Source organism: Rhinopithecus bieti, unplaced genomic scaffold, assembly GCF_001698545.2.
Source record: "Rhinopithecus bieti isolate Rb0 unplaced genomic scaffold, ASM169854v2 scaffold_5478, whole genome shotgun sequence".
NCBI lineage: Eukaryota > Metazoa > Chordata > Mammalia > Primates > Cercopithecidae > Rhinopithecus > Rhinopithecus bieti.
Window position 1 is genome coordinate 1,356,109 of NW_016805008.1, and position 72,089 is coordinate 1,428,197.

The 72,089-nt window shown below is 39.4% G+C and overlaps 1 protein-coding gene and 1 long non-coding RNA gene across 2 annotated transcripts in view; one reads left to right on the plus strand and one right to left on the minus strand.

The window, feature by feature from the left end:
- The first annotated feature begins 21,805 nt into the window (after positions 1-21,805).
- LOC108528867 (uncharacterized) lies at positions 21,806-35,735 on the plus strand. Its single transcript, XR_001885325.1, has 4 exons — positions 21,806-22,021; positions 29,602-29,677; positions 31,335-31,509; positions 35,599-35,735. It is a non-coding gene; the product is annotated as an uncharacterized LOC108528867 (long non-coding RNA).
- A 22,216-nt stretch (positions 35,736-57,951) lies between these two features.
- The window catches only part of IFT57 (intraflagellar transport 57), an 80,893-nt gene continuing 66,755 nt past the window's right edge, over positions 57,952-72,089 (minus strand). The window contains exons 7-11 of the mRNA XM_017870860.1: positions 64,194-64,265; positions 63,256-63,387; positions 61,842-61,904; positions 59,774-59,840; positions 57,952-58,762 (exon numbers count right to left, since the gene is read on the minus strand). Of these exons, the coding sequence (XP_017726349.1) occupies positions 58,584-58,762; positions 59,774-59,840; positions 61,842-61,904; positions 63,256-63,387; positions 64,194-64,265 (513 nt within the window). The 3' untranslated portion in view covers positions 57,952-58,583. The remainder of the gene's footprint in view (positions 58,763-59,773; positions 59,841-61,841; positions 61,905-63,255; positions 63,388-64,193; positions 64,266-72,089) is intronic.

The following is a 72,089-nucleotide window of genomic DNA, read 5'->3' on the forward strand; positions in this document are numbered from 1 at the left end:
GTTCCCTGACCTTGAGTCCTCGGTGCCTCAAAGACAGCATTCACTCTACGACTGGAAAAAACAAAAACCTTCCGGGTTGCTCTCTTTAATATTTTTTACTTCCTTAAAGCCTAGTAAATAGAACAAAAATCCTGAAGCTCAGAACAAATGGAAATATAGCCCATTTCATTTATGCATGCATGCATTAATTCATTTGAAAAATGTTTGTGACATGGCTCAGACATGGCAGAATCTATGGAATACTCTGGGGCAGAGAACAACGAGGCAGAGAGATATGTTGTAATTACTAAAGATTAAACATGTTGAAAGTATTTTAATTTTAATTTTTTATCACTATCTCCTAACCCACCCCTAAAAATAAAAATATATTCACAGCCTCTTCCACTATTTGAACTAAAAGAAGTATATGTTTTAGTGGTAAATTTCCTCGGGGTACAAGTAACAAACTCAATGCATTAGTGGGAATAGGGCAACAATATTAATTTCAAATCACCAGTTTGAGAAGAGTACCATGATGGTGACATCCACTTGGAAAGGACAGTTTTAATAGCTGATGTCAGGTCTGCAGATGAAGGTGTTTTGGATCAGAATTGTAATAGTAGTGGAAGCAAGAAGGGGTCAGATACTGGCTGTATTTCGAAGGTACAGCCAGCAGGATTTGGGCTCCAAGGAAAGGACCCCAAGTCACCCAACAGAGGGCTTATACATTATACCCATAACAAGGAACCTTTGGGGAAATGCTTGCCTTCAGTTCTTTTTGAGAGACTTTGAAAAGTACCATTAGTGAATAAATCACATATTTCTTCATATTGCCTTTATATGAGAGTTTCAAAATATGAATCTTTTCAAAATATGGAAGGTGTGGATCTTTGGAACTGTGTAGAACTGTCTTTTGAAAAGTTCTCCCCAAATCCCCTGGTCAAAGTTAATCACTCCTTCCCTTGGTGCCACTAGGGAGGCATAAAGTCACATTTAACGATACCAAGTTATGTATGTAGCTGTTTCTCATGATGCATTGTGAATTTGCCAAAAGAATCTGTCGCTCAGTGCCTGGCACACAATTGACACTCGAGTATGTTGAAAAAAGGAGCAGAGATTGCAGAAATTGTTGCCGTTATAATGAGGGAAAAATGAAAGATTACCAAATGTCCATTTTTATCATACTATCTTCAGGGTAAAATAGATAAATTAGAAAACATTCCACTTTAATGGATGCCAATATCATATCTACATACTCTCACAGTTTTCTTTTAATTTTTTTAAAAGTCATTTATTCCACAATTTTGTTAAACATTTACTCAGTTTCAGATTGTGATGTCCTGGGGGTTACAAAGGTAATTAAAAAGCATTCCTGATGTAGTTAGTAAAGTTAAGAAGATAAGGTCATATTGAAGTGGGGTTGGCCAGTATGATGGGTGTCCAGTATGACAGATGTCCTTATGAGAAGAGGACAGACAGAGATGAGGAAAAAATGTCATGTGAAGATAGAGGAATAGAGTGATGCATCTACAAGCCAAAGAATACCTGAGATCACCAAAAGCTGAGAGAGAGGCATAGAACATCAGCTTCTTCCCTAGAGCCTTCAGAGGGAACGTGGCCCTGCCAGTACCTTGATTTCGGACTTCTGGCCTCCACAACTGCGAGACAACAGATTTCTCTCTTTTCAAACCAGAGAGAGGAAAACTCTTGCTCTGCTAACAGCTGAGTATACTAAAAAGGACTGGGTTAGAACTACATTTAGGGGAGCTGGGAGAGCACCATGGAAGGAAAGAACCAGGAAATCACCAGAGATGGAGAGAGAAACTGTGTCACTCTCAATTGACTTCCTTCCTTCCACTGAGGCTTGAAGGAAGCTTTAGAGTGTGTCAGATTGTCTTAGTTCATTTGTGTTGCTATAAAGGAATACCCAAGGCTGGGTAAATTATAAAGAAAGGAATTTTATTTGGTTCATCGTTCTGCAGGCTGTATAAGAAGCATGGTGCCAGCATCCACTTGTGGTGAAGGCTTCAAGCCACTTGCACTCATGGTGGAAGGCAAAAGGGAGCTGATGTATGCAGAGATCACGTGGCAAAAGGGAGGAAGCAAGAGAGAGGGGAGGTGGATACCAGGCTCTTTGTAACAACCAGATCTCTCAGAAACTAATACCGAGAGCTCACTTACCCCTCCTCCCCTAGGAAGGCCATTCATCTATTCATCAGGAATGAGCCCCCGTGACCAAAATAATTACCAGTAGGCCCCACCTCCAACATTGGGGATCAAATTTCAACATGAGGTTTAGAGGGTCGAGTATCCAAACTATAGTACAGGCAGACCAATATTCTCAGTAGGAAAGGCATTGGCCTCTCGGGGAGTTTGGAAATTTTAGGGGTCATTACTGGTGGTCACTGATGGCAGGACAGCTCTGGCATATGGTGGATGAAGGCCAGATATGCTAGATGTCCTGCTGTGCTATGGTTTAATCTTACACAACAAAGATTCATCCTGTATCCAGCATGATGTTTGAATGTCTCGCAAGATATCCACGTAGGTGAAAATGTGGTTATAATTATCTGAATCTAAAACCTAACTCATGTCACATGTACACAAAGCATACTTTACACAATTTTAATGAAAGCTGCATTTTGCAGAAATATGAATCCCTTATGAATCAAAGGAATATTTTGTTTTGCTATCTTTGGAACTTTGCCAAAAGCAGTTCACCGTCTTGGAAAACCACATCACCGACTATCTCATCGCTCATGGTATTTGTATGTCCAATGTAATACACCTGAATCAGTCTTGTATCTGTCAGTCCCCAGTGATCCTAAGCAAACATCTCATTACTTTGTTATGTCTTTGAGTATAGTCATACTAACACATTTAAATAGAGAAATAGGGAGGGATCGCATTAGGACAAATACCTAATGCATGCGGGGCTTAAAACCTAGATGATGGGTTGATAGGTGCAGTAAACCACCATGGCACATATATACCTATGTAACAAACCTGCATGTTCTGCACATGTATCCCAGAACTTAAAGTATAATTAAAAATAATAGAGATATAGATATTTTATTTCATATTTCTTGTCTTTTTCAATATTATAGTGAAAGCATTATATTGAATTCTTTAAATTATGAGTATAGATCATATATGTTATCCATAACATTTATTCCAAGATTGTAAAGGTTAATGTCATTTAATATATGCCAAGGAGAGCAATGGGTCTGTAAGGATGAGAACCAGTGAGATGGGGAAAGAAGAACATTTTAGGCAGCACTTTAAAACTTTAACGTGCACATGAATCACCAGGGGATCTTGTTCAAATGTGGCTACTGCTTCAGTGGTTCTGGGGTGAGGCCTGAGAGTCTGCATTTCCAACAAGCCCCCAGATAACGCCGATGCTCCTGGCCCATGGGTCACATTTTCAGTAGCAAAGTTCTAGACAGAGGGGATTGAAGGTGCTAAGGTTTGAAGGTTTGGAAGACTTTTTCTGGGAAACAATCAGTGACTTGGTATAATCAGAGCACAAACTGCAAAGCATTACATGATGGTTGATGAGACAGTCAAAGCAAGCTGGGTCAGAGCACGCAGGACCTGATTCCTGTGTTTGGGCTTCATTTCGTAGACAATGGAGGACCCTGAAATGATTATAAGCAGAGTTCTATAATTTAGATCTCCCTGCCACCATGTGGAATGGCCCTGCTGGACACAGAGAGTCCAGTGAAGATGCTTTTCCAATTATGTTGCCAAGAAGTAACAAGGACCTGAAGTGAGGAAGCCGCAGTAAGAAAGGAAGGAAGAAGACAAGCTCGTTTTTTTAGAGTTGGGTTTCCTGAGCCTTGGTGATTGATTGAGTGTGAACTGTGAAGAGGAGGGAGGTCGAGGATGACTTGTAAGATCCTGACTTGTGCTCTGGGTGTATGATGATGCCATTGGCCAGCACAGGGAGCACAGAAGGAGATGCAAGCTTGGGAGACAAAGTTCGGGGGGACTAGCTTTCAGACATGTGAATTTGAGATGCTGTCTTATCAAAAACCAGAAAGATATCTGTTTGAACTTTGATGTTAAGACTTTTATTAAAATTGTATTGAGTTTCATCATAACAGGCATCACTCATGTAGGTGTGTTCATTTGCCAGGCTTCTGTGGATTTCTGAGAGAGTGGAGGGGGAACATGTACTATTACCACAAGCTCCATGGCTGACCAGCACAGGCATTAGGGTGAGAAGAAAAGGGGCAGTACTAACTTTTACGTATGTTAAGTATTCACTTGGGGAAGCCAAGGCGGGAGGATCACCTGAGGTCAGGAATTCCAGACTAGTGTGGTCAACATGGTGAAACCCTGTGTCTACTAAAAATACAAAAATTAGCTGGGTGTGATGGCGCATGCCTATAACCCCAGCTACTTCGATGGCTGAGGCAGGAGAATTGCTTGAACCTGGAAGGCAGAGGCTGCAGCTAGCCGAGATTGCACCACTGCACTCTGGGCAACAGAGCGAGACTCCATCTCAAAAAAAAAAAAAAAAAGAAAGAAAGAAAGAAAGAAAGAAAAATATGTGAAGTACATAATCAGCGTGGTGTCAGAAAGTAGGAGACACAGTTGGAATTAATTCCTGTTTCCCAGGGTTGGTCTTTCTATCTCTGTCTTTTTGTCTGTCTCACACAACACACACCCCACCCACACCGCTGTCTTTACTATACCACTGGTTCACAGATGTTTGCAGGGTGGTGAGTTTGAGGTGGTCCTATGAGACGACAGGCCTGGTGTCCCCATTTCGTGTACTTAACCATGTCAAACTCCACCAACACCGTGCCGCTAGTCTTCAGTGAGTGCTAGGGGCCAGGTCTTTGTCCATAATCATAAACAACATAGCTCTAGGGAGAAATTTTATAAATAAGTAAATGGAAGCTTATAGAGACCAGATAATTTGCCTCAGGTCACACAGAGAGAAGAAAAGGTGAATCTAGCCTGATCCCATTTCTTTTCTCACTGAGGCTACAATTCATTTCCTCTAACCTCTCCCAGTCCTACCGAAGTAAAACTGTCTCTCAAACACAGCATGCCGGTTCACATCTCTGCACCTCAGAGTATTTCTGCTTGGAATCCTCCTCTCTGATATTTAACTGTCAAAGTCCTACCTAGTAATCTGTCAAAATCCTACCCAGTGATCACCACATCTGTGAAGACTCTTCTAAGCCTCCTGATTTGATGCCCAGTACATATTTCCTGTCTTGCACGTTTCATGCTGCACTGTAACTGTGTGTTTAAAAGTCCCTTTCTCTCTCAAGGCTGTGGGCTCCTGAAGGGCAGGGACCGTGTCTTAGTCCTCTTCCATCGTTGTGTGTGTTCCAGTACAGACTTTTGAAGTGAACTGGTGTGCACAGTCATTAGCGGGTTCTCTGTAAATTTCATGGATTGTAATAATGGCTGGAAAGTATAAGCCAGTTTCTAAAGAAAGTAGATATTAGCAATGGACAAAAAAAGTGGCTTGGAAAATCATAATCTTTTAGCACATTATTTACATACATAAGTTTCTATAAAAAAATGGGTTTCACAATGGACTCTTTTCCTCCTCCCTCCTGTCATCCCTCACCAGTAACATTAGGCTTAATTATTTAAATTAATTTAGTGGGAGTCAATATTTAATTTAAAGTCTAATTCTTATTAGGATTTTAATAAATAACATTTAATAACTACCAATGACACTTCAGCATATAGAATCTAATGGAAACAATTACTCCACACGGAAGTCTACACCTTGACCAAGTTTGAATTCTAAGTCTTATCCTTGGTTCTCTTTGTGTTGCTCATGTCTGTTGCTTTCTCTCTCTCTTTTCCTATTATTTCTTGAGTGGGTTTTATGTGAAAGAAGATGGAGTTCCTTCAGGCCTACAATAAAGTAAAGTGACACTGACTTAAGAAAAACAAAATATTTATGTTTATATACAAGAAGATATAAAATGTCTACAAATTAGCAGATTTGGGTTTGAACATTAAACTTCATCATTCACGTGCTGCATTGTTCTGTAGCATGTGTTTAATTTTATCATAAATTATCAAGTACTTTAAAAAACATGTAAAATGCTGTTTTCTGACTTTTGTAATTCAGATAACATTCTGGAATGGGACACACACACACACACACACACACACACACACACACTCTTATATCTCCCTAAAACCACTGCATTAGTTAGGATCTTAAGGGAACAGTCACCCAGATAACGTAAAGTAATATAAGTTTATTGTAAGGTCATATGTCTCAAACCGAGGTAGCCATGTCTCAAGGGATTACATGGCATTAGCCAAAAATATGGGAAGTAACTAAAACAAAAAATACGTCATGTCTCCCTAAATTATCCATTTTAAATGAATGCAACATTTTTAATAAAAAATAATACCAATCTCTCAAGGAGGAAAATGTAAATGGAATTTTGAAGATGAAAACAACATGAGACAGCAAAGAAATGCTAAGCTCGTGATAAGCCTCTTGGGCTGTGCCCCAGACTGCTAGTAGTACTGGTACCTCCTCTTCTTTTCTTTTCTTTTCTTTTCTTTTGTTTAGTAGAAAAGTCAGAAAAGTGTTGTATAAGATTCATGTAGAAATAAGGACAATAACAAGAGCTGCACAAGAGTTGATACTGGAGACTGGAATGCTAGTCAAAGAACAGAATTCCCCCGAACATGCGAGACGACCCCTAGCAATTGAATTATCTTGACATCACCTCAGCAGTAGAGTGCCGTTAGGTAACTCTGGCAAAGGTATACATATAATCTGCTTTAACAGTCCTTGTTCCCACCAACCAACTATGCTTCCTGCCCTTTGTTTATCTTTTGGTTGCAGCTTTCTTATAGCTTTTGCCCACTTCTAATTTCAGTATACCCAATGGCTTTTCACAATATCTACAGTGGACTTTTTCTCTGGGTATCTTCTGCTTCCACTCCATCTTCCAAATGCTCAAACCAATTTGTGCATTAAATGCAAATAAAAAATAAAAAAAATAAAAAATTCAGCCAAAGAAGGCATTATCATTCCTTCAATTAATCACCATCATCCCCATTTTGACAAAGATTTGTGCCATGCTGCCTGTAGCGCACTGGCCAGTCTACAAGTTGTTTGCCTTTGAGTTCACTTCCCACTTTTGGCAAGGCTGGCTGTTGTTCTGTAGCAAGGTGACACAGACTAAGAATTGAGATATATCAACTTAAGGATTCACCGTGGTCAGGTTTCCTCTGCAGAAGACCATGGAAGTGTGTCATGGTCATTCTGATTCTTGCCCTCTTCAAAATAGCCCCGCTAACAGGTGTCAGAAACTGATTCCTTTGGTATGGTACACAAATGGTATAACCAGATAAGGCTTTGAAGGCTTTGTAATGAACCCCAATTTGTAAGTAGTTGCACAGAAATTTAAAGAATGGAATCTCTGTTTGGATAGATGTCCTATATAATGCAGGTATCCTTTTTTATTTATTTTCCTTTCCTTTTTTTTAAGTTTTGTATTTCAGCTACAGTGGTTTCAGTTAAACATACTTCTTAGTTCCTATTCCACCATTACTACTGGTTCATCACCCCCTTAGTCCTTTAGTGCTACTGTAACAAAATATCAGTGGCTAGGTAATTTATAAAGAACATAATTTTATTTCTCTCAGTTCTGGAGGCTGGGAGTACAGGATACAGATGCCAGCAGGTTTGGTGTCTGGTAAGAACCTGGTCTCTGTTTCCAAGATGGTGCCTGTTGCTTTATCCTCTGGAGTGGGTTAATGCAGTGTCCTCATATGGTGGAAGGGATGGGAGGGCAAAAGGGTGCTTCCTCCAACCTTGAGGTCTAAAGGGCCTAATGCTAATACCATTTTTTAAGATGAAGCCCTCGTGACTTAACTACATCTTAGAGGCCACACTTCTTAATACTGTTGCATTGGGCGGACAAAAACATTGAAGCCCTAGCACCTCCGTTGATTGGTTGATTGATTGGAATCCTTTTCATAATCTCTGACAGGGATTTAACCTACTGCTGGAACTTACTATCTCATAAGGGCGACAGCCTATTTCATATATTGAACTTGCTAATTCTTAGTTAATTCTTTCATACATTAAACCAAAAATAACTTTCCCTTAACTTTGCCCTAATGTCCTCAGTTCTTTCTTGTAGAACCATGTAGGAAATGTCTATTTCTTCCCCCAACACAATAGCCTTTCAACCCTACAAGGTTGGCTATTAACACACCTGACTTTTCACTTTTCTATGTGAAACATAGTCTGTTGTTTCATCAATTCTTCATATGATGTGGGTTTAAGGCACTTTACTACCTAGTCACTTTCCCTTGGACACACTCTAGTTTGATAGTCTTTTTAAAATATATATATACATTTAAAAATAGATATGCTCTGCCATTGAAGAACATGGTGGGTACAACCTTGCCCCTCTCATCTCTAGTTTTGGTTTTTATTAATGCATCCTAAAATTTGTATCAGGTTTTTTTTGGAAATAATATCACATTTTTGACTCTCATTGAACTTTAAATCTTTTTCAAGTGAACTGCTGTCAATTCAGAGCTTTCCTACCTTATATTTAAGTAGTTGATTCTTTGAACTTAGACACAGAACTTAACATTTAACCCTATTAAATTGTATATTGTTAATTTCATTCCATCCTTCTCCTTTCCAAGGTCTTTTTCAAATTTGATTCTTTAATATTGTCTATCAGCTTTACCTCCAACTTTCAGCCATCTACAAACTTGATAGGCAAAGTTTTTATTGAAATTCACCCAATTCACTGATTAAAATGTTTAGAATTTCAGAATAGAAGACAAAGAATCACTTTTAATAGTGGTTCTAAAATTTTAGTGTGCAAAATAATTACCCAGGACATTTGCTAAACTTGCAGATCCCCAAGTCCCACTTCCAGAAATTTTGATTTAATAAGTCTGGGATGTGATTCCAGGAATGTGCATTTTTAACTAGCACCACATTTGATTCTGATGCTTTTTGTCCTAGGCTACAGTTTTAGACATATCTTCAAAATTTTCCTTTTGGTCTAAATTGACATTAACATGTTCATTTAATTTTAATAGGGTGCTTTTTTTTAGTACAGTGTTGGACACATGATTAATACTGAATGAATGACTGAACAAAAGAAAGAATGAAGGGTGGAAGCAGTGCTCAACTAATAATTCAGCTATATTTCTTCGTTTTAGTCACAAAGCCAATATGATCAGCTTTTTCAAATGTTTTGTTGTAATTGAATTATATTGTGTCTTTGATGTTTCCCCCCGAAGGAAAAAAAGAGATGTATTTTGCATGACCTTTTCTTAATGAACATATGTTTTCTCTTAGTGATCATTGCTTTCCTTTCTAAGTGCTCACAAATCATGTATTTAACTCTTCTGTCTAGAATTTCATTGAAAATTAAAAGGTGCCTTATATTTAAACCTAGAAATCTCCTGTTATGAATTCTTGCTTTACTTTTAAGAAATTAGGGCATATGTATAGTGTTTTACTTATTTGCTATGCTTTAGGCCATGTTAGTTGTCTTTTATGTCTTAATATGTTTGCAGATAAATAAGAACTCAAATACTGGACACTTCAGCAAAAGAAATGTCTTACTTTTTCCTAGAATTCGCATTTACAAAAACTTTCAAAATCTGCAGAAAGACTCAAAGAATATTACAGTGTTCTTAATCTAGAGCAACAATTGTTAGCATTTTGCTATATTTGTTTTTTTATATCTAGCAAGATATATAGCTAGCTAGATTTTCCCTTCCCCGCCTCCTGAACCAATTGGCTGCCATGTTATTTAGTCTCCTTTAGTCTAGAACAATTTTTCTGCACTGCTTTCTGCCTTTCAGAATGGATGCCTGAATTCTCTGATTATACTTCTTGGTTTTCTCTGTTTCTTTAGTTGAGTTTTGGCTTTTGAGCCATGTAAAGTTTTATATGTTTAAAAAATAAAATTAAAGAGGATTAAAAATAGCAAATTTTAAAATTTGTTCCTAAAGGGGAACTGGGGTGGCACATCACCGTGTTCATCATCAATTTTAGGGAAGCCAGAGAAGGCTAATCCAAAGTACAGAAGAGAGGGAAGGAAGGCTGGGCAGAAGAATACTCGACCACTGTGAAGGTTCGGGAACATTCAGCAAGGTCATCGGGGATTTCCCCAGATAAAAATCAGCTATCAGATCAGTCTCCTGCTCCCAGCAAGGGGCCTGCTTCAGTAACCCCGCTGGCTCTGTTATCGGCTGGGAGCATCCAGGGCAAGGCGCAGCCTGTGCGGTGCAATGCAGCCATGGGTTTCAGATCTCAGTCCCGGGGGCTGTGGGAGGAAACCTGAGGTGACTCTCAAGGCCCAGCCCCTTTCGGGGGGTGGCTGGGTGATTGATTGCAGGGATATCAAGGACCCATCTCTAGCCCCAAGTCAGGGAAGATGTGGTGGTCCCCACTGAGGCTCTATCAAGATTTCATCGCAGTTCGACCTTTTGCTCTGCTCTGCTCAATCCTGTTTCCTTCCCTTCGCTGCCCGTGGGCTGATTTTAAGTGCACCCCCTAATAAACCGCCTGCGTGCCCATCTGCAAGCACTGCTCCAAGCTCTTATTACCCTGTTAACACGTATGTAATCCTCACAACGCTGAGGTGGGTGCTGTTAACATCTTCATTTTATGCATGAGGAAACTAAGGAACAGAGACTGGCTAAGTGGCTGCCCAGAGGAATTCATGCTCCTGGGAGGTAGCAAAGGCTTGCCTCAAACACAGACATGGTGACTCCCTGCCGCCCCCTTAACTGCCACTCACTGCTCTTCTCTGTGACATAGAGATTGCTGTTAGCATACCCAGTATCGTGGTCCTATTATATTTCCCAGATGCTTTCCTAAGCAGAAATGTAGAAACACTTCCTGGAGATTTAGCGTAGGAGGAGATGTGCCCTGATTGTGTGAAGGCAGGTCCAACCTCAATCTATTCATCCGCAGGGCTTTAGCTCCAACCTGGAGAACTAGCTTCACCCTGTAAGCTGCATTCCCCAGCACTCAGTTTTCCTCTGGCAACGTGATACACCTGCCACTCCCATTCTGCAAAAGGAAAGACTATGTACAGCACAAATACCAAAATGAGCGATAAATACTCTCCTCTTCCCTAAGACAAGAGCTAGTTCTTGTTTCCTGACCTATTTGACTGCACATTCAGAGCTTGTATAACGCAGCTAAACTAGCCTACTTAGCATTTATGCAATCTGCTCTGTTTTCCACAAGCTCTTTAAGTTGTGACTTTAAAAAATCTTCTAAAAAAATAACGGCAAGGTCACAATAGCCATTTCTATAGGGAGACTGAGGAATGATCAAGACTCCGGTTGCAATTTAGGGTGGGGAAATCTTTCCACTCCGAGGAGCTTCTCAGGCGTTGGAAGGGTCATCAGGTGTCCCAGTTTTCCCTGGGGCTGATAGGTTTCCCAGGACATGGGACTTTCCTCTCTGAAACTGGGAGAGTCACAGGTAAACTGCGACAATCGGTCACCCTACAATGGACACTTTATGGCCTAACATTGCTATGTTACAGAAATATCTGCCCCTCTACTGTAACTACTTTGTATTATTTCAAAAAAATATTGATTTTTTTTTTTTTTTTTGCCTAGGAAATTCCCTATAGAAACTATGGAGATAAACAAAGAGAAAACTAAAAACCATTCACTAGCTCATTATGCAGAAGTCAATGTTTAAACCTTTCAACATCTTGTGTGTTTTTCTTTGCGTGTTTGTGTACACACATATTTTATACATCTAAAATTGTGCAGTAAGAACAATTCTGTATGCTGATTTTCACTTAGTATAAGCATTTTCCCATATCAATAAGTATTTTTTGAAAACACCATTGCTATTGATTGCATAATTTCCACTGAGGATGTACTACATTTTATTTAATCATTCTCTTATTGTTCAGCACTTAAACTAATTTTTGCTGTTAATGATAATTTTGCTGTGAAGATCTTTGGGTTTCTAATGGTTTATTTTGAAGTGGTTTCTAGGACTTTACTGGATGAAAAGTTATGGGCTTAGTTAAAGCTACTGAATCCTGTTTCTAAAATGCTTCTGGAAAAGGCGGTAAATCAGCAGTGTTAATGCCCACTCCACTGAACTCCTGCCAACACTGAGAGTTTTTTCAATCTTCACTCATCTTATAGATTTTTTTAAAAAAGTTATACTAGACAATCTTCATTTCTTTGTTTACTAATGAAGTCCAAACCTCTTTCATATCTTTCTCATTTGAATTTTCCTGGGAAATTGTTTGTGCATATATTTTTCCAGATAATTTATTGAGTTGTCATGTCTTCTCAATTTATGTGAACTCTTTACAGACTAACTACAATAAGTCTTTTTAGGTCATAATTGTTTCAAATACATTTTTGACTCACTGTTTGACAGATGTCTTAAAATATCCTGAAACTGTTTAAATGTTTATGCTCTTTAAGCAGTATTTTAAGCCCTGTACTCATATACATACGCACTTGTTAGAGGTTTATGCTTTCCTTTAAAAGTCTCTGATTTTTTTCACTTTTAGCCCATCTGTGCTGATTTAAAATTATTTGGTAATATTTGAAAAGAATATGTGCAATGCATATGTAATCATAAAGAGAAAAGATAAAACAAAATTACATGAGTCCACCACCCAACTTAAGGAGTGGAACACACCTAGTTCACGCACTAGAACATATACCCTGTGTTCCTCCCCAATCTCAGATCCCTAATTTTCCCAATATGGAATTGTCATCCTGCTTTTGCCTTTGTTATTTGATTGCTTTTAAAAAACTAGTTTTATTATATATGTTTGTGCCTCTAAGCATATGTTTAGTTTTAATATTTTTGAGCTTTACAAAACTAGATTCTTCTTTTATCTCTTCGTCTCAGTCTTGCTTTTTTTTCAGTAAGTACTGTGTATGTTTATCCATATTTTATGAGAAGATGTAGTTCATTCATTTTCAGCACTGGATAATATTTCATTTCATTTCTCATCTATATGTATGTATGTATTCATGGTGCATATGTACAAGAATTTCTCCTAGAGAAATATTATATTATATTGTATTCTTATTACATATATTATGTGGGAGTGGAATTGCTGGGTTGAAGTCGAAGTGCATGTTCAATTTTACAAGCCATTGCTAAATTGTTTTCCTGAATGGCTGTACTAATTACATTCCCAACTGTAGAATATAAGATTCCTGTTGCTTGACTTTCTTGCCAATACTTTGATATTTTCAAGTATTGAAATCTGGTAGCCATTTTTCACCCAGTAGAATTGCCCTCACTTTTAAGGCTTATTGGTACAAGTTCTTAAAGCCTGAAAAGGAGTTCTCAGAAACAAATCAAACCTCTTTTTATGTGGGCTTCTCGTTTCTCCTTGGGGTCAGACACTTAACAAGCTGTTCATAATATGCGATGCTGGGCCTAATGTTCAGTCCTTAGAAGAAAAGGCCATATCAGCTGAGACAAGTGAACAGCAGACAGAGTTAGGAATTAGGAAGCTTGGGCTCTAACCTGCTTCTGTCACTGAAGCTTTGCAGGGCCCACGTATGAGTCATGTCCCCTCTCCGCATCCTATCTGCTCACTAGGCATAACAGAACTGACCTTCCTCCCAGCCCCGCCGTGAGGATGAAATCCTGTGTGGAGCACTTTGAAATCCTTGGATGAAAAGCGCGACAGAAGTGCCAAGTATGATTGTTACCCATGCCAGCCACACTAGAAGACAGCATAAAAATAGGAAGCAAAGAAAATTTCATTTTACAAAAGCTTCAGTGAGAAAATTGGCTGGTCAGAATGTCATTCCCTGGTTTTGGTTCACATACACGTTGTCTTTTATAAAATTAAAAGAAAAAAATAATTGTACACATTTTTAACTTTGCCGAGAAGAAGCCCTTTGATCACCACCATCCCTGTGACGCCAGGTGAGTCCCTGATGCAGAAGGAAGATCGATACATGAGGAGACCATGTGGAATCAGTTCTTTGAAGTTGCTCACCAATTTCTGTTTTTCATTGCAAGGAATCGAAGCCATAAAGTCTGAGGGGATGTTACAGGTTGAGGATTAGGGAGTGTCTAAACCTTGATGTCGTCACAACATAGGATCCGAGATACCTCCGGCTGAAACGGAGACTGTGCTTTCAGAACTGGCCCAGCACCCAGTCTCTACTCCAATGCTCTCAGGATCCTGCCCTTAATAGGAGAACAAAAGAGTTGCAGATTTAAAAACCCAAGAGGAAAACTTTGCAACAACCTTTGTCATATTAGGAATCCCAAAATAAGGTGAGTCACGCCCGTTAGTGTGCACCTTCATCCTAAAAATGACTTAGCTGTAGTTTTAATAGCTTATGTCCATCTTGGTATAATGCTATAAGTGAGTTGTGATAAGCTGTAATCACCTTTGCTTATAAATTGGATAGACTGTGGGAACAGTTGCAAACCACGGAAAAGATATTTCAAACTCTGAGCTTGCTGCCCGATATGACACGCAGAGAATTTAGAATAGGAGTTTTGGATGCTGTTGCCACGTCTTTACTGCCTGTCTTTTACACTGGAGTTTTAAAAAGTCAAAACCCGACAGGGTTGTTTGGTTGCTGCATCCCACTGAGAAGTTGAGAAAGTAAAAGGTAAGGGGGCGTAGCCATGGGCTTGTCAGGGGGACGTGAGTGACACGAGTCCACCCACAGCAACTGTTCCATGAAGTTATGAATCATATTGTACTCGACTTGTAATTTCCACCCAGGAAGGGAAAGCTGCTGAGCACTATTGAAATGTTTTGTTCAGAAGTTTCTCAGAGGGAGGGTCTTCATAGTGTTTTACAGAATAATTTGCATTCTAATCGGCATAATTGAATTATTGCCACAGAATTTGCATGGTATGGCTCCAGTAGAAATACTTTCCATTAAGAAATAAATACTCCTTAGAGGGGAAAAAATGTCCATCAACTGTAGTATCCAATCACACAACAATCTCTATTTATTCCTCTTCATAACCCCATGAGAAGGGTCATCCTCACTGGATTTTCAATTTCTTAACTGAAGAAATTAGTTGAAAAGTGGAAATCCAACCTGCTGATAGTTTCTTTATCTGTCCACACCTCATAATGGGTTTGACTGATTCTTCTATTTAAATTGACAGATTATTTACACCTCTGTGAATTACAGTGTTGCTATGGTCTTTCTTTCCTTTACATTTGTGTGTGTGCGTGTGTGTAGAACGTCTGTAGTCAGGCTAAAATTCAGATCCCATCTTTATAATTCTTGTTTGTGTAATACGAATTTATCACAACGGCAGGCTAGTGGATTATCATACAGCCTTGAAATATCACACTGATTAAGACAGTGGAGAGCCATAGGGAAATGATGGCATGTTAAGTGGAAAAGAATATGAAATTATCTTTGCCATGCTTTCAAGTACTTAAATTGTGCATATGGAAGCATGAGCTGAAAAAGAAATATGGAAAAAAGAAACAGATGGTTGGTTGAAATTATGGGATTATGAGAGTTCCCTCTCCACCTTTTCATTCTTTTGTTTTCCATTAACACTCTTACAACATTGCCTGTGTAATAAACATGATATTAAAATTATTCAGCTGGGTGATTAACAATAGCCGAGATATGCAATCTACTTAAGTGTCCATCAACAGATGAATGGATAAAGAACATGTGGTATATATACACAATGGAATATTATTCAGCCATAAAAAAGAATGAAACCTGTCATTTGCAGTAATATGAATGAGCCTGGGGGCCATTCTGTTAAGTGAAATAAACCAGGCACAGAAAGACAAATACCACATTATCTCACTCATATGTGGAATCCAAAAAGTAAAAAGTAAGGAGGTGTAGCCAATGGGCTTGTCAGGGGGACTTGAGTGATACGAGTCCACCCACGGCAGCTGGAAGTTGCTGGAAGTAGAGTAGACTAGTGGTTACCAGAAGCTGGGAAGAGTAGGGTGGGGAGTGGGGAGAAGTTGGTGAAAGGGTACAAAGTTACAGTAAGGCAGGAGGAAGTTAGATAGGAGTGACATAGCAGTTATAGTCTGGGCGTGGTGGCTCACACCTATAATCCTAGAACTTCAGGTGGCTGAGGTGGGCAGATGGCCTGAGCCCAGGAGTCTGAGACCAGCCTGGGCAACATAGCAAAATCCCATCTCTACAAAAATTTTAAAAAATTAGCCAAGCATGGTGGCACATGCCTGTGGTCCGAGCTACTCAGGTGGCTGAGCTGGGAGGATCACCCGAGCCTGGGAAGGTCCAGGCTGCGGTTAGCCGTGATCACACACTGCACTCCAGCCTGGATGACAGGCTTAAACATTTTTGAAACCCCATCTCAAAAAAATGAAAATAAAAAATAAGAATAGTTACAGTTAGATAAGTTCTAGTGTTCCATTGTGCAGTAGGGTGACTATAGTTAATAAAAATTTATTGTGTATTTCAAAGCAGCTAGAAGAGAGGAATTTGAATGTTCTCAACACAAAGAAATGATAAATGTTTGAGATGATGGATATGCTAAATATACTTATTTGATCATTAAACATCATATACAGGTGTGGAAATATCACGTGTACCCTATGTATATGTACAATTATTATGTATTGATTAAAAATAAAAGAATAAAATTATATTTCAAAAAAGTACTTGGTTACAAGAGAAGATCTATCATAAAACGAATAAAGTTTAATGAACAAAGGACCTGAGTTACAGGTCCTTTCCCATGCAGGGCCCCTGTGAAAGCCTGGGTTGCTAAGAGTGTTAGAGTTCCAGGTGGAGAGAGGAAGCTGGGTTACAATCAGGAAACATTTCTATGTCAGCATTTCGGGTAAATTGCTTAAAGCGATCTCAGAAGAAAAGGAACTAATTCTCCAGCACTCCTGTAATTTGTCATGATATAATTTCTCATTCTAAGTAAATATTCGCTTTCATGCCTAATTTTGTATTTGCAATTTTGCATTCTTCTTCTTAAAGAGGGCTCCCATAATTGTATAAGCCTCATGCCTCACAAAACCTGAAGGTGCCTTTGGTGAGATGGATCATCAGAACACCAGCTGAGCACCTCGAAGTGTGAAATCTAGCATTGGATTCCATCCCTGACTTTTCCTGAGAATCACTGTGAATGCGCTGGACAAACTGCTGCTGCGCTGGGTGCTCCCTGTGTCATCACACTTCCTCATTGTACTTCTGGGTCCTCCAAAGCTGTTCCCAGTGCTTAATCATAAGAAAAGCAGCTCCAAATACTAGTTCAGAAACTCAGGTAGAAAGAGATCTTAAAGGTCATGTCCAGTCACTCTTCTGATGCTTAGGTCTTCTCTTCAGGAGGCATCTGGGCCTGGGCTTGGACCCCTTGCCTCAGTCAACCTATTAGAAAGGTCTTTTCTTGTCTTCAGTCAAAACCAGTCCACTGCTACTGGCCTTGCTCTGTACTTCCAGGCTCTATAAAAAGTGTCTAACCTTTCAGATGAGTATGGCAGAGGAAAGCGAGAAGAAAGAAATTTTAGTTGTTCTTCAACTTCCCAATTAGGCATGCCGTTAGGGGTTTTTAATATGGTGCTTGATTTAATCTTCTCATTAACTTTCTGTAGTAAGTATTATTATTTTATTCTAGGGGTCCCAGATGTAGCAAATAAAAATAGAGGATGTCCAGTTATATCTGAATTTCAGATCAAAACAAATAATTTTTAAAAAAACGTACACTCCCAAAAGTGTGAAATTAATTTGTCCTTGGACAAGAGATATGGAAATGTCATGTATTTTACCTGGAAATCCTGTTACTATGCCCATTTTTGGAGCTGAGAAAACTAAAGGTCGGAGCCTAGGTAAGTAGTGGAGCTGGAATCTAAGCCCAGGTCCTTGATTTCAAAGCACCACCCCATGGCCCACAATATCATACACTGATTTAGTATCTGCCTCCTACCTACCCCCAAGAAAAATGTGAAGTTAATTTGTCTTTAGATAAGAGCTACCAAAGTTATAAAAACAAAAGAAAACAAATGTATTCACAGCTAAGAGAAGACAATCTCCAGGAAACTACTGCTTCATTTATTTGACACTGGGCAGAAGTTTTGGTGAGAAATCAGCAAGATCATAGCCTGGAGTGAACACTGGAGGCATGAGATGTCCTTGAGAAAGAGGCTACAACAGAGGGTGGAACACCTCTTCTATTAAAGCAGCTGTTTTCCAGAGTCTCTGGAAAGCTCCCTCCTTTGTCATGGCGGTGGTGGGGAAGGGCAGGCTGGGACCCTAATGCATGACTTTCCACCTGGGTGTTACTGGCATCTGATGTCCTAATCATATTTCCCTGTCACCTCTCAGTGCTGATTTACTTTCTCCTGCCGTTCTACGTGCTGCAGAACTAATTGCCTGCCTAATTGCCAAAACTAATTGCTGTGACATTCATTGTTCATCTGCTCCTTTCTCCGGCTTGAGCTCAGGCAGGTGGCTCCCATGAAGGCAAGGGTGGAATTATTCCTGCTTTGGGGCCGGGATGCTTCAGAGTGATGGCCCAACAATTATCTTCCTCATGGAGGCGGACCAAGGAATCACCTTCCTCACTGAGCAGGGGACAATAATTCTTGGCAGGGGTTCACCTTCTTCTGGTGTGAGATTGGGTAGCTTTGACAGATTGTGAGTCAATTAAATTGTACTTTTCAGGGAGTTCCTCTCTCCCATTTAGAGATTAGGATTAGATTTGTTCATTAGGAAATTGACCCAGAGAAGTGAGACAGCTACTTGCTGGCCACATAGCCCATTCATGGCGAAGTTGAAACTGGGGCTCAGATAACCCAATTCATAGCCCAGGATAATTTCTACTGCACCACACCACAACTGTTGCAGTTGGAATAATTACAGTTTTATATTTCCTAATAAACTTTTATTAAACCACTATCGAGTAGTATGTCTTCATTGGTAGCAAGAATAATAAATATTTATTGAGTTGTTATGAATATTAAGCCCACTTTTTTTTTCATGTAATCCTGAAAAAAGGCAAAATGACACAGATGCTCTCCATATCCTTATTTTATATCAGGGAAAATGGAGGCAGAGGGAGGATGGTAACTTGCCCAGGTCTGACGCCAGATCCCATCCTCTTACCCCTACAAGGCCACGTGCAGACTCCTCCTGACAGCTTCTGGATTCTGATACACAAAAGAACTTGTGAAGATGATTTGAAGGTTGGAGCCGGAGCAACGTGAAACTAATCAACCAGATTATGCAAATTATTATGTAAACTCCTATTATTGAGCCAGGATTCATGACAGTCCCTTTCTTCCAACACTGCTGAGATAAAAGCAAATGGATTGCAACACTAGCTTGGGATGAATTCAGGGAGCTTGGAAAGAATTCCTGGGATTTTCTGGGCAGTGGAAAAGACAGTGGGTTGGGAGTCAGGAACCTGAAGTTTAGTTCTGGGTCTGGCACTAGGTAACTCCGTGGCCCTGGGAGGACCTAGTGCCTCAGTTTCTTCAACTGTGAAATGAGATAAGACTCCATGCTCTGGAAGACCCCTGCCATTCCAGGCATCTCGGATGGCATGTCCAAGATGGAAGCACACAATGACAGAGGCTTGTAGTGACCTTCAGGACAGCTTTCCAGTAGCTGTAAATAAAAGTCTTATTGTTTGGTTCTTGGTCTTTCCCCCCTGTCAGTGACAGGAAGAATAATAAAAGCAATGGCACTATTGTGTGAAATAAGTGTTTTCTCATCCAAAAGAAAACATGACATATACAATAGCAAACCATTTGCAAGCTGAAAAAGTAATTAATTGTATAAGTCATTGAACATGATAGGAAAAGTGAATTATGATAAAGGAGGACTGAGAGTTAACAAATGAAAATTTTATTTAAAAGTTTAAAAAGACAGTTTTTTAAAAAAGGAGAGCGTTGAAAGGTGATTAACCTACAGAAAGAAAGAACTATTTCAAACACATTTAAAAGGCACAATTAGAAGAATACTGGAAAATAAAAGAAAATTCAGTTTGATCTTGGGGGGGGAAAGCTGTCTTCATGAAAAACAGATTTTGAAGTACTTTTGTCATCAGCTTCCTTTCAATTCTTCTGGTTAATTTCATGAAGGCTGTGTGACCTCTCAACTTCCCAATGTTTGTAGGAGGGGAGGGTGGTAAGGTGTGAGTGGAAAAAAAATTAATTTTCAAGGTATGGGATTTTAGAGTAGAGACTTCCTTAGCAGGATGGACCGTGACAGGGTGTTAGTGATGGAGACCTTGGGAGAAGCGGGCAGAAGATATGGATTTGAGGCCCTGACGTACTCTGCCTGCTGTATGATCTTGGACAAGTTTGACCCCTCTCAGGGCTTCAACATCTTCTTACCTACATGAAGCGATGGGATTGAACACCTCTGTGGCCCTCTCTAGTCTATATGTTTGCATTTCTAACAGTATAGTATGATTAAAAAAAATAGAAAGTCAGTGGTCTTTAGGTTACTAGTCAGGATGAAACTCAAAAAAATCTATTTTTAAAATTATGAGTATTGGGTGTGGTGAAAATATTCATATTTGGGGTCAGAGAGTTTTTCTAATAGAATCAACTCTAGAGTATTCAGATTTGCTCTCACTCCAAAGAGGAAGTGAAGGCAAGCTCTGCTTTCTCCTCTGCTGCTTTCTTTGTTCATGGGAGTGTGCAAATTTTTCTGGCAACACAGAAGACTGAACACAGGAAGCCTGAACCCCGTGAAGCCATAAGGCTTAGCATGGGCGTGGGGGGTGATCAGCCCTTCGTCTGTCATTCAGAACTCCATGCTGCAACACAGAGGGGGTAAAAAACCTTCTGCTCCCTGTTTCAACCTCAAGGGCAGAGAACACAGGCCGAGTTGCTGTTCTTGTCTCACAATCTGGAGGCCAGAAGTCTGAAATCAAGGTGTCGGCGGGGTTGGCTCCTTCTGGGAGCTGTGAGGGAAGTATCTGTTCCCGGCCTCTCTCCTTGGCTTACAGATGGCTGTTGATATGGTTTGGCTGTGTCCCCACCCAAATCCCATCTTGAATTGTAGTTCCCATAGTCCCCACATGTCATGGAAGGGACCTGGGGGGAGGTAATTTAATCATGGGGGCAGTTACCTTCATGCTGTTCTCGTGAAAGTGAATGAGTTCTCAGGAGATCTGATAAGGGGACTTTCCCCATTTTACTCACTCAGTTCTCTTCCTGCCACCACTTGAAGAAGGACGTGTTTGCTTCCCCTTCTGTAAGTTTCCTGAGGCCTCCCCAGCCATGCTGAACTGTGAGTCAATTACACCTCTTGCCTTTATAAATTACCCAGTCTTGGGTATGTCCTTATAGCAGCATGAGAATGGAAATACAGCCATCTTCTCCATGTGTCTCTTTGCATTGTCTTCCCTCTATACGTGTCTGTTTCTGTGTCCAAATTTCACCTTGTTATAAGACACTAGTCTTATTGGATTAGAGACTCTAATGACCTCATTTAAATTTGATTACCTTGGTAAACACACTATCTCCAAATAAGGTCACATTCTGAAATGCTCGGGGTTGGGACTCCAGTAATATCTTTTTGGGGGGAGACACACTTCAGTCCATAACATACTACAAGAGAAGGGAGCTGCTTATCATTGTCCGTTACCTGGAATCAGTTCAGACGACCATCATCTTCCTACATGCAAAGGAGAAAACAGTTCACCTGGTAGTTTTTGCTATGGCAGGAGGAAATGTCAATACCAAACCATTGGAGAAGGTAGCTGAGTCATTCAGTTGTGGCAGCAACCACCTTTCTTCCCTGCACCCCCTGGCTAGGCTGCTCCATGTTGGGAGGCAGGGTGTTCAGTACAGCCACCGTGAGCTGAGTGAGGGCTTCAGCTGCAGGCTGGAGTGACCCAGGGAGGAACTGCCGCCTATCAAACGGAAACACCTGCCACGGAAGGTTCACTGAAGCCTGAGAAAATAAAGGTCAAGGGCTCTGGGCTGTGCCGCCACCAGTCTCCACCACTATTCTGGGGCAGAATACACCTATTGGCTCACAATGCTGTGAAAGAAAACAAGAAAGTCATGATGGTGAGCACAGCCCTACAGAGGTAATGAGCCACTGGAGTAGTTCTGAGGCAGGAGCCAGAGGAGCTGCGACTTAGAGGCAGTCAGGGAGTCGGACTGGGGTCATGGGAGAGACTGGACCCAGTGGTCTAGTGGGTCATCTCATTCCAGATATGTGACCTAAGACCTGCATGTGTGTGCCTGTGCATGTGTGTGGTGTGTGCCTATGTGTATGTGGACGTGTGGATACATATATGTGTGTGCATGTGAGTATGCATGCATGTGCATGTGGGGGTGTGGGTGACTAGATGGGGGAACATGGGGAAAGGGAGGGAAAAGAGAGGGTTAAAACCATGACAGGATAATAAGCATCTGAAATACTTAACTACAACAAAATGTTCTGAGGCTTTGTACAGCCATATTTTCCAAACTGCAGGTTGTGGCTCAGCAGTCAGCTGGGAAATCAATTTACCCATGCAGAGGTTCTTAACCTGGGGTCTGTGGACACTGCCCTCTCCCCACAAGAGGCCCAAGGATAGAATTGTATTTCAATATCATTGATTTCCTTTGTAAGCCTACGAGTTTTGCTTTATGCCTTTAAAAACACTCCAAGAAAGGATCCATAGACTTCATCACATGGGGTAGAAATGGCACGCACACACACACACACACACACAAGCGCATACACACACACAGATACACATACACATACACACACACAAACACATACACACACACACACACACACACACAAGATTAAAAATCTCTAGGTCAAAACCAGCATTTAAAAAAGTTGTTAAGATAAATAGATTATAAAGAAATTTTAAAATTTGAGCTATGTATGTAATGAGGGTATTGTTTTGTGAAACTTTTGTTTTAGATATACAAATGCTTGTGTATGTAAAATATACATATGTATATGTGTGTGTACATATTTATGCACACACATATTTATTTATTTTGTGATGGAGTCTTGTTCTGTCACCCAGGCTAGAATGCAGTGGCATGATCTCAGCTCACTGCAACCTCTGTCTCCCAGGTTCAAGCGATTCTCCTGCCTCAGCCTCCTGAGTAGCTGGAACTACAGCCGTGCACCACCATGCCCAATTTTGTATTTTGTATTTTAGTACAATTACTAAAATAAAATTTACTAAAATTACTAAGCGATTACTAAAAAAAAAATTTTGCTAATTTTTGTGTTTTTAGTAGAGATGGGGTTTCACCATGTTGGCCAGGATGGCTTCAATCTCCTGACCTCGTGATCTACCCACCTCAGCCTCCCAAAGTGCTGGGATTACAGGCGTGAGTCACCCTGCCTGGCCATTTATTTCTAACTGTAGAGCATGGGGCAAAAATTTGATAGCCACAGTTCAATAGCCTACTGGACATTAGGGTAAAAGATTTAAAAACTTTTTTTAAAAATTATGAGTGAGGAATGTAGTGGGCCATTTGTGTTTTGGATTGGAGGGCTCTGCTCTTAGGCAGACATTTGACTTTTCACTCAGCATAGCCACATTCCAGCCAGTCTCCCAGGGAATGGTGATAAGCTGGTCCTGACCATGCCTGTATGGCTACAGCCCTCTCTGCCTTGTTGAGGCCTGAGTTAATTTGAAGTGTTGCAGAGACGTGTTGATTCCTGCGGCTACAAGGCTCCTGGAAGTGTCAGAGGCAGAGGTATTGTTTCCTGGGAGGGGTGTCTTCCTGTGCACCGCTGGTGTACCACTAGTGTATGCCTGCCCGGAAGTTTGTTGTTTCACACTCACAAGGCCACCTGAAGAAACAGAGAGAGGGTCTCCCACAGAATGGGGCAGCAAAAGAAGTCAAGCAAAAGTGAAGAAAAGAGAAATAGGGGACAGAGAGGGGAGCTGTAACAAGTGTTCAGGAAAAGGGGGGTCAGATAGGAGAGAGAAGCAAAGAGAAAATCGCAAGTGTATAAAGCAAGTGGCCGGGACTTGCTGAGCCGTAGGTGTAGTAAGAAGCTATCGCACCAACCCGTTAGCTCCCCGCAGGTTTCACAGCATCAAGGATGGGGAAACGGAAAGAAAGAAAAGGCAGTTCAGCAGGAAAGATCAACAAAGACAAATCCTGGGACGAATCCAAACTGCTGTTAGAATTGAACCAAGCAAAGATGTGACCACCCATATTAGCGACCTGTTGCTTAGTTTATTTTAAATGAAACTCATATTTACTTGATTAATTTAGAAAATCTGAGATTCACTAGAGCAGGAACTGTGCCTTCCTCGGTTCCTAGATCAGTACCAGTTACATAGTGAAGGCTTAATAAATATTTATAAAGGAATGTTAATGAATCAGCTGGTAATTGATATGTAAAATTGCTTGAAATTATAAAATAATAGTGATAACTAAAAGTAATACAGTGCATAATAGTATAGAAATCAACTTCATGGTTATCTCATTTAATCCTCACACAGTCCCATCAGGTATCACCATGATCATCTGCACCTTAAGATTAAGACACTAGTTCAAAGCCACTCTATGATTTGTGCCTGGGATTTTAAACAATATTCTCTGATGCAAAAGCCAACATAGCACTTTGCCTCTTTGGGCATGTTATATATGCCCACTCATGACGAATGCTTTGTATATTTAAGTAGGCATATCCATAGTAGGTATTGGTATCAGTTTGGATTCTCCAGGAAGCAGACAGCCCGATGAAATTAGGAGTGTATGAGGAGAAGGGGGTCACACCTGGGAAAGATAAAGGGCGACTGATCAGGTTGGGGTAATGTATTAGTCCATTTTCACACTGCTCTAAAAAAATACCTGAGCCTGGGCAATTTATAAAGGAAAGAGGTGTAATTGATTCACCTTTCCACATTGCTGGGGGAGATCCATACTTAGAATCATGGCAGCAGACAAAGAGAAACCAAGGACCTTCTTCACATAATGGCAGGAGAGAGAAGAGCCAGTGAGTGAGGAAGTGCCACACTTTTAAAATTATCAAATCTCGTGAGAACTTCCTTACTACCATGAGAACAGTTTGAGGGAAACCTTCCCCATTATCCAATCACTTCCCACTAGGCTCCTACCTTAACACCTGGGGATTACAACTCAAGATGGGATTTGGGTAGGGACACAAAGCTCAGCCATATCAGACAGGATGCTGATGTGCCACTTATGAAAGGAGAGGCAGAAAGAAGCAGGATGGAGCTGGGAGTGCCTCAGTCCATAATGTAGATCTGATGAAGTCTTAGCCAATATAATGGAAGTCCCATAGCAAAGACTGCCTGCAAAATAGCCTCACACTGGATAGAAATGGCCTGGCCTGGCTGTGAACCTCCATGCTCAGGCAATGTCTGGGTCTGCCTAGGATGTGCATGACCTTGGCTTGAAAGTTAAGGTGCATTCTACAGGCAGTGTAGCTGGATGCTGTCAGCTAATTGCACATCTTGCAACCGGACAGCAAGTTCTTCCTTGAAGGGAGAAGCAAGTGGTGCACCTCATGACTATATATGTTTACAGTTTTAAAGACATGACATTTTAATACAATTCCCACTTAAATACTTTAGCTGGCTGTTGTTTTCTTTACTATACCCTGACTTTCTAGTTAGTGAACTATAGCCAACATAGAGACCAAATGTCCCAGTTTGAAAATACTAAATTCCTACCTACAGGGTTAAGAGAAGAGAAGGGATTATGCTAGATTGAGCAATTAAAATTTGATACACTGGATCAGGTCAACTGTTACAAAAACACAGGTGCTGCCACTCTATTTTTCACATCCCTGGCGGACTTGGCCGATTGATCACAGCACTCTTCCTTATGAGTTGTGTTGTCTGCCTCAAAATTATTTTCAACGTTGTGATCCAGACAGCCATTCCCAATCTATCACCATTGGCACCTAAGATGAAACCAATTTATCATCCCATCACTAGGTAATAGGGGGGAAAACACAGGTTTTGGAGCAGGTGTGTGTGCCCAAATGCTTGTGAGGGTGCTAATGAGAGTGTGAGATTGAGGGAGATGTAATGAAAATAAACACTTGAAGTTGTTTATCAATTAGAAGGTAGGTTTTAATTTTTTAATTAATAAATCTGTTTGAACCCAGAATGCCTTTTTCCCGGAGGCAATATTACAAATAAGGATTATATACAAAAGTCAGCATCTAAATCCCTACCTATGTATATGTAACTATTAGTGAATTTGCTTTTGGATCCTAACAATAAACTCAGTGCTCATTGACCTTAACATATAGGGATTTATTCTTTCTCCCATAAAACGAAATCCGTAGGTAGGCAACTATCAGCATACGTTCAGGCTTTTAGCAACAGATCTTTGTGATTCTGTTGCTACTTTCCTCGTAGTTACAGAATGGCTGTTGTTTCAGGCATTGTCTTCAATATTATTTGGAGGTAGGGTGCCCCTATTCATTAGGAAATTTAAAACTCTGTAAGTAGTCTCCCCCAGAAGAATTCCATGTACATTTCATGTGCCAGACAGGATAACATGACTGTCCCTAGCTTCAAGAACGATGGGCAAACCACATATTTTATTTCCCAGCCTCTGTGCTGGGAGGTAGCAAGGGAGAAGGGGTTAGACACAGCTTTTAGATAGTTTGCCAATAGTGAATGGTACTTAGACCTAAAAATAGCAGTACTAGTTTTCTAGAGGTTAAAATAATACTCGATGTTTTCAGGCATGAGCAGAAATATCCTGCGTTCACTCCTCTACTACTCACGTCCACTTTCTAATAAAAAGAATTTGATAAATGTAATGAGCATGTCTGTATATTTGCTGGGTGAGTATGGATTCTACATGTTTGTGCTTTAGCAAAATAATTCCTACTTTGAGTTTCAATAGACTTATGTCTTAAAATCTACTCATTGGATGGCTTTAAGCTGAAATGCTGTTGATACATTACTATTCACTGTAGGATTAACCTGACAACCCACCACAATTTAAATGGGAATTTAAAAATTAAATTAACAATGAGTTATAAAGAAAGGTAAGAATGGCAGAAATGAAAATCTCCAGCCCACTAAGGATAACATTCAAAATGTATAGCATATTTACTAAAAATTACAGAAGTTCCAAACTATCTCCATGTCTCTAAGTGAGTCACATGCCAGAATTAACAGTTCTTTGGTGCTCTGCAATCTTCTTAGAAGAGTACAGAATTAAGTCCTTGGCAAACTGTAATAATGTGTTAATTTTAGATCATTATACCATAATGTAGTAATCCTTAGTAAATACTTAGTAAGTTACTAGAAAGTAGCTCTTCATCATATGCAGAAAATAAAATTGAAGACATTGCATGTCATTGGCTTCCAAGAATTGAAGAAAGGAGATTTTAGAGTCAGTTTCTGGTTCATCTATAAGACAGTGTGTTGGATCACATTGTAAAGAATTGTGATGCACAGATGAGAGCACTAGTTTGAAATCAACAGCTGGATTTGAATTTCCATTCCACCTATGACTGCTCAGAACAAGTCTCTTAAGCCCTGCGTAGCCCAGTTTCCTCATTATTAGACTGGCAACTACTAACACAGAAACTATTCTACTTACAGTATGTTTGTAATTGAATCTATTTGTTGGAAATTCCAAAGTGACTAAGCTTGCCGTCACAAATACACTTCCAGGAACAGGAGCATGAATCAGTTTCTCAAAGCTTTTAATAAAAGCTGGTGTGCTTGTTTATATATGTTCAATGCCATATCTGTCTAGGTGATAAAATAATGCTTGGTACACAGAAGACACTAAAATATATAGCTTTTGAATGAGTGAAGGACATTTTCCCCCAAATTATTGTCATTTGTCATTTGTCTCTGCTGGAAGTCTGTGGGGGCAGAGAACTGTTCTCCTTGGGGATCTCCTAAGTGTCCTGAGGAGGCCCTTAGGAGCCACAGCCTGCATTCTTGTTGCCTCAGCCCTCATGTGGATGTGAACCAGACTGGAAGAGGCGTTCCCTTTGCCTTCATGCCACAGTTTCAAGAGCAGAGTCTCTTCTGGCAGCTCTTAAACTTCTCCCATGCTAGCCCTCCCCGGAATGAACAGGAGGCTCCTCTGCCCATCTAGTGTCGAGGTGTCGACTCAAGAAAAGTCATCCTTTGTCTTCGTCTTCCATTCTCCTGCTGATATTGTCCACGGGCACAGGCGCAGCACTTTTGTATGTTGCACGATTTGCTCTTTGCCCTTTATAATCATTTCTACCATTGAATAATTCATCTTATATTGGTGTGAAGAGTTCCTGTGTCTCTCATCACTTCTAGTTTTTAAAAATCTCTTCTGTTTCCATGGTAATTGTATAAATCAACAAGGACTTTGAACACTCTCCATTTTCTTGGATTCATTGAACCTGATGTGGTTAATAATGCTTGGGAAAACTTCTCAAAAAAAGACTCTCACAAACACAGCAAAATGCACTGATGGTGAACAGCACAGTTTTTTAGTTCAAAAGGCAACATATACATTCCATATCATCTGCTGGTACCATGTAGTATGTTCTCACAGGAGAGCTTGGGATATTACCTGTGACTATCCACAGGTTGAAAGTTGGTAAGCAGAAGAACATCTGTAACTAGCCTACTTTTTTCTGCAGGTTTGTTGGGATAAAAGTTAAAGTGCTCTAGTGCACTGTAGCCTATAAAATGTTATCCTTTCTGTGACTTGTGCCCCATTTCCACAGTGCCATGTAGAGACACAAAGAACAGATCTTTGTCCTCAGGAAAAGTGGAAACTCAGAGTTGAACTTTCTCCTCACTCCAAACATCACCACACACACACACACACACACGCACACAAACTCCTAAGAGCTGGAGGCAGGGACACAGCAGGAAGGATAGTATAGACAAAATTTCTAGTTGCTGATCACTTGCTAACTCTCTTCATTTTCACAAGAAAACACCTCCTGGCATTTGCTTAATGGAAGGCACCTTTCTAGTCAGTCACTTGACAAGTGTTCTAAATTGGATTTTAAAAGGACAGAGGTTGAGATTAGGGTTAGGGATTTTTATTACATCTCAAAGTGCCTGTATAAATTACACAGTGGGGATTTTCAGTTGAAAGCTTTTCCAGATAATAAACAGGAGACTCATGTATTGGCATTTTTGTAATGCTATAAGAATGAGGAAGTGTGAATACGTGCTGGCACGTATTCATGTAAACAAAAAGCGAGCGATGAATTCTTACCTTGAGTTTTAGAATCACACTCTTCTAAATAATTTACATATAAGGAGAGATCATAGAGATAACCTGTAGGAAAACAGAAAGATGAATTTTTTTCCAGCTAAACTTGTCTTGCTGCATAACTATCTTGGGCATATCAGATTTTATAAAGATACTTTTCCTCTTACATTTCACACTTCACTTTCACTATCGAGAAGCCAAGTGGAGGCATTTTCCCTGATGAGTGGGAGTTGTAAGGACTAGCTCAAGAGTAGAATAGGCTTAGGCAAAACTATAATGTAGGTGAAATCATTCATGTAACCTGAATCCTCTTTTAGTGTCTTGAGCCTAAGCCCTGTCTCAATTCCCAGAACCCCAAAGTTCTGCAGACAAAAAGTTCCCCATAGAAGTGGCCTCGTGATCTTTAAACAGAGCCCTGGGCTTAATCTTCCTTTTACTGCCATCTAACATTTAACAATTCTACTATTCATTTCCTCAGGGCCTCAGCTGGTGGACAAGCTAATGTGTGCCAACATACCCAGAGTTCTTATGATCTAAAAGTGTTATCCTCCTGGGTAAGTGGTAAGTGGTTTGCATTTCAGCAAGGATAAATAAATGCCTTGGTTCAAAAGAATGACAGGATAGGATTGTTAGAAATATTACTTCCTCCAGGAAGCTTCTGCCTCCCTCTACCCTCATGGATTAGAAGTTCCTGGAAAGGCTCCTAAGTAAAGCGTGCTTCTCCTGTCATGGTACTTGGCACTCGTCATTGACAACACTTGTTGAATAAACTCTGTGGGTTCAGCCCCATGTATATTCATATACATGTACTGTTATATTAATTCCCACCACCCGGCTCCCTGATGGAACACTTGCAGGACATTAATAAATACTGTCGATTGAAGAATGAACAATGCTAAGGGTGTCAGGAACTCTAGATAGATAATAGAGTGAGGGAGAGAAAAGCAGTATTTGAAGGCCAGATGGCTTTCACTGATGCTTCCTACTTGGTTATTTTATAACTGACAAACCTCTGAAAATAACACTTAAAAGTAATAGTTTTCAGTATCGCTTTAAGTGCTTTAGAATCACACTCAGCATTGGATGTAAATAGTTAAGGAGGGTAGCCTTGATCTGCTACTGCCATAGGTACGTTTAATATACAGAAATTACACTGAAAGTGTCACGGCTTTCTTGTTTTACCCAGTGAGAAAATCCACTGCTCAAATTGAAACCAATGTGGAAATTACTCCTTCCATCAAAAGGAGCAGAGAATGAAAACAAAAACGACAAAATCTCCTTAGCTCCACAGTGATGACATAGAATGTTCAGATAAGAAAGAGAAAGAAGGCTTTGGGAAAACAACAATAAGAAAGTATTTCAATGGCATTCCAAGTAAACAGTGACTAGAGTTTTGGCTCAATGTACCAGCAACACAGTGATAAGGGCTCTCCTCAAAGCAAAGTGAACTTGGAGCAAGTGAACGAGGAAACACTGAGAACAAGGGTGGGCTGAGAAAAACGCATCCTCTCAGAGCGTGCAGTGAAGGCTCAGCTGAACTAATACGAGGAAAGGAAAATTTACCCCAGACTGTAGATCACTCTGTTAACCTCTCTGATGGGAGTCTTCTTCAGTTGTTAGTGAGGGGGAGTTGTAGGTTTATATGATATCTGCATTGTAATACAACACAGAGTTTAGCAATGCACTGTGGCTAAGACGACTGTGTAACCAACTGGATGTAGTTCTCAGTGATAGCACACTCGGTCATTTTCAATTCTGCTTTTCTTTTGTTTTCCCTTTTTCCTTCTCATTTTCTTTCTCTCTTTCAATCATACTTCAAGTTAAAGAATCTCCTTATATGCTGCCATAGACAAATATATATGAACCACGTAGACCAAGAAACTAGGTAGTACACAAAGTGGCCAAACCCAGTAAAAGCCTATAACTTCTACACGTTTTACACATACACACACACTGCACTCATTTAATTCCCTCAACACCTCTACTCTGTAAAAATTTTATGCCTCCCCTGCTTTTGGATTAGTAAACAAATTCAGGTAGGCTCAGTCATTTGACCAATGACAACTAGAACATGGAGCATGAATTTGAAGCATCAGAGTCTGTACCCTTTTCTCTGAATGTCTTGGGAGATAATTGGTACAAAGTACATAAAAATCAATATTGTCATTATTGTGTACTTAGATAACAAAGCAGTGTCTTCATTCCTAATAGATTGCGGCTCCCTGCTCAGAAAGAGGACATTTTTTAAAACTACAAGATACAACTGAGAGCTTGGAAGCTATCCATGCATAAGTTTTAAAACCCAGCAGCTTCATGGTTTCCCTCTTCTGTTGGCCTGGCCAGTGGACACAGTGGTCACGCTCCTGGCATGGAGATGTCATTCACGGTAGGTGTTCTTGAATTGGAGCCCAAGGCTCCAGGATTTTTGTGGGTTCCTCCAGAATCCTACACTCCTTATACACTCCCACAGGGTGCCTGCCCAGGTGAGTGGCACGCTTCATGGCATCCTTTCAGATTCTATCACTAATACTTCTCCAACCCTGACTTACAATATAACCTGAGGCAGGATTAGAATGTTGGTACATTTTAATTTGCTCCTATGCCAAATCACAGTGCTTATATTTGCAACTCTGAGAATTGATGGGGGCAATAAACAGATTTAGAATTCACATGTGTGAGCACCACGAAATACTTTGAACTTCACTAAATGGGGAAAATACAAGACATTACATTTAGAAACTGTTTAGGAGCAGTAAATGGAGAGAAGCAACATTTTTGCTTAAAAAAACAATAACATCACAACCCCTTCATTATGTGCAGCATACAATTTAACAGGTGTGTGATTTATTCATGTATTCACAGACTCACGGACCAACCATTCCATCACAGCACTATTGTCTGTGAAGCAAAACACGTTTACAACAAACTGTATCAGCTCCTCAGAGAGACTGAATCAGCCCATCTAAAAATCCTTTGCTTCTGATTGAAAAAGGGGTTAATAATCATCAAACTGATGAACATAAATAAACTTTACCTCAGTAAAGTTTCCATCTTTGGATTTCTGGGTCATCTTGAATCAGTGCTTGATATGAAAGGGGGAAAAATAAAACTTATGTATTATTTTTAGTGGATAAATGAAATATAATTGTTTCTCCATGTGTATCTAGAATTACGGCCTTCTTGAGAAAAGTACCATAGTCCCTCCCTTCCCTGCTCACTCATCTCTTTTCTTGGGAGAAAGATGGTTTTTCTGATTGGTGAGACTGGAGAAAATTTGATACCCACTCTCCCAAATTTCTTTATCTCACACAGTTAAGTGTTGATGAGTCATTTCTCTTTTTCTTTAGCTCTCTCAGACCCAAGTGTTACCAGTGAAGGGGTGTCCAGGTTCTTGGTGCTTTGAACAAAGAATTGGACAAAACTCACAAACAAAGCAAGAAAAGAATGACACAACAAAAGCAGAGATTTATTGAAGATGAAAGCACACTCCACAGGGTGGCAGTGGGCAAGCAAGCAGGTCAAGGGCCCAGTTACAGAAATTTCTGGGGTTTAAATACCCTTTAGAAGTTTCCATTGGTTACTTGGTGTACACCCTATGAATATGAAGTAGTGGCCTGTGATCAGTCTGATAGGTTGGAAGGGATAAATCAGAATGCAAACATCTGATTGGTTGTGGAGAGTGACCAATTAATACTCCTATGCAAATAAAGACTTTTTCCACAACCAACCTGTGAGAGGGGACCGATCAGAGGTACTTTCATTTTTTCACCTGTGATGCAGAAAATGGGCGGCAGGGGAGAGGTGTTGCAAAGGGAGTAGCCTCTGGTCCTTTTGTTACTTGAGCACTTGGGTGTGGGAAGTTGGGGTTTTCCTTTTGATTTAGTTCTAGGAAGTCAGCATGAATCAGCCTTAGATTCCCTGCCTCCAGACCCTCCTGCCTCACAAGTGCTCCTAGGAGCTGTACGTGCCTCTCTTGTGTCCCCATGTGATCAGCTCGTTACGGGTGGGTCCTGCCAGGTCTCTCGTTCTTGTCTCTCCACTTCAAGATGGCTAGTAAGTCCTGGTCCAGTGAGTCCCCAGTGCAGACATAGAGCAGAAGGGAAGTAGCTCCAGTTGCATTTCCTGAAGTTTAATAAAGAACCCTGTGCTCTCTGTCCCATTACCTAAAGCTGATATTGTGCTTGGAACGTGCAGTGTTATCCAATCCATAGCTTTACCACTTCTAAAGTTGATACCACCCTTTGATCCTCTGCTTGCTCATTTTGCCAAGTTCTTAACTGCATGGAATTGGAAGTTGAGGGCTGGATTATTGATTTTTCACCCTGCCCCCAAACTCCAACAGAAACCAAGGGTTCCTGAAGAGGGGCAAGGCAGCAAGAGGGAGACTGAAACTGGGGCACCAGAACGGAATGTCTTTGAAGTGTGTGTTTGCCTAAGGTGTGTGTAGAGAGATAGCTACTTTTCAGTTTCTGCCTGCCTTTAATACATTACAATGTCCTAATTAAAAACATTTAAAAGGCTACATTGGAAAATGATCCCTGAGGCTAGAATGCTGTTGGCACAGTGAAAAGGATGCAATCAATAAGTAAACAGACAATGTCAACCCGAAGACCTTTCAGAACAACATGTGTACTTGAGGGAAAAAAATTAGAAGTCCCTTTAGCCTATTTAAATATTTTCCAAGATCTTTGTTAAATTTCTGGTAACAATATTTCTTCCTTTGAACAAGCATTGTATGTTTGCCTTTGACTGAGAATGGCCTAGGCTAGAGACCATTTGGTATTCAACCTGTGACTATTTTAGTGTGGGGCTGGATCCCAAAAATTCATGCTCGATGAAATGATTTTCACTTACTGAGATGAATTTACTTTTTCTTCCTTCAGCAGTTCATCAATCTAATGGAAGAAAGAGTAGCTATCACAATAATGAGAATAGACTTCTAGGAGCATGAGCCAATGTCAATACTTTATTTAATAATGTAAATTCTATTACTATATATTTGGTCTCAATCCAAATTTGCTTTAAATTGAGTTTTCTTGCCATTGCACACGCCTATCTCTCTGAACACACCACACACACACACACACACACCACACTTGTTTTATTGTGTTTCATTTTATTGCACTTCTCAGAGAATGTGTTTTTTGCAAATTGAAGATTTGTGGCAACTTTGCATCGAACAAGTCTATTGGCATCATTTTTCCAAGAGCGTATACTCACTTCCTGCCTCTGTGACAGCACTTTTTAGCAATAAAATATTTTTAATGAAGGTATGTACATTGTTTTTTAGACATAATGCTATCGCACACTTGACTAAAATATAGTGTAAGTATAATTTTTATATGCCATGAGAAACTTAAAAAAAGTGGCTTACTTTATTGCAATATTTGCTTTATTACTTTGGTCTGGAACTGAACTCACAATCTTTCTAAAAGTATGCCTATATAGTTTTTCATAACACAGATATCACATTTGACCATATCCTATTGTTACTGAACAATGTTGGTGATAACATTGATGATATCAATCACTATTACTGGTATCATTATCAACATATCAATAAACATTTTTAGAACATTTTGAAATTGTCAGCTGGGTTTTGGTTAAAGTAAATACTTCTTGTCTGATATATTATATTCCAAAACAATAACAGTAACTGAAACTACCAAAGAAGATATGCTTTTCGAAGTAACATATTGTCATAATGTATAAATACCTAAATTTCATACTGTGGCATGACTGATATAAAGAACACTTTGTTGTTGTTGTTGTTGTTATTTTGCTTTTTTTTTTTTTTTTTTTTTTTTTTTTTTTGAGACAGATTCTCGCTCTGTCACCCAGGCTGGAGTGCAGTGGCACAACTTCACCATGTTGGCCAGACTGGGCTCAAACTCCTGACCTCAGGCAATCTGCCCACGTCAGCCTCCCAAAGTGCTAGGATTACAGGTATGAGGCACCATGCCCAGCCACAGAACACTTTTAAACCATTGAACTAGATAGAGGGGCTATAAAACTCTCATATTTCATTCTTTTTTTTTTTTTTTTTTTTTTTTTTTTTTTTTTTGAGACAGAGTCTTGCTCTGTCACCCAGGCTGGAGTACAGTGGCGCAATCTTAGCTCACTGCAACCGCTGTATTCTGGGTTCAAGCAATACTTGTGCTACAGCCTCCTGAGTAGCTGGGATTACAGGTGCATGCCACCAAGCCCAGCTAATTTTTGTACTTTTAGTCGAGACAGGGTTTTGCCATATTGGCCAGGCTGGTATCGAACTCCCGACCTCAAGTGATCTGCCCACCTTGGACTCCTAAAGTGCTGGGATTTCAGGCATGAGTGACTTCACCTGGTCTATTTCATTCTTTATATGCAGAAAAACTCTAAATCTAGGGTTGGTGGTTCTGAGCAGTAAGCATTTATGTATTTAAGAATATTATGGAATCTTCTGGTTTCTCCAATCCTGTCCACTTACCTTTATTAGGATGTCCTGGGCATCTCATGCATTAGCAGTGCCGTTGACTGAACAACACGGGTTTCAACTGCCCTGGTCCACTTATACATGGATTTTCTTTTGCCTCTGCTATTCCCGCAAAACCAACCCCCTCCTCTTCCTCTTCTGCCTCCTCAACATGAAGATGATGAGAATGAAGACCTTGATGATTGATCCACTTCCACTTAATGAATAATAACTATATTTTCTCTTTGTTGTAATTTTCCCCATTCTCTTTTTCGATCTTACTTCATTGTAAGAACTCAATATATAATACATATTATATGCAGAATATGTGCTAACTGACTGTTAATGTTATTGGCAAGGCTTTGGGCCATCAGTGGGGTATCTGTAGTTAAGTTACTGAGGATCAAAAGTTATACTTGGATTTTCAACTGCATGAGGGGTTGGTGCCCCTAATCTCCACATTGTTCCAGGGTCAAATATGATTTCCCAGCCCCTGTGTCTCTGGTTTCTGACCTGCTACTGACCTGTTTCCAACTTGTTCCTGACTTGGCTTTATAGTCTCCTACTTTATATCCCCCTTTATTCCTTGAACCAGGCCCTTGACTTTGGGATCCCTTCAAGAATGCTTGGCTCCTTCCGTCCTGGCTACACATACACATTGTTAGGAGAGATAAGCACCCTAGCAGGCTCTAGATGCAGCTGCTGTCCTAGTTTCTCTTGTGGGTGGATTTGGGACAGCAGGGATTCAAACCATAACGTGGTTGTTCCTCATCCTTTTTTACCTATTAAGCACTGGATTTCTTCAAGGCATAGTGCTAGGGAAGCCTATTTACTAACTCTGTATGCTCTCTGAAAGAAGAAAAATCCACATTTATTGAGTAGTTAATTGAGTGGTTACTAAATACTGAGAACTATGCTAAAAGTTTTAAATACAACAAGCCATTTTAATACTCCCAACAGCGTTATAAGGTAGGGAATAGTTTTAAATATATGGGAAATTTGGAGTATTTGAGTAATTTCTTCATGGTTGCACAGCTAGGAAGTAGCAGAGCTGGGCTGCAAACTGAGGTGGCTTCATTCCAGGACTCCTGCTCCGAACCACTACCTTATATTGGCATTGGTTTCTATGGAAATCTTTAAGTTATCTCATCCACACTTTTGAGTGCAGTTGCCATCAAAGCATTGATGACTCCCAAACTTCAGTTGCCTACTCAACATCTCCATTTGAATGTCTCAAAAACACTTCAAACTAACCACTTTGAAAAGGGAACTCAGGTACCCCAACCCCTTCAAACCCGATCTTCTTATGTGTTTCCTTCCTCAGTGAAGGAAATCATCTTACATTAGTGGTACGAGCCAGATACCTTGGTGTCATCACTGGCTCATCACTCTCCTTCAATTCTGTACCCAATCCATTATTAAGTCCAGTGATTAACACCTCTGAAATACATTTCAAAGCAGTCCTCTTCTCTCTGTCTTCACAGCAACCACCTTTGTCCAAGCCACATTATCTTTCATCCAATCTAGTGAATAATGCTGTGCTAGTTAGGGTTCTTCAGAGAAACAGAAACAATAGGCTATATAGACAGTCCTTGACTTTGGGTGGTTCAATTTAAGATTTTTTGGCCTTGCAATGGCATGAACCTGTCTCAGTTTTGACATAATGCAGTACACTATTCAATAAATGACATGAGATATTCAACACCTTATTATAAAACAAGCTTTCTGTTTGTTGTAGTCTACAGCCTCAACTGTAGGCTAATGTAAATGTTCTGAGCATGTTTAAGGTAGCCTGGGCTAGGCTATGATGTTTGAGAGGCTATGTGTATCAAATGCATTTTCAACTTATAATATTTTCAATTTACAAACGTTTATGAGAACATGACCTCATCATAAGCTGAGGAGCCTCTCTATATATAGATGTATAACAAGAGGTTTTATGAGGGATTGGCTCATGTGATTGTGGAGGCTAAGTCCCACAGTCTGAAATCTGCAAGCTAGAGGCCCAAGTCAACCAGTGGCTCAAAGACCTGAGAACCAGGTCAGTGGTTTAAGTCCCAGTCTGAATCTGAAGGCCCAATAACTGGGAGCACCAATTTATGAGGGCAGGAAAAGATGGATGTTACAACTCAAGCAGAGACACTGAATTTGTTTTTTCTAAAGGGGATCTCAAAAAATTAGATGATGCCCACCTATGTTAGTGAGGTGATCTTATTTACTCAGTCTACCCACTTAAATGATCTTTTCTTTTGGAAATGCCCTCAAAGATACACCAAGAAATAATGTTTTCCCAGCTATCTGGACAGCTTTTAACTGAGACAAAGTGACACATAAAATTAACCATCACAATCCCTGGCTGGTCTCCTCCTATACAGCCTTGTTCCTCTTCATTTGCTCTTTACACTTAGTCTAAGTGATCTTTTCAAGATGCAAATCTGACTATATCAACTCCTGCTTCAACTCTTCAGTGGTTCTCATTGTTCTTAGAGAATCTGCTTAGCATGAGACCTTGCAAAGTTTGGCCTCTGCCTGGAGCTCCAAAACCATCCAAATCTGTTCTCCCTTACTCTGCGCTCAGGCACAGCTGCCTTCTGTCATTTGGATCTCTTCAAACCACTGCAGAACCTTTGCACATGCTATTGCCCCCACTGTTTGAAAGGCTCTCTAACCCTGAGTCGGGTTAACTTTCACTCATTCTTCAGTTTTTAGATCATCTATCAATTCTTTATGGACATCTTTCCTGGCCCCCTCGCAGACTGGGTTAGGTTTTCCCGTCATATACCCTCACAACACCATGAACCTCACTGTCATAAAACTTAGTACAGTTCATAATTATGCTTTTATTTATGTGATTATACAATGGCTGTCTTCTTCAATGGAATATAAACCCCATATGGGCAGGGACCAGGTCAATGTCAGCTAAGCATTATATACCCTGTAGGCATTGGATAAATATTCATTGAGTGAATTACTTTAAAAACACAACAAAGTTAATTTAATTTAATTTTTTTGAGACAGGGTGTCACTCTGTCACCCGCACTCAAGTGCAGTGGCATGATCATAGCTCACTGCAACCTCAAACTCCTGGGCTCAAGCAACCCTTCCACCCCCACCTGCCAAATAGCTGGAACTACAGGCATGCCCTGCCATGCCTGGCTAATTTTTTAAAAATTTATTTTTTGTAGCTACAGGGTCTCACTATGTTGCTCAGGCTGGACTCAAACTCCTGGCCTCAAGCGATCTACCTGCATCAACCTCCCAAAGTGCTGGGATTACAGGAGCGAGTCACTGAGCCTGACAGTTAATTTTAAATATAAGAGGTTAAAGGGTAAATACTAAATCTATGGTGAATGATAGATCGTATATTAAATTTTAAGTCAGTTAAAGTGTTTCTCCATTCTATTGTGAACTTCTTAACATGCTCTGAATATCTCATTGTATAATCCTTCTAATTTTCTCAGTGGCATGTGACAGAAGGACGTGATCTGGTCTTTTCTATCCCTGGGTCCTGAGACTTGTCCCCACTCTGATCTGTGGAGGGAGAGCGCGCTGCTCCAGGACATTGGCTGGCTGCCTGCTTTCCATCACACTCAGGACACTTCCCTGCATCTCCTCCTTCTGGTGTTACCAGCTTCCTGCCTTGATGTCAGAACTGCTTGCTTGGGGCAACTCCTCAAACTCTTCTTTCTGGTTTTTTTGTTTTTTGTTTTTAATTTTATGTTCCTATAGGTTCAGCAGATGTCGGGAATTGGGGATTGGTGGGGGTAAAGGGATGGTGGTGGTAATACCGATGGCTGGGCTAATTCCTGGGTCCTGGCAGTAGGAGAATTTGTGAAGATCTGACCTGAAATCCAAACTGTCTAGAAGAAGGCACAGGGAATTTGGGATTGCATGGAAGAATGAGATGCTGGTACAAATCACAATTTTCAGTGTGTTTTGGGAGAAATGATTAAGTGGCAAGTCTACCAACTCTCATCCTCTGAGACTAGCCCAGAAACCTGCATCTTAATATGCAGCCCAAGTAATTCTGAGGCATTTGGTCCGTGTATTGCAGTTTGAAAAATTACTGGCATAGAGATACCTTTGGCTGGCCATGGTGGCTCACACTGGTAATCCCAGCATTCTGGGAGGCTGAGGCAGGTGGATCGCTTGAGCCCAGGAGTTTGAGACCAGCCTGGACAACATGGTGAAACCTTGTCTGTATGGGAAATACAAAAAATTTAGCCAGGTATGGTGGTGTGCACCTGTAGTCCCAGCTACTCGCCACAGCACTCCAGCCTGGTTGACAGAGTGACACCTTGTCTCAAAAAAAGAAAAAAAAAAAGAGAGAGAGATATGTTTTATTCAAAACAACATTAACCCTTATTCTTAAAACAAAAAAGCCCTACTGTATTCTCATTTCTAATGACTTACTTGGAACAACATACACAGATGCCATCATATGGGCTGATCCACAGGTCCCTTCCATTATAGTATCATTATAGTACAGTAATGGGTATCGTTGTATTTTTGTGCTAAGAAGCATACAGGAGCAATTACCTGCTTTTCTTTGTGAGTCTCAGGAACACCTGTAGACTAACACCTGGTGTTTTCTGTAACAGGTGTATGCTAGAGCTAGCAATGGTAAAAGAATCATATGATGTTAGCCTACATTATAATTTGCAGCCTGTCTCTCCTGCCAAGTGGGTCAGTTGAGATGGAGACCACAATTTGAGCAGATGTATATTAATAATTAAGGGAAGCATCACAATTTAACAGTATAAGAATATGGAAGGAATAGGAAAGGCAATTTTCAACAGTTCAGGAAATTAATTTTCTTCCTTTCCCTCCATAAGTTTTCATCCTCTGCTCTACTTATCCACAAAGCTTTAGCTCCTCCCAAAGACTTTCTGAAGGAGATGAAAATAAGAAAGTTGTTTGAACAAAGGAAAACAGTTGCATAAATGATGGAGACACATCAGAGTTGGAAGGACCTCAGATAATCTGGTTCAAGCTCTCCATTATATGACGAGGAAATGAGGGCCCAGGGATATTACGTGACTGAGCTAAGAGATAGGCAACAGTATCTTTTATTCTGTTTGGAACCCAAAGCAGGACTGGAGTCCAGGTGTCAGATGTGCTTCATTATTCTTTCCACAGTACCACAACACATTAACTCAAAGAGCACTAGGTAAGGGAAATTGTCAGTGATATTCTCTCTATTACGATGGAAGTTGTATAACAACAGACACCTTGCCTATCTGGTTCACGACTGCATTTAAAATAGTGCTATGCACACTTTTAGTGCTTGATAAGTGTTAAGAAGGCCTGTGCAGCTTCCACTTTCGTGGTTCTAAGAAACTTGAACTGCTTGTAAGTTCTCTCTCTGATGGAGAGTCCATGTAATGACCACATGGAGAGGTGCACTGAGCTGAATAGTATCCCTCCAAAATTCATGCTCACTCAGAACCTGTGAATATGACCTTATTTGAAAACAGGGTCTTTACTGATATAATCAAGTTAAAATGAAATCATGCCGGTTTAGATAAAACCTAAATCTAGTGGCTGGTGTCCTTATGAGCAGGCTATCTGAAGACACAGACACACAGAGAGAAGGCCATGTGATGACACAACAGAGATTGGAGTAATATAGCTGCAAGCCAAGGGCATCAAGGATTGTCAACAACCACCTAAAAAGAGGCAAGTGGGGATTCTTCCCTAGAACCTTCAGAAGTAGCATGACCCTTCTGATACCTTGGCTTTAGACTCCTAGCCCCCAGAACTATGAGAACAAATGTCTGTTGTTTTAAGTCACCCAGTCTGTGGCATTTTGCTATGGCAACCCTAGGAAACTAATCCAAGAGAAGAAGGGATGAAGACTAGCTATCCCAGCATTCTGGTTAACCTTTCAGGTGACTCTAGCGCCAGCTGCTGTCTGACTACAACCATATGTGAGACCTCATAGAGACAAACTGAACTCTCAAGGACTGAGGGAATTCCGGTATGCAGAACGTTCAAGGGGGCATCAGACACATGAGTGTGCTGGCATGAGACATCTTAGACATTCCAGCCCGGAGAGCCCCCAGATGATTGCAGTCACAGCTATCATCATGTGAAATAGAAGAACCACCCCGCTGAGTCCAGCCAACTCACCAATTGCGATGACAAATATTGTGAGAAATAATTAAAAAGTTGTTTTGATCACTATATTTCACAGTTGTTTATCACACAGCAATAGATCACCAAGGCATTTGAGCTCTCCAGAAGCAGGCTCTGAGATAAGGAAGTGATTTGTTAGGACCTGTCCTCAGGGAAAACCAGAAGCATCGTGGAGTATCGGGACAATAAAGTGAAGCAAACCAAGTAAGTGTGTTATCAAGCAAAGTTCTAGGGAGGGTAAGTTTGATTTAATCCTGCAGGGAGTTTTGGAGATAGTGTAAGTCAAAACTCAGCACTACCCAATCAGGGTCAAAGGCACTAGAGTACCTAAGCTCCTTTAACTGCCAGTCATTGGTTAAGGGCTGTGTCCAGGATACAAAAACTTGCAATCACTGTAGAGAAGTGTATCCGTGGGGAACAGTCCCCATGGCCCACTCACTGGGGGAGTAGACACAGGGGCATTTGGCAGCCTAAGGGAAGTCTTCCAACAAGGAGACACAGGTGTCAGTCTTTGGGAGTGAAGGCACACCCAGAAGCAGTCTGTGTGACAACGGTAAGCTTGGGTGACCAATTTATTCTGGTTTCCCTAGGACTGTCCGTGTTTAAAACGGAAAGTTCTGCATCCTGGAAATTCCCTCAGTCCTGAGCAAACTGAACAGTTGGCCACTCTAGAAATGGATCCCAGGGGTCACAGGGAGAGCCTGATAATATCTTCTACAGCCAATGAATGAATATCTCCAAACTAGAGTAAGTGGGGACCACAGGATCCTCTAGAGGCGGGTCTGTAGGAGGCCAAGGATGTGGGAGGTTAACAAGCAGGCAAGAACTCTTTTAATGATAAGAACCTGTGATCTATGACAGGGATAAGCAGTTTCACACCGTGTCAAACACTGCAGCAGAGCTAAGGATGATCTGAGTGGGAAAATGTCTTTTAGTTTGGCAATTAGAGGCATGGGTGAGAGAAGAGGCACATTGGTGCTACTAGGAGCTGGGCTGGAATAGGAAGCTCAAACAATGGACACATGGACACAGCATCATCCTCAGACGAGGATATAAAGGGAACCAGAGCTAGGCTGAAAACTGGGGCTAGAGGAAGGATGGGGGATAGGAAGAGGTGAGTTTATTGTTAGGATTTTGAAACAATTTTCTGTGCTTCAAAACTATCATTTTCGGATGTTTTCTGAGAGAAAGGAGTTCATGGATAAAAATGTAAGTAAAAGGCAGTCCTGGGGTAGTGAGGCTGGTGGGTTTGTAGAAGGAAGAAATGGAGTCCTAGTCACCCCAATTACAAACAAAGATGGTTTCATTTACATTAAGGTTTATGTAACTAACAGGATGGAAATTAAGAATTTGTTAGCAGGAATCAGAACTCTTTTGTGAGAGAAGACAAAGGTAACAGGGAGATTTCATTAAGGTTTATAGGTGTATTAGTCAGAGTTCTCTTAAAGGGACAGAACTAATAGGATATATTTATATATATATCCTATTGTATATATAACATATATTATATATATTTCGTATCCCTGGCACAGCCCCTTGTATATCTGTATGTAAAGGGGAGTTTATTAAGTATTAACTTACACCTTACATGACCACAAGGTCCTGCAATAGGCTGTTTGCAAGCTGAGGAGAAAGGCGAGCCAGTCTGAGTCCCAAAACTGAAGATGTTCGAGGGCAGGAAGCATCCAGCACAGGAGAAAGATGTGGGCTGGGAGTCTAGGCCAATCTAACCTCTTCACGTTTTCCTGCCTGCTTTATATTTGCTGGTGGCTGATTAGACGGTGCCCACCCAATTAAGGGTGTATCTGCCTTCCCCAGCCCAGTGACTCAAACGTTAACTTCTTTTGGTCAACATCCTCACAGACACACCTAGGATTAATACTTTGTGTCCCTCAATCCAATCAAATTGACACTCAGTATTAATCATCACAATAGGTTAATAGATGGTTCAAGGACAACAAACACAAATTTGTTCATTTAACCTCAGAATATTAGATGAAAGGGGTGTTTTGAAATTAAGAAAGAAATTTCTACAAGAGAATCAAAAGGAATACCATTTTGTTTAAATTCCACAAGCAAATAGATGGAAAAGGCTATGCTAACAAGCCCTAACACTTAAGGTAAACTGATAAACAGGGTCAAGACAGGTTTGGATAAATTAATGAGTGCAGATCAGTACCAGATTAACAAAGAAAGGTGCTTAATCTTTACCTGTTAATGAGAACACGTGGACATAGGGAAGGGAACATCACACACTGGGGCCTGTGGTGGGTGGGGGAGCTAGGGGAGGGATAGCATTAGGAGAAATACCTAATGTAGATGACGGGTTGATGGGTGCAGCAAACCACCATGGCACAGGTATACCTACGTAACAAACTGCACGTTCTGCACATGTATCCCAGAACTTAAAGTATACTTAAAAAATTAAAAAATTTACCTGTTAATTTTTTCATTTGTATTTTATTTAGTTTAAATATTTAAGAAACATAAAAGTCTAGGCAGTGGCAACTTGCTGTCTCACATTTGTCCCGTATCTGCACAGCCTCTGCCTCCCCAAATAGAAATTACTCATATGGGTTTCTTGTGTATTGTTTCAAAGATTTTTAAGCATGTATATAAAAGCAAATAGAATAACCTTTTTGAAGGCAGGACCTTAGATCTATTTTCTCCACTGTGATATCCCCGGTAGTTAGAATGGTTCCTGAGACACAGAAGGTATTCAGTAAATATATGTCAAATGGTTAAAAATATTTAACCCCACAATTTTAAACAATTAGTATCATCTGATATAGTTTGGATGTGTGTCCCTGCCTGAATCTCATATTCAAATGTAACCCCCAATGTTGGAGGTAGAGAAGGTGGGAGGTGATTGGATCATGGGGGTGGATCTCTAATGAATGGTTTAGCAGCATCCTCCTTGGTACTGTCCTCCTGAGAGTGAGATCTAGTCATTTAAAACTGTGTATCACCCCTCTGCCCCCCTTGCTCCTGCTTTTGTTGTGTGATGCACCCGCTCTCCTTTTGCCTTCTGCCATAACTGGAGGTTTTCTTAGGCCTCCTCAGAAGCAGATGCCGCTATGCTTCCTGTACAGCCTGCAGAACCATGAGCCTCTTTTCTTTATAAATTACCCAGTCTCAGGTATTTCTTTTTTTTTTTTTTTCGATCTCTGCTCACTGCAAGCTCTGCTGCTTCCCGGGTTAACGCCATTCTCCTGCCTCAGCCTCCCTAGAAGCTGGGACTACAGGCGCCCGCCACCACACCCAGCTAATTTTTTTTTGTATTTTCAGTAGAGACAGGGTTTCACTGTGTTCACCAGGATGGTCTCGATCTCCTGACCTCGTGATCTGCCTGCCTCGGCCTCCCAAAGTGCTGGGATTACAGGCATGAGCCATCGCGCCCGGCCTCAGGTATTTCTTTGTAGCAATGTTAGAATAGACTAGTACAGCATCCTATACACACTTGAGTGTGTGCATCTTGCTTTATTTACTTACCATTATATCCTTGAGATTGTTCTTTTTTTTTTGAGACGGAGTCTCACTCTGCCGCCCAGGCTGGAGTACAGTGGCCAGATCTCAGCTCACTGCAAGCTCCGCCTCCCGGCTTTACGCCATTCTCCTGCCTCAGCCTCCCAAGTAGCTGGGACTACAGGCGTCCGCCACCTCGCCCGGCTAGTTTTTTGTATTTTTTGGTAGAGACGGGGTTTCACCGGGTTAGCCAGGATGGTCTCGATCTCCTGACCTCGTGATCCGCCCGTCTCGGCCTCCCAAAGTGCTGGGATTACAGGCGTGAGCCACCGTGCCCGGCCTGAGATTGTTCTTTATTGATACACAATTTTATTTATTCTTTTTTTTTTAAAGCTGAGTTATAGTCCATTGTATATATACCGCAACATATTCAACCAATCCCTTATTCAGGGCTGCTTAGTCCATTCCCAGGTGTTTTTTTTTTTTTTTTTTTTTTTTTTTTTTGCTATTACAAACATCACTGCAATGAATTTTCTTGTATGATTTTTGTATCTGTAGGATAAAGTTTTCAGAAGTGCAACACTAGTTTTTAGGAAGACATGCCATCCCACAAATGTCTCAGATAATGGTGACAGAATTCTTGATCAAATGGACCAGTTGATCAAGTGGACCACAACATAGGCATGACACTGCCTATGTTCTTTCAGTGGTTATTGGGATTGCTAATGCCAGGTGGTTTTGGCCTGCTTTTTAAAAAATGCAGAGAGATTTTGCAGAATGAGAAATAGTGACAAGCAATGGAAGCAGTGAAATTGACACATGTATGCTCACGGTGATGCTGAATGATCAGAGCAGAATCAAATCTAAAATCCCAGTTCTTGTGTGGCCATGGCTCGGATCTCTAAGCTGGCTGTTTTAACTGTGAGGTTTAGGTTTTAGTTGCCGTAGTATACTAACACATATCTGTGTTTTAGATATTTTTCTAAGAACATTTGAGTACCCAGGCCTATGCATAATGGCTTCTTTGCCAATCTCCCTTTATCATGGCCTTTCATTTTCATCATAGCCTTTAGGGCTTTGATCTTATTACTTTTGGTCAGACTCTGATACTGGGGACATCAGGCTGAAATGACAGCACCCCACGTGGTTTATCTCAGCGTTGTTCCTTATGGGGGAAGGCAAAGCTGAATCAGACATGGGTGATGGTGCTAAAAGCAGTCTCTGATTCCTGAACCCAGACACACAGGGTTCTGCGTCTTCTCACTGCCTATTTCCATGTGAAACGTGAAGATAATGATACATGCCCCACACCCTTTGAGGTTGTGGTGGTGAATATTAATGAGATAAGCTTCAAAATGCAGTTTGAGCCTTCAGGTCTGAGGTCCTTGATAAAAATTGGGTTATAGAATTAGTGAGATAAAGGAGCACATTCAAACCATGACCATTTTTCATTAAAGACTACCTTGACAACTGTTTTAAGCCTTTAACTCCAATACAATACCTAGGAACTTTCACTACAGTGCAAATGTATTTGTAATACTCTGCTTTATCTTCTTATGTACTAACTGCCAAAGACAGTGGGTAGTTTATCCATTTAGCAGGTATGTTTTAAATGTTCACCTAATTCTGATGGAGTCGTTGGTCTCAGAGAGAGCCTTGGGCTGCCAGCAAGGAAGTCTGCTTTTCTCTGGCTCCACCTCAACCATCTGAATGGCCTTGAGCACTTCAGCTGAGCCTCAGTTTCCTTTTCAGTACATCAGGGAAATCATAACTTCTGCCCCACGTATCTTTGGGGATGAATGGGAAATTTCAATGAGAATGGATGTACAAGGTTGCTCAGTAGAATAAGGTCCATTGGGGAGTTATGCATGATATAAATGATGAATTGATGGGTGCTGACGAGTTGATGGGTGCAGCACACCAACATGGCACAAATATACATATGTAACAAACCTGCACGTTATGCACATGTACCCTAGAACTTAAAGTATAATAAAAAAATGAAAAAAAAATTAATATTACTATGAACATCTACACAGGTTACTTTTCAAGTTGAAAAGAGAACTGAGATGTTGGGAAACAGGCCAGTAAACTCTAGGTAAAGCCTTCCTATCAACTGAACCACAGGCCAGTAACAAATCTAAATTTTCTACTGTGACATAGCAAAATCATGTAGGCCTAATATATATGCATAAAACATGTATAAAAGATATACGTAAAATATGCACATATGGGTATAAAATATAGGGATAATAGTTCAGTAATAACAACAACAACAAAAATCTTTTCAGCCAGTGCACACTGAACTGGCCTCTGCGGGGACTGGCTTTCTGTGCCCTGGAAGAGTTAGGACATGTCAAAGGGGCCCAGTGTCAAACCCAGAGCCCTGCCAGCATGCATTGCATCCTTGGGGGTAGTCCCATGGCCTTTGGATGGTCTTGGGAGCCTAGTACAGAGTTTTATTATGAGAGCTCTAGGGACTCGATGAGAGGAAAACCACCTGTTGATCTTTTATTTTTCCCACTGAAAGTGGATGGCAACATGGAAGCTGGTGATGCTGGTAGCTATGGTGATGATTAGAGTCCAGTGGGCAGTGAGAATTCTCTAGATTCCACTTAAATGCCACCTGGGCAAAGTTGATAATGCAGAAGAGTAAAGCAGGTGAGATAAGGATTCTTATAATCCAGGGTCATTATATTTAGTATTCAGAACTGCTACTGATGGTCTCATTTCAGGAAGACAGCAGGGAGTGGTGAGGACTGAGGTTCAATGGAGAACAGTGGTCTGCTTGATCTGATTGTCACAGGTGGGAATGCAGGCTTTGCATTGTGGCATCTTTTGTTTCTTAGGATATCTGCAATCTGGATTTTTATGTGAAAGTCTCTTTTATGAATGTTGGTGTGTGTATACACATACCCATACCTTTACAACCGCAGATCATGACATGAGGCAAACTGGAGTGGTCTCCTTGGGGAACCTTGGGTCCTCTGGTGGTGGAGGGGAGAGGGTGGTACCAGGCCAGGAGTGGAAGATGCGATTTTAGCTTAGCACTGCAGCAACATGATCCTGAGTTCCCACTTCCCCTGCTCTCCTGGAGCTCAGCCCAACCTCCGGGGTGGAAGCAGAGAGGCTTCTGGGCCAAGAGGTAAAAATGTGTCACCTTCCTAGGGACTGGCAGCTGAGAAACGCTGCTTTAGAACTGTTTTAGGTTTCCCATTTGGTGTGTCCAATATCACGGGTCCTCTTGGCCATAGGGAGTTAACATGTGGATAATGGAATTATGCTTTGGATGCCATGTGAGTTTCTAAGATAAACTGTATAAGCTGTATTACAGGAAAGGTGGGTCCATGAAGCAGAACTAATGGTGACTCCAGTAATCATAAACACCAGCTACTTCTAATATGGGGGAGGGTAACAGGCCAGTGATTCCCACCTTTGCACTTGTAAAATGCACTGCCGGGGTATAATAGCTAAGCAACAGACATCTTCCACATGATTCTGGGGAACTGGCTTGCTCCAGAATTGGAGGGATAAGCAGCATTAAATGATTCATTATCTTGCTTCTTTCCACTTCCTGGAATGTCCCAAATGGTAAGCAATGGGCAGGAAAGTGTTGGCCAGGGCACAGACAACAACTATGAATTTGGAGAAGGCACTTCTGCTCAGCTGATTATTTCAATTTTCTCACCCATAAAAGGGTATAGCCAAAGAGCACCTTTTCAATACACTGTGAAAGCTGATTTGAAAACCAAAGGCTTGATTCTTTTTTTTTTCTTCTCACTGTTAAGCCTGTATGTAGAAATCAGTTGCACCCAGTTTAATCAGACTTGTTTCTGTTTTGATGATAAGATCAAAGGACTAATAAATGAAGGCATGTAACCCCCGGGAAGGGGAGAGTGGGCAGTGATGCTGGGGTGGTGAGAATTAATACACATTTGAACACCAAATAGGTGCAGTTACCTACTTTATTCCATTGATTTCTCACAACTTCCCCACGAGGGAGGCATCATTACCTTCTTTTTCCAGAGAGGGCAGTTTTCTTTTTGAAAGTGTGTTCCAATTACAAATCAAAACTAAAAATAAATGAGATACACGGGAAATGAGGGAAGAAGAGAGAGAAAATGTTGGAAGCTACATTCTTCCCCATTGCCTTTAACTTCTCTGATGAATCTTCCTTAGTTTGCTTCCTCTGATCAGTCCTTAAGGGGAAGCATTTCCAAGTCTTGGTCCTTTTCTCAGCCTCTATTGCTGACCGATCTTACCCACTCTGGGATTGAAGCATAGCTTTCAGGTAGATGATTTCCATTTCTAGCTCTGATTCCACTCCAAGTGCCAGAACCATGCCAGCCTGGCCCCCTCCTGGAAGGCTACCTGAACACATAAATGAGAAGGCTTAACTGCTCATGGCCAACCAGTGTGTGTCAGGCAAGTCCCTCTGGCCTCTTCAGAATCCCAGTAAGTTTAAGACTAAATAGCGTCTGCTGAAACTAAAATGTCATGAATATGACTGAAGGGGGCGTCTCGGGATCAGCACACCTTTTGGAAAGCTTGTGGGCTGCTGAATGGTTTCTGAGAGCCACATAGAGTTTTCCGATGTCTCAGACTTCTTGGATCCCTTCCAAAAGTAGGGGAATCTCACTCAGTATCCTTACCTACTTGCTATTTCCCTACCAGCCTCAGGCGCTAGAAAGACCATATCTTTCTCTCATTCTCTAGGACCTGGCATTACTCAAAGTTTAGTATTCAGTATGACACCAATACCAGCTCTTCTGCCCTGATCCCTGACTTGCTTGCCCCAGATTGAAACTCTAGGACTGCCACTTTCTCATTCCTAACTGGACGAAATCATGGCATCCTTGGACAGACTTGGTATTTGCACTACTGGCCTTCTCTGAAGGAATGGAAGCTTGGCCTATTGCTTCATATTTCATTACAGTGTCTAGTCCGGTTGCCCCACCATTGCTTATTATAAGATATTCCCCTACCAAATGTTCTCTGATGCTATTTGCAACTGACTCATTGAGCATATCCACATGGACATCTCCAATATGCTTCATATTCAACAAAATTCAAATCTAGTAGGGTCTCCCTCTTGACCCCGAATCAGAAACTTTTTCTGTTTGCATTATGTAAGAAGGGTCAATGACAGTAGGCATAGAATAGTGTAGCAGTCACCCATAGCTTCCAAAACTTCTCTGCTCTTTTTCCACTGATACCGCTCTGAAAAGTCATGACTGGAGTCCTCTCTCCCACCCTTCACCAGATCCCTCTGCCCTTTTCTTGTGGGAGAAGTTTCTAGCTTTGCTACTGACTAGGTGACTTTGGTCAAGTTTTTTTCTTCAAGCTATTGATTTAATACACATATAAAGTTCCTTGCAAAATAGTAGCTGCTCAATAAAGGGTATTTACAATTTAAAAAATTTTACATAGCCAGCTTGACTTGCTATTGTCCTCATGTATCATGTATCATTACATTTCTCAGATTGAAGGTTTTATGGCATAATGGATTCATATAAAGTCCACTATTATATGGCCTTGGGCATGTTACTTATCTTCTCTGGATCTCAGTTTTATATCAGTAGAATGGAAATAATACCTCCCTCAACTTAGGATGCTCAGCACAGGGCCTGACACACAGAGTGATAATAATGGTCATCGATACTATCTCGGTGCCTTTGCTCATGTTAGTTCCTCTTCCTGCTGCTTCTCCTCTTTGCAATTTTGAAAAATTCTAAAAGACTTGGCTCAACATATTTTCTCAACTGTGCTCCACTGTGCATAGTTTTGTTATCACATTTTATTGTTTTATGCCTATTTGCATTGCCCACTTTTCCTGCTTGACTCCTTAGCCTAGCATTCAAAACCCTCCACTTTATGCTTCTTTCTCCCAGTGTTCTTCTAATTCTTCCCCTCCACCACCTGAGCCCTTGATGCCCTTCCAGACCTCAGGACTTTGTGTCTTTTTCTCTGCCCAGAATGGCCCTTCCCGTTTTTCTTTGCTACCAGGATCTTACTCATCCTTCAAGAACCAACTCTATTAATTCTTACTTTCCTCCATGTTAGAATTCCTTCTTCACTCCCATTTCAATGATAGTGTGTTTATATCTCTATTATTAAACTCACCACTATAACATTTTAATTATGTACACAAACATTTCCCATTAGACTATGAGTGTGCGGAGGGAGGGATTGTGCCTTGTTCATTTTTGTTTCCCTCAGTACCCATTACTGTGTTCAAAATATAGTGGGTAGCCATCAAATGTTTGTTGGATTTGCATGACATAGATGTACTATGTTACATCTGCCTAAACCAAGAGGCCAGAAATGTGATTAAAAGTGATGCTTCTGGGTCCACAGCCCTCTCTGTAATGGTTGTAGGCCACTGAATGTTTTCCAAGTTCCAAATGAAAAGATGGTCTAAAATGTATCATAATCTGTCTGAAATAAAATATCTAGTCACAGCTGGGCGCAGTGGCACAAACCTATAATCCCAGAACTTTGGGAGACTGAGGCAGGCTGATTACCTGAGGTCAGGAGTTCGAGACCAGCTGGCAAGGTGGTGAAAACCCATCTCTAGTAAAAATACAAAAAAAATTAGCCGGGTGTGGTGGCATGGGCCTGTAATCCCAGCTACTTGGGAGGCTGAGGCACGAGAATTGCTTGAACCCAGGAGGCGGAGGTTGCAGTGAGCCAAGATCATGCCATTGCACTCCAGCCTGGGTGACAAGAGCAACACTCTGTCTCAAAATAAATAAATAAATAGTCACAAACATAAGTACAGGCTAACACTTCATGACTAATGAAGTTTAGGAAGCATAAGAGAAATTGGGTCATATGTAAGGTAAATAGGTCAGTAAAACAAAGAAAAAACTAGTAAACTCTGGCTATGATATCTAGTCCCTGGGTATTATGTAGAATCCTTATTGAAATTTATGGTTGTGGAAAACTGGCCAGTTTCATTTTCAGCATGGTCGGGTCAGGGACGTTTCCTCTTATCAATAGGAAGCTGCTATACAATTAAATGGATCAATGATGCAGTGAGCTGAATTAGTTTTTTTTATGGTCATATAATGGGACTAGTTGTGCATTCTACATTATTTCAGTTGTACAAACATGATATTTGAATCTATCTTACAGGACAATGCTTGGGCTGCTTTAGCATATTGATTTGAGGAGCAGTAAAAGGAACTGGTGATAGGAAGGCAGTAAAGTAATATCAATAAAATTGTGCAGGGGATGCACATTTGACACACTGAATAGCTTTATGTAGACTTAATGATTTTTGAGAATAATTTACAAATCTGCTCTAATTCAATTAGTACTATAATCATCTACCTTAAAATATGGTGGGGTATTCTCTTATGTATTTACTGCATTTAGTTCTGGTCTATGGAACATCATGACACTTGTTATCAGTGGCACGCTGGTAAACTGGCTCTATGTTTTGTTTTGCTTTTTAAAACCCTGATTTCTAGTGTTTTCCTACTTCCATGGTATAAATATAGTATTCTCATAAGGGGCTGGTTTTAAGATACCAACAGTTTAACATCCAGCTTTCAAAGTTTCTGAATATGTGACAGTTTGCTTTTTGGAGATGGTTAAGAGTGGCCTCCAGCACACCACTGAAAGCTATTGTAAATAAGATAGTCTGCTAACAATTTAAAATCCCGAAAGTTTAGGACTAAAAGCATTCAGAATATTCTAGTCCTACCCCTACCTTTGTAGGAAAAAAAGATTAAACTGAAGAATAGTGATGTCCTAAAAGTCATGCAGAAAGTTAGCTTGTGATATAAGAAATAGATATTTGGTCTTTGTTCCAGGTTTCTGGTACAAAACTCCTAAAACCCTTGTAATTTCCTGAGTGACAGGGATTAAAGGAGCATCAGTTGTCATTCATAATAAGCCTCTTTCAAGCATACGTGAGTTTAGGCTGATGAGGTAGCTCTTGGAGGATAGTGAGTTGAAGAACCATGTGATTAGACAGTAGGAACTTCTACACCACCCTCTGACCTCTGGGGAGAGGAGAGGGCCTGGAGATTGAGTTCAATCATCAAAGGCCAATAATTTCATCAATCATCCCTATGTCATGGATCCTCCATAAAAACTAAAGGACTTCAGAGAGCTTTCAGGATGGTGAACACATGGAGGTGCTGGGACAGTGGCATGGAAACTCCATATTCCTTCTAATACCTTCCCCCATGTCCCTCTCATCTGGCTGTTCATTTGTATCATATAAACTGTCAAACATAGGTAAAGTGTTTTCCTGAGTTCTATCAGCTGTTATATTAAATGCTCAAACCTGAGGAGGTGGTCATGGGAATCCCCAGCTTACAGCCAGTTGTTCAGAAGTGTAGGAGCCCTTGACTTGTGATTGGTATCTAAAGTGTCTTGCGGGGTTGAGCTCTTAATCAGTCGGGTCTGTGCTAACACTGGATGCTTAGTATCAGAAATGAATTGTTGGACACTCAGTTGGTATTCAAAGAGCTGGAGAATTAGTTGTTGGTGTGAAAAAAAACCTCACACATTTGGCGTCAGAAGTGCTGTGAGTACAAAAAAAGTGTCTTTTTTTTTTTTTTTTTTTTCTGTTTACTAGCAAATTTGGGATTGGAATCAAGATGTCTGGATTCCCAGTGTATTCTATACACAAATCTTCACATAGGGAGGATAAAAGTCACTGGACATGAATGAAAACATGACTGTATAATCTTGACTTGAAATATGGATGGGACAAGGTGGGTGACAGCTGTGGTCATGAAGTTCTCATAGGGCTGCTCCAAACTACACTGAAAACCATTTAGGAAACCATGCAATTGGTTACCCTGCTCTTTGGTTTTCTGATTTAAGTGATAGTTTTTAATATCAATATGTCCTAAAGTCCAGTGTGTATTAAGTCATCTAGGGTATTTATTAAAAATCTGCCAAGGCAGGGCTAATGTTAAGGCAATCCACAGGCCACACTGAGAATCCCTAGTTTAGATCCTCTTTAAAGACCCCTTCTGAGCTAAGATGCTTTGTTTACACAGAGCCAGGGAAAAATTCTAGATAGGTGGCTCCCTAAAGTGGTTCTTAAGTAAGCTGCATCAAAGGCACATGAGAAGCTTTTTAAAATTTCTGACCCCACCCCCCTCATTTCTACCCAAGCCGATGAAATAAAAATTGAGGGGAAGGGAGCTGAGAAATTGTATATGAGGGACTTGAGCATATATGCATTTCAGTATCCTCCGGGGGTCCTGGAACCAATCTTCCAAGGATACTGAGAGGTGATTGTATATATTTGTAAAAAATAATGGGACATTTGCTGATTGTAGATTCACAGCGTAGATAGGAAATTGTGAAGAAAATGAAACAATTCTCAAATTTCCTTGATTACACAAACTTTTGTTTTTGCGTAAAACTCATGGGAAGTGCTGACCTAGATAAATTAGAGGGCAGTAGAAAAATACTTCCTTAGAATTGTCAAAAAATTATTCTACTTGGCCAGCAAACCAATGACTATAAAATTATTAAAGTTGTGTTCAATGTACCACAGAATTTTATTGAAAGTGAAATCCTATTTCAATAAGTTGATTAGCTATTTGATTCAGGGACAGACTGACTTCCATATAGAGCATATAATCTTTAAGAACTATCATTTTTTCAACTATTATTTTGAAATAATTTCAGATTTATAGAAAAGTTTTTAAAAGTACAGTTGAGTTCAGTATTTCCTGCTCCCACATTCCCAAAATGTTAGCAATTTCCCACATTTTTTCACTATCCTTCTCTCTGTATATGTATGAATACACAAACACACATACCTTTTTTTTCCTGAGCTATTTGAGAGTAAGCTGGTGACAGGGTGCCTCTTTAGAATCAAATAGATGTGTGCATTGTTAAAAGTATATTCTTTTATGTACAGCATAAATATCAAGAAATTAACATTAATACTATTATCCAATCCACAGGCTGTCTTCAAAATTTTCCTGTTCCACCAATAATTTCCTTTATACCAGGGGTCCCCAACTCCTGAGGCCATGCACCAGTCCCAGTCCCAGTCCCTGGCCTGTTAGGAAATGGACCTCACAGCAGGAGGTGAGCAGCGGGCCAGCCAGCAATGCCGCCTGAGCTCTTCCTCCTGTCAGATCAGCAGCATTAGATGATTAGATTCTCATAGGACTGGGAACCGTATTGGGAACTGCACACGCGAGGAATCCAGCTTGTGTGCTCCTTCTGAGAATCTGACTAATGCCTGGAGATCTAAGGTGGAACAGTTTCAGCCCGGAATCATCCCCGTCCCCTTGCCCCTGGTCAGTGGAAAAACAGTCTTGCATGAAAAAGTTGGGGATGACTGCTTTATTATATATATATGTGTGTGTGTGTGCACATATATATGCTATATGTTATATATATACACATACACAGACACATTGAAAATATTCATATGTATATATTTTTTCCTTTCCTGGCCCAGGGTCCAATCTGGAATCTCCTCTTGCATCTAGCTGTCTTATCTCTTTAGTCTCCTTTGCTCCGGAACTGTTCCTTAGTATTTGTTTTTCATGACATTTTTTGAGGAATATAGGCTATTTTGTACAAATCCCTCAGTTTGGATTCATCTGATGTTTCATGAGTAGATTCAAGTTATGCATTTTCAGCAGGAACCATGTAAGTGTGTGCTCTTCTCAGCAGGCCTTTGGTCTCTATTTGTCCCATTACTAGTGATGTTAACTACTATCACCTAAAGTGGTATCTACCAGGTTTCTATACTATGAACAACTTTTTCCTTGTAAAGTGTCTTACATAATTCAAGACTATGTAAACATCCTGTTTCTATCAAACTTTCACCTACTAATTTTAGCATCCATTGATGAGTCTTGCCCTAAACAATTACTACCATGGTAGATGCCATGTGGTTATTTTCTAAATCCAGCATTCCTTTTACATGAGCAGGAAGACCTTCCTCACCTCTCCATTTATTCATTCATTCATTTATATCTGTGTGGACTCGTGGTTTCTTATTCCATGTGTTACTCTTCATTACTATGATGATTGACTTTGATACTCAAATTGTCCCAGATTGGCCGATGGTAAACCCTCAATCTGCTGTGTCTTTAGATATTTCCCATCATTATTTGAGTACTTCCTTTCTGGCAGAGCAAGTATTTTAGACTCACCTTGTGCTTTTCCTGTTGCAGCCCAGGAATCAGAAATCTAAGACTTCCTTTTTTTTTTTTAAAGAAGAGAATTTAGATATCAAGATCTGAGTGTCCACAGTTGTAGTTGGGCTGTCACTGCTACTAAGCTCTCTCAGAGGATAGAACTAGGAAATGTGTGTATGTGTGTGTGTGTGTGTGTGTGTGTGTGCGCGCGTGCCTGTATTTCTACATTTTAAATATTTCTATATTTCTATTAATCTATACATACTTTAAAAAACCCATGAATTCATACTGATGCTTCTAATTCTAATCCAATACCATAGGAAAAGAACTCATTGTTTTTAATCACTCTCTTGAAACTATACCAAGCATGCAGGCTTAATGTCATTAAATTCTTCATGCTATAGAATAGGAGCTAGAAGGTATCCTGGATCCACATAGTGCCAGTCATCTACTCATCCATTTACTAACTTAATACATTTACTAGACACTTTCTATGTGCTGGGCACCTGGCAAGGAATATGGAAATAAAAGATTTTGTACTATCCTAAAGTAGCTCAATTCATTAGGTAGGACAGAAGAAAATAACAATATAGTATAACAGGCTCTTTATTCAAGGTATGCACAGTGTTCTATAGGAAGAGAGGAGGAGCCTAGAGGCCAACCTGAGTTAACTGAAACATTTCAGAGAAGGAGGTAAAAATAGGAGGCTTATACTACTCATTGGAAGAATTTTTAGATTTTTACATGTTTGCATAAATAAAGGGTGTACTTTGCTTCTGATAGAAATGCATTTTAAGGAAAGTTCTGATTATCTAAAAGTGTTCTCTGCAATGATTGAATTCATCAAAAAAACTGCTTAGCCATGAAACAGTCATGCAAATAAATTCCCAGGACCAAAGGTTATGTTTCAGTTTTTGTACTAGACTCCTCCCAAAGACCACAACGGAAAAGAGCAACTTCAGATTTTTAAAAATGCTTATTTTCCCATGGTGGGTTTTCTGCCTTCTTCTTTTTTTTTTTTTTTTTCCTTAACAAATTAAATAAACTGGCTTATTTGTCATTGTATTGATGGTCACCCTCTTGCGTAGTTTATATACACTAACTTTCTCCTATCTAAACTTATCTTAAACTAAAGAGAGGTCTAGTAAGGAAAGGGAAAGATCCGTGTATGTGAGCATGTTGCAGGATACATCTAGAAAGTAAAAGCTAAGACAAAAATAACAATATTCAGTGGAGAAAAGTATTAGGGTAAAAAATAACTTTTAAAATTATTTTGTTGTCCTAAACATAAAGCATTCTTATCGAATTTTACTACCACTGTTTTCGAAAATTATTTTAAAAAAATAATGCAGGCTGTCTCCTGCTTTGCGTTCCCCTGGCCAGTTTTCCCCAGTGCTGTCTGGCACTCTAATGCTGCTTTTTTCACCAATTTAGAAATCCTAGTCTAGAAAGTTGCTCAGGAAGATGCATAAGTAAAGATCATCAGTACTAGAGGCTGATCTTCACGCAACCTGTCGTCGTTCCTTCTTCTACAAAATGGTTCCCTAGTATAGCTGATACCACAGAAAAAATCAGAAATTGAGACATGCATATGCACCTTCTCTTCATTCTAAGACCAGAGTCAAACAAAACTGACTTATCATCATTCATTTATCCTTCTATTTAGTGGCCTTAGATCCTAGAAGATAGATTCCCTATAAAATCATTTTAGCCATGAAATATTCATAAGAAATAAACTTCAAATGTTAATGAGGATACTGAAGTTTTTTTTTAACCTAAAAAAAGTGGCAATTTTAGGTAGCCATAAAGCTGAGGCAAAGGTAGTTTGGGTTCTTGGAAAGAATCCTGCCTACCCATCTTTAGTGGCCTCTGGGCATAAAGCACTTATGACCACTGCAGAGGTGGAACGATGCAAAGGACTGTGTCAGCAGTCCATGTTGTGACAGCAGCAGCATCTACAGAAAACATAGGTCATATACCTTGGCTTACACAAGGAATGCTAAGAAAAATAAGCCACCAGGTGGGAGCTTTAACACAGGTAATGATTAGTAAAAGCTCCTTAGAAAGTGAGAATTTGTAATTACTTTATTAAACATTACATTCAGTGTAAAGGCTTTAACCATCATAATCACCATGATATAATATGTGAGTATGTACATGTAAAAAAAAACCTATTGAACATAAAATTATGTTTTGAAATCTATGCAACATGAAATATAGTCTGATATAAAAAACCCAACTAATCAGAAACATGAAAACCAGTACGTTTTAATAAAAGCCTGTTGCTGGTTCTGGAATAACTGTGGCATGCATGTTCCTAGTCAGGTTGGACTTCTCCTTCAGCTTTGATTGGAGTAGTGTGTGTTCCACAATGCCAATTCTAATGTCCATCTCTACAGTTTCTTGCTTCAGTTTTGTTAAGCTCTGTTTAATCTTCACCAAAGGAGCTGCAGAATGAAAATAACATGAAATGAAAATGTTCATTTGGAGTATCAGTGTATTACAGAATTGTATGACATTTTCCTCACTTTGTCTTAAGTCAAAAATAGGGTTAAAACATAGCCAAAACTTACTGACATTCACACAGTTTTGCTGTGGCATTTTAAGCACCTGAGATTTTTTAGGATGAAAAATGATGTAGTATTTGATGTACTGAGACTAAACTTTCTTCCTTTTCTAGGGGAAGAGCTGCTAAACAGGTGTTTAAGGATGTGTTCAAGATGATTTTATGAGCTAGTATATTTGTCTGTAGGAAAAGGAAATACAAAGGGGGAAAAGGGGAAGAGAGAATTATCTTTGAGATGTAGATAACAGGCCCACTTAAAACATATTGCAAAAAAAAAAAAAAAAAATCCTAAACATTCCCTTTTGCAAGATCATTCGGTATATATCAATAGAACTCTAGAAAATTTTTCTAGGGCATAGAAAAGCCTTCAGCAATCACTACTGGCCCATATCAAAGTAACCCGCTCACAATGGAGGACGATTACCAGAGGATGATTAATTCTTCTCTATTTGACCCCTGCCCAGTCAGTTCTACTGGGGAGGAGGGAAAATAAATTAAGGGTTATCACATCACTGCCTGAGTGTCATTTGGGCATATACTTAGTGCCCTTTTGTACATAAAATAGAAAAAGTGAAGCTCATTTGATGAAAACAGAACACAATATTATTTTTTAAATTGGCATAACAAAGTACATATTTAAATACTTCCCACTCTTTGAATCAACAGCTTGAATTTTTAAAACTTCTAAATTATAGTAAAAAAGCCTACCCTTCTCAGCTGATTTGTAAGACAAACAGTATGCTGATTATCAGACATTTTTGCACAATGAATCTCTCTTCAAACAAGCAACAAATGATTTGTTTTATATATTTATACTATTTTGTTAAGTAGGTTTCTTGAAGAGCTATTTTTCTCTTGCTCAGTTTTTTCCCTAAAATGAGCATGTACTTACCACCATCAGTCATGCTGCTACCCTTTTCTTCCATTTCTTGTTTTACCTTTTCTAATTCTTCCATAACCTTTCATGAAAACAAGTTTTCATAAGCATTACATTTTAATAAACTTTCAAAATTTTTGAATTATGTATTAAGAAAATGTAATTTAGATATTAGCCACACATATAGAAAAATACAGACATTAGGAATATTTTGGACATAATTCAAATAAGATAAAGTATGCAGATATACAAAGCTTTTCAGTTTTTCAGAATGCTCCTAATGATAAACTTCACCAAATGGCCGCCACGTCCGTTTTCTCATGTTGCAATATACTAAACACAATCAAAGTTATTTTAGTCACTAGACACTCAAACCTTGCAATTAGCTCATCGCATATACTTTGAAATTCTCTAACAATTGGTTATTAATTAAAATAGTACAAACATCCTAAAGAGATTTTAGATTTCTAAAGGTTTTCTGGATATCTTTCTTAATATTATAGTTCTATAAGACATTATGTCACTTTTTCCTCTATAGGACACTAAAAAATGTTTACATCGGCCGGGCGCGGTGGCTCACGCCTGTAATCCCAGCACTTTGGGAGGCCGAGACGGGCGGATCACAAGGTCAGGAAATCAAGACCATCCTGGCTAACACGGTGAAACCCCGTCTCTACTAAAAACACAAAAAAGTAGCCGGGCGCGGTGGCGGGTGCCTGTAGTCCCAGCTACTGGGGAGGCTGAGGCAAGAAAATGGCGTGAACCCGGGAGGCGGAGCTTGCAGTGAGCAGAGATCGCGCCACTGCACTCCAGCGTGGGCGACGGAGCGAGACTCTGCCTCAAAAAAAATAAAAAAATAAATGTTAATATCATATGGCTATGTATAAGAATATTCTTATTGGTTTATCCAAATCATGAACTCCAAACTCCAGGAGGCATACTTTGCTGTCACACTTGTTCCTATCTGTACTCCATTTGGCGATTATACTACTATAGCCTCTATTATTAGCAAAATTCCAAACCAGCATTAATATAAGTAGAAAATACCATCTTTAAGAAATTGAAACATTTTACATGATCTACAACTAAGCTATAATTATTGTGACTTAGTAGGCTTTATTTTTATCATACTGGTGAGTAAAACCTTCCCTGGGAATAAAGTGCTCATCCAAGTAAAGCAAATTAATTTTTTCAGGCACTTGAAACGTTACAACTGGGGATAACTATCTACTCCAAAAGAAGTAAATGGTTCCCTGGATTCCTTTCAAGTGTTAATTTACCTAACATAAGTGAATACTTTACTTCTACATACCGTTTTATTTGCTTAGAAGCACCACAGGATTAGAGTCTAAATATTTCTAATGTAATATTTTTAGTGTTTTAAAATAACTTTATTCCTCAAATAATTTCTATAAAAAAGGCTTAATTCTTTCCTGTCACAACAAAGTTTGTTCCAATTATACTGGATTGTAACCAAAGATCATCTTGGATTTTAGTCCCAAATAAACTACTGGCCTTTTCCAAGGTTTTTTCCTCCTTTGGCTCTTCATTGAAAATGGGAATATATATCAGGTCCTGCCTCTCTTGCAAGATCATAAAAATAAATGCAACTATTTATTTTTATTCAAATATCCTAAAGGAGGAGGTTATAAGCCACTCCTAATTGTGGACAGAGAAATACACTCAGGATCACACACAAGTTATCAATAACAGTCACTAAAATAAACCTTATATCTTGCAGACTAACGTTAAAATTTGTTATAGATTCCTTAAGTCAGTGCTTTACCTATTCATCTCCATGTTAATAATAATTATTATGTAAAAATGTTGAGGAAAATTGTAAGTGTGCTAATATTATGAGCAGGTTTTTTGTTGAATTTAACACAGAAACTTCAGGCATCTTGTGGAAACAAGAAATGTATCAATTATTGATTCAGTGATAGGAAAATTAGGGATTTCCTAAAGAAAATGATTTAAAGGCACAGAAAGCAACTGAAATTAGCATTGTTAAACCATCTGTAGGTTCTCAATGGCTGGGGCCCAGCTGACAGGTGAGAAGCAGGGCAAAAGCAGTGGTGTGTACCTCAGAGAGGAGTCTGGTTCTTTCCGTTACTCCTCCGTTTCCCTGCTGGTATCGCTCCTTTGCCTGAAAGGAAAAACATTTTGTTTAATGGCAAATACAAAGCAGCAGAAGATTAAATACGACTGACCTCTTTGTGTTTGCAATTTCTGCATGTCATTTTATGACAACCCCCCCGCCTTGTTTGTGAATACATTTGTGAAAGTGACATTTAACTGTAGCCGTTTTATGTCCCTAATAGGCACCATGTATTTAACTAAAGCACTACAAAATGATGAACTACCTTAACCTTCATAAACTGACTGTGTACCTTGCATGGGCATGGTTCACAGTAAAAACTGTCCTTGGTCATTCCTAAACAGTTTAGGAGAGCGGCTCTTGGTCAATCTAATTTGCATGCTATGCAGAGAAAATCAGTTCTAAAGCAAAAAATCAATCAAAGTAGAGCACGAAGCTCACCAATTAATAAGGATTAACATTCAGTAAGACAGTACAATCAATTGGAGTATGTTAGAAACTAACGATCAATTATATAATATTAATATTAGACAAATACATGGTGGCTTCAGAGTGTTTTATATTATTTTGATAGTTAAAATATTCATAAGTAATTGTGTATATGAGGGAATATATTAAATAAATAATATAATCAAAAAGTATAGATTTCTATTTGGTCTTTGAGAACTTCTGAAAGTATAGAGATATCTCAAATTTATTTCTACTTTTTTCTTTCTCAAATTTGTTTGCTAAAGACAAAAAATATGCCTTCGACTGATGTTTACAAGTGTCCTTACTAGTCTTCTTTAACATCAGAAAACAGGGGGCATAAATCCCAAAGGAAAGCTTTTAGATCCCTACTGCTGGGACAAAGAACTGGTGCTTTCAAAGTCTAGTGATTTTATTTTTTGGTTAAAATTCTAAAACTTTGAAAGAATGAAAAATTTGTCTCATTTTATTAATTAAACTGCTTGTCTCTGAATCCATCTTGCTTTCACATTCCTTATTATGTGGTTGTAAGCCAGAATGGCAAGGACTGTCTTTTTCCTTTGACACATGTAAATGCATACTATTCTTCCTCCTATGCCAATGGTAAATTAACAACAGACTTAGAAACAAAACCAGGTGTCCTGATACTCTGTTCCTGTTTTAAGCTATGTTCCCCCAACAGCATATGCCTTCATTTACTTAAATCAAACGAAGACGTGCATTTAAAGGCTTCTAGGAGAAAACAACTTCTATTACATGTAAAATGGAAATAAGTTCACTTGGCTCTCTTGGCTTCCTAAAGTGGGCAGAAAATTGATGTTTTGCTGTTTATGAAAAGCATTTCATGATTCTCAAATGAACAGTATTGTGTCAAGTTTAGGGTTTAGGGTTGTTAACTTGAATAAATCCCTGGAAATAATTCTTAAATTACCTCACTCAGCTGGGCTTGAGCTGCACGATATTCTTGAACCAAATTCTCAAGCTGATTGTTGATGTACTTTTCTCGGCTGCCGATCTTTTCCAAAGTCCTAGTAATTTCATTATGGAGTTTGTCCAAAAATCCCTAGAAATTCCATGGAATTTGCAGACAGAAGAACTCACAAACATATTTTTTCAAAAATAGTTAAAAATGGGTTAAATCTCAATCCATTCTACAAATAATCAACTACATGTGCAAAAGAAGACACCTTGAAATTTTCAATAGCATAAAATGTCTGTGATGAGAAATATTTTAATCACACTTAGAAGAATTTTAGAATAAAAATGCACCTGGCAGTGTTAGTCAATTCATTTGTCATTATACATGCTATAAAATTTATGTGACTATAATTAGCATTATATAACATTCACAATCAAAGTAGGTAAGGGAATAACATGAGTTTCCTATAGCACAATTCAAAGGTGACTGAAATATTCCAATTGGAAATAGATCCCTAAGCCTATAGCTCTAGCCTGGGACACATAACTTCTCAGTCTAGCTTTGCTTCTTTGTGACATTCTCCAAAGTCCCTATTTCTGGCAGGGCAACAAGCCTGCGGAGGCTGTAAGTTCTAGACATTTCTGGCCTGGTGTTCTCTCCTCCCTTAAGATTCAGAGAGGAAAGAATGATGAAATGTTTCTAATATATGTATTACCTATATATTATACATATATATCTTATATATATACATATATAGCTTTTACTAACATGTAAGTTAGCTTTCTTCAGTTGGCTTAAATGTAAGGTCAGTTGAAATGTAATATGGTACATTCAATTAGTAAGCTCCTTAAAGACAAAAATTGTGTCTTTTTCTTCTTTCATGTTCTCTTATAACAGGTGTTCCACAGATGAGTAAATGTACATTGATTCACCTAAAGTAATTCATATACCTTGGTCTCCTTTAGAGCAGACTCAATTCCACTTTTGTGCTGGTGCATTTGGTCAACATGGATTCTCCAATCCTACAGGCATAGAGCACATAGAAATAATGTAAAAAATACTACATTTCCTTCTTTCCCCTACTTCTTGTGAAGTTGTAACCTTTAATTACTTTGGTTCCTGCCCTATTTCAGGTGGGAGAGTCCTATTTATAGCTTCCAATCAGATTATAAAGAAATATGTGTAGAGCACTTTAGGATAAAAGGCTCTAAATAAATGTAAATTATTTTACATGTTCACAGAGTGATGTCTGACAATTTAAATACAAATTATTCCTGCAATGCTGGTGGTTAATATTTATGACTACCCATCAAAACGAAAAAAAAAAAATTCTAATTACTAGAAAAGAACGATTTGTTTAAGCAGTTACAATTCCGTTTGCCAAAAGCAATTCTGAACTCAAATATCATATATCAAAGATTAGTTTGTCCCTTGGAAATGAAAATGGGGCCCTCATCTTCAAGAAGCCTTTTGAGTCTCTTTCTTAATAAAGGAAGTTTATAATAATTATTGGAGTTCATGTATTTTAAAATATCATCTATTACTATTAGACTGATCTGAATTAGTGTGCAAATCTGAAATCTACATCAACATTTTAATTTCCTACAAAACATATTAAAAATATTTCAGTTTACTACAAAGTAATAATTTTTTATTTTATTTTATTTTACTTTAAGTTCTGGGATACATGTGCTGAATGTGCACGTTTGTTACATAGCTATGCATGTGCCATGGTGGTTTGCTGCACCCATCAACCTGTCATCTAGGTTTTAAGCCCTGCATGCATTAGGTATTTGTCCTACTGCTCTCACTCCCCATCCCCCATCCCCCAACAGGCCTCGTGTGTGATGTTCCCCTCCCTGTGTCCATGTGTTCTCACTGTTCAACTCTCACTTATGAGTGAGAACATGTGGTGTTTGGCTTTCTGTTCCTGTGTTAGTTTGCTGAGAATGATGGTTCCCAGCTTCATCCATGTCCCTGCAAAGGACAGGAACTCATTCTTTTTTATGGCTGCATGGTATTCCACAGTGTATATTTTCTTTATCCAGCCTATCATTGATGCAGATTTGGGTTAGTTCCAAGTCTTTGCTATTGTAAATAGTGTTGCAATAAACATATATGTGCATGTGTCTTTATAGTAAAATGACTTATAATCCTTTGGGTATATACCCAGTAATGGGACTGCTGGGTCAAATGGTATTTCTGGTTCTAGATCCTTGAGGAATTGCCACACTGTCTTCCACAATGGTTGAACTAATTTACACTCCCACACTCCCACCAACAGTGTAAAAGTGTTCCTACTCTCCACATCCTCTCTAGCATCTGTTGTTTCCAGACTTTTTGATCACTACTCTAACTGGCATGAGATGGTATCTCATTGTGGTTTTGATTTGCATTGCTCTAATGAACAGTGGTGATGAGCTTTTTTTCATGTTTTTTGGCCACATACATGTCTTCTTTTGAGAAGTGTCGGTTCATATCCTTTGCCCACTTTTTGATTTTTTTTTTTTCTTGAAATTTGTCTAAGCTCCTTGTAGATTCTGGATACTAGACTTTTGTCAGATGGATAGATTGCAAAAATTTTCTCCCATTCTCTAGGCTGCCTATTCACTTGGATGACAGTTTCTTTTGCTATGCAGAAGCTCTTTAGTTTAATTAGAGGCTATTTGTCAATTTTGGCTTTTGTTAACATTGCTTTTGGTGTTTTAGTCATGAAGTCTTTGCCCATGCCTATGTCCTGAATGGTATTGCCTAGGTTTTCTTCTTGGGTTTCTGTGGTTTTAGGTTTTACATTTAAGTCTTTAGACCATCTTGAGCTAATTTTTGTATAAGGTGTAAGGAAGGGGTACAGTTTCTGTTTTCTGTATATGGGTAGCCAGTTTTATCCCTGATCAATATCAATGTGAAAATCCTCAATAAAATACTGGCAAACCGAATCCAGCAGCACATCAAAAAGCTTATCCACCATGATCAAGTCGGTTTCAGTCCCAGGATGCAAGGCTGGTTCAACATACACAAATCAATAAATGTAATCCATCATATAAACAGAACCAATGACAAAAACCACATGATTATCTCAATAGATGCAGAAAAGGCCTTTGATAAAATTCAACTCTTTCATGCTAAAAACTCTCAATAAACTCGGTATTGATGGAACATATCTCAAAATAATAAGAGCTATTTATGACAAACTCATTGCCAATATCATACTGAATGGGCAAAAGCTGGAAGCATTCCCTTTGAAAACCGGCAAAAGACAAGGATGCCCTCTCTCCCCACTCCTATTCAACATAGTATTGGAAGTTCTAGCCCAAGCAATCAGGCAACAGAAAGAAATAAAGGGTATTCAAATAGGAACTGAAGAAGTTAAATTGTCTCTGTTTGCAGATAACATGATTGTATATTTAGAAAACCCTTATGTCTCAGTCCCAAAACTCCTTAAGCTAATAAGCAATTTCAGCAAAGCCTCAGGATACAAAATCAATGTGCAAAACTCACAAGCATTCCTATATGCCAATAATAGACAAGTAGAGAGCCAAATCATGAGTGAACTTCTATTCACAAGTGCTACAAATAAAATAAAATATCTAGGAATCCAACTTACAAGGGATGTGGAGGACCTCTTCAAGGAGAACTAAAAACCACTGCTCAAGGAAATAAGAAAGGACACAAACAAATGGAAAAACATTCCATGCTCATGGACAGGACGAGTCAATATCATGAAAACGGACACACTGCCCAAAGTAATTTATAGATTCAAAGCTATTCCCATCAAACTACCATTGACTTTCTTCCCAGATTAGAAAAAACTACTTTAAATTTCATATGAAGCCAAAACAAAACAAAAAAATCCATACAGCCAAAAAAATCCTAAGCAAAAACAACAAAGCTGGAGGCATCACGCTATTTGACTTCACACTACACAAGGCTACAGTAACCAAAACAGCATGGCACTGGTACCAAAACAGATATATATATACCAATGTAACAGAATAGAGACCTCAGAAATAACACCACACATCTATGACCATCTGATCTTCAACAAACCTGACAAAAACAAACAATGGGAAAAGGATTCCCTATTTAATACAAAGTAATAATTTTAAAAGAGAAATTGAGAAATACCCATTGTAAAAGAAAAATATAGTAAGTTAGAGTAAGTGATGCAACTAGGCTATTTCTTCATCGCACATACATGTTTGCATACCCTGATGCTCCACTTTGCTATCTACACTATTTTGTGAGTAAAAGGATATTTTGTGAATAGTCCCATTCTACCTATGACTTGACTTTGAAATGGCCTAGTGACTGCAGGGTAAAAAACTACTTGGGTACTTCAAATGTACCAATTATAAAATTACAATATATTAAAGCTGCAAAGAACCTCAAAAAGCATCCAGTCTCAATCTTGTCATTTCACAGATAAGCAAACAGAGGCCTGGTGACAGCAAGGGGAACACCCAAGGCCACATAGCTATTGTTGCACCTGCATAGAAGCCAAATGTAGTCATTTTCACACAACACATACTGCCAGTTTGACGTAAAAAAAAAGGGGCAACTGCTACCTGATAGTGAAGGTGCTAGAGTAGAAAACAAAAATCAGCACTTTCCTTTATCCTTAAACATTTTTCTGTTTCATGAGCAAAAGTATCTCAGAATTAGAGAGCTGAAAAGAACCTTAAAGATCTATTCCTCTACTTAACAATCATCTAGTGTAACATTTTCATTTTATAGTTGAGGTGACTATTCACCACCCGTGACTATGACTACACAGAGTCGGCAACAGAACAAGGCCCCTCCAAGTCAGCTAATCAGCACTGGAATAGAGAGAAGGGACAACTGGCTGGCCTTCTGCACCTGGACCAAAAATGGCTAAGCCTCAAAATGGAAACCTACTGAAGCCCAAGTTAGCATCTTTATGAAAGCAAGTGAACCTAACATGCATCATTATATTATCATTAATTTTTTTGAAAAAGAACTCATTCTGCCTGGTTCCAAAAAGAATTTCAGAGGCCTTAATAAACACCAAGCTCAAGTATTTACATTGCTTCCCTCTTCCTAACAGTCTCTGTTTCTCTTTGCCTGTTTCTCTCCATATATATTTAGAAAAATGCATACATACATACATATACAAATACATATTTTTATATATAGCTTTATTATAATGGATATGTTAAAATAGTTTGTGTTCTGCCATTTCTACCCAGCATTATTTATAAATATATTTTTGCATGTATTGACATTTAAAACATTTTGAGAGAAGCAACCATGCCTGACTCATCTAGGTGTAACTATGACAGTGTACACTGATGTAAAACTCCATGGAGGGTTTGGTATTTCTGTGGAACCTTGAAGGATGAGTAGCTTTTCAACAGGCTGTAAAGATGTGGGGAGGAAGCAAGTTCTTGGCTGAGGGAGTAACATGAACAAGGAAAATACATGGCGACCAAGCAGCCTAAGGCTGGCTAGCATGAAAAACACAAAGTTCTTGGGGTGGACTCGGGAGGATGGATCACAAGAAAATAAAGCTGGAGAGGGAGGTTCAATTAGATCAAGGGCTTTTCTTACAACAACTAAAGAGTACAGATTTTATTACGTAGATAATGGGGACCTATCAGATATTTTTGGTTTCAGTTTTAAAGATAAGTGTGTTTTGAGAAAGTAACAGCGTAAAGGACTCATTAGAAAAGCAAGAGACTGAAGGCAGGTAGGGACCCAGTTAGGAGGCTAATAGTTCACATGACATAGATTAGCCAGGTCTGAATTACAGCAGTGCTTGTGAGAATAGAAAGGAAGGGATGCATTCAAGGGACATTGTAGAGGCAGAAAGAGCAAAACTTGAAGACTGACTAAAGGGAAGTACGCACATGGGGTGACTGAAGTGAAGGTGGAATAGTAGAGAGAATGTGTCTTTAAGGTTTCCAGCCTGAGGAACTGCGGGGATATTAATACTACAGTGTGACAAGAACAGCATAGATTTTAGGGAAGTCAAAAATACCAGCAATTTGTGTTTGCACTTAAGTTTGATAAGCTACTGGGACATTCATGTATTTATAAAGCCCATTAAAGTGTTGATGGGCCAGCAATGATTTGTAATTACCTGCGAGGCAAATCTGAATATTTGTTTTATTAAAACCTTCTACATGGACACATTCCTGATATAAAGTTAAAAAAAGTAAAAAAGTATTCTTACCCTAATTTTAGAAATTGTTCTCACAGAAATAATTGGGAATACACAAAGATTAATGTACAAGTTCTTGATAAAAGTAAAACAGCAGAAAACTAAATATCTAACAGCAGAGGACAGTTTAAACTCATTTTGTAATATTCATTCCACTACTAAAAATAATGCAATATGATACTGTTTCTATAAATCTGGAAACCAAGTAAAACTCAGTGATACTCTGTTTGGAGATACAAACATATGCGCACACACACACAAAAAAGACACTGTACACAAACTTGAGGATAGTGATTATGGAGGGTGGGAAGAAGCAGCAGCAGAGGAGCACACAGCTAACTTCAAGTGGTAATGGTCTAGTTCTCAAGTTGGGGGTGGGTTTATTTTTGGGCTTCATAATTAAAATTGCTTCTCAACTTAAGATGGGGTACAACCTGATACACCCATCATAAACTAAAAATATCCAGTCAAAACTGCATGTAATACACCTAACTTTCCGAACATCATAGCTTAGTCTAGCTTACCTTCAATGTACTTGAAAGGCTTACATTAGCCTCAGTTGGGCAAAACCATCTAACACAAACCCTACTTTATAATAAAATAGTGAATATCTCACGTAATTTATTAAATATTGTACAGAAATTGAAAACCAGAATGGAGTTCTGGGTGCTCAAAGTATAGTTTCTACTGAATGAATATCACTTTTGCACCACTGTAAAGTCGAAAAATTGTTAAGTTGAACCATGGTAAGTCAGGGACTGTGTGTGTGTGTATGTGTGTGTGTATATACACACACATACATATATATTATATACAGTAATACTAAACATCAAAATGTTAAATTCATGTTCTCAAAAAATATTTAATGAACAGCAAATATGCATACTAATAACATACATTAAAGTGGAAAATACAGTCTCAAAAAGGGTATTTTCATTAGGTGTCCAATTTAGTAAAAATTAGTATTTGCGTATATTTGAATGTGTGTGTGTGTGTTAAGACAGGGATTTGAATATGGGTACTTTTAAATTTCTTCTTTACTATTCCAGAATTTCCTAAATTTCCTACAGGGAAATTTTATTACTTTTATAATCAGGAAAAAAAAGACAAAAACCTTCTAGATGCCCAAGAAGTTCTTGAAAGGGGTTTAATATAGTTATAGTGGAAATAAATATAAATGATTATAACCATGGCATTTTAAAACATGAATATAAAAGGCAAAATATATATCTTTTGAAAACTATTAATACAACTAAGATAGTCAAAAGCTTTACAAAGGTTTGTGTCAAAATGAAGAAGAAGAAATGGGATTTAATGATATGTAAGGACTTGAAATCTATCTGGATCCCTGAAATAAATAACATTAAAAGGAACTGTTCAACGATAAGAGTAATTCTTACATTAGCAGAGAATCCATTAGATTACAATGCACTTTTATATGACTTCCTTTATTTGAGACTCACAAAGGTTTGGAGACATTAAGTAGATATTGTCATCTCTTCTTATACTTCTACCTTCCCTTTAAGAGGGTTATGAGATTTGCTGGCTGGTTGTGGGACGAGTACACTTTCTTGCTTCATTGATGCTGATCTTGACTATGTGGTTCTCTTTAGTCAGTGGAATGATGGTGGACATGGTCTATGCCAGGATTGTGCAGAAGCTGTCAGAAGCATCCATTTCCCTGCTCTCTTGCCGTTTCAGACATGATAATAATAAGCATGCCACACATAGGGACTATCCTTTCAGCCTGGGTCTGAGAGTAAGAAACATAGAACCCAGCCGGCGCAGAGCTGCAGCCGAAGCAGGTATCAGCAGATATGTATTGTACGTGAAAATAAATGTATTATTGTAAGCCACTGTGATTTGGGGGTTGTTATGCAGAAAAATTAACTACATATATGTATCTTATAGTGAGAAAAACTAAGAATCAGATAGGCTAATTGACTTTGGCAAAGTTTTATGTCCGAAAAATAGAGTGTGATCTCAAAACAGTGTGTTTTCCACATACTACATCATGCTTTTTTGGGAGATAAAATAAACTACCAAAGAATTTATAAGGTAAACCAATAATTCTTTTTGCTATTTATCAAGTTCTTGCTGGGGTCTACTGGTCACCTATTCTAAAGTGCTCTAACGTGTTCATTTGGCATCATTTCTCCTCTCTATTGAAGATGAATATTTCACTCAATTTTGCATATTTTCTCTCTCAATGGAATTGAGAACACTAATACTATAGTACGTCATTTCTTTAGAATTTCTATTTTTCAAAATCCTCTCATATGAAATCACATGTATAATGCTATCACTTATCAGGTAAATAGCAAAGGTATCAACGTAACCATAGAGCCCCTTCCCACTCCAAATTCTTTAGCACTAAATTATAACATTATCTATCTCCCTTCTTCAGAAACTGAAAAACTGTGATGAAGTATCTGGAGATGGTGATTCATAGTACTCCATAAAATCAAAAAGTATGAGATCTAGTTGCAGCTGTTAAGGTGACTTGCAAGACTATAAGGATCTCTGGGTTTTACTTCAACACAATGACACCTGAAAGATTTCTTTTGCATATGCAGAGACATTTTCTTTGTCTAGATTTCCAACTCAATGCTTAAAGCTTCTCTCTGACACTGCAGGAGAAAGAGAAACTAAATCATGAGCTACA